Below are 72,089 nucleotides of genomic sequence, written 5' to 3' on the forward strand. Positions count from 1 at the left end.
TTCTACCAATTTGGTTGCCCACTTGCTAATTGTGACATGTCTCGTGAGGCTGTTTACAGATTTTGATCATAACCGATGCTATTTTTTTTCTCATAGGTTTTGACACTATCATCACCGGTTTGCAGTGGAGCCTTTTATACCTGATCAAGTTTCCAGACATCCAGGCTAAAATCCTTCAGGAGATAGGTGATGTCTCAAAAGGGACAATCGAAACAACATTGTGTTTACTGGAAAACAACACAAAACAAAACAATTTCCCATCATGCATATCCCTTTCTTAAGCTGTTCTGCGACATCATGGGGAAATTAGATCTGCATTAGCTGTGGTTTGTGGGTTTTAGTGAGACAGACACAGGAAACCAAAAATAAAACACAATTTGATCCACTAATTTGGACGAGGAACTTAAAAGATGCAAGATTGATGGTGAAAGAAGTAAATGTTTTCTTCCTGTGGCCTCTATTTAATTTGGTCTTTTGGAAAATCAGGAGCTTGCCATAAACAGGAAATTGTTTAGTTTAAATGAAATATTATCTACAGGGTTATTAAGTGACTGCAACCGGAGACATCTGAAAGAAATGAAGTAAGATAAACTGCATGCTATTTATGTTTTCTTTTCAGATTTAATATAAATTTGCAAGCTAAGGTTTACAAGCTTGTGTACTTTTTGTCCTAAAATGAAGTCTCTTTTGCAGTAGGTGGGTGGTACTTTGTAAATAATTTGCAGGGGTCAGCTACACATCTACACACAAAGAGTTCATATTTCTGGCCTTCATACCCTCAGGGTTTAGTCCACTCGCTTCTCACATGATTGGTCACAGTAATGTGTTGATGCCAGAATGCCTCTGGAATCCAGTGAAACCTGGTCTGCGACGGGAGCAGAAGTTTTATTTTTTCTTTCAGTGCTGAAACACTTTATGAGGTCCAAAATAAACCTGGCAAATCCAGTTTAAAGTTCATATGGTATTTCTTCATCTTCTGTTCTGGTCATTTATTATTTGTTGTATGCACTTTCCTAGAAAACCAGGTTGGTATGAACAGGCTACCACAGTTTAAAGACAAGCCAAACATGCCATACACAGAAGCTTTCATATATGAAGTGTTCCGTCATGCATCCTATATGCCTTTCACCATACCTCACTGGTGAGTCCATATTTCTCTCTTTATGTTAATGTTATTTTTACTATAACCATAGGACTGTATTGATAAACAGATACCCACATTCCTCTTTTTGTTCTCCTTCATGTTATCTAGTACAACTGATAACGTTACACTAAATGGATACTTCATTCCCAAAGACACGTGTGTGTTCATCAACCAATATCAAGTCAATCATGACATGTAAGTATCCAGCCACATTCTTTTTTATATTTGTAAGGCTCTCTCCTTATCATTTGAATTATATATACAGTACAGACCAAAAGTTTGGACACACCTTCTCATTCAAAGAGTTTTCTTTATTTTCATGACTATGAAAATTGGAGATTCACACTGAAGGCATCAAAACTATGAATTAACACATGTGGAATTATATATGGAATTATATATATAACAAAAAAGTGTGAAACAACTGAAAATATGTCATATTGTAGGTTCTTCAAAGTAGCCACCTTTTGCTTTGATTACTGCTTTGCACACTCTTGGCATTCTCTTGATGAGCTTCAAGAGGTAGTCACCTGAAATGGTCTTCCAACAGTCTTGAAGGAGTTCCCCGAGAGATGCTTAGCACTTGTTGGCCCTTTTGCCTTCTGTCTGCGGTCCAGCTCACCCCTAAACCATCTCGATTGGGTTCAGGTCCGGTGACTGTGGAGGCCAGGTCATCTGGCGCAGCACCCCATCACTCTCCTTCTTGGTCAAATAGCCCTTGATGCCTTCAGTGTGACTCTACAATTTTCATAGTCATGAAAATAAAGAAAACTCTTTGAATGAGAAGGTGTGTCCAAACTTTTGGTCTGTACTGTATATATATACAATTTTTTTTTGTCTTTATTCAATAAAGGGATATTTGGGGTGATGCTGAGGCTTTCCGACCTGAACGTTTCCTTTCCCTGTCTGGCCACCTAAATAAAAACCTGACTGAGAAGGTAATGATATTTGGCATTGGAATACGCCGCTGCCTTGGTGACACCTTTGCCCGTCTGGAGATGTTTGTGTTCTTAACCACCCTGCTGCATCGGCTGCACATAGAGAATGTTCCAGGGCAGGAGCTTGACCTGAGCTCTACATTTGCCCTCACCATGAAGCCCAAGCCTTTCCGAATAAAAATCTCAACTCGTAAATAAGCTATTTCACCTCAGAATGATGGCTAAAATCACACAGATATGCTAATGTTGGGCTTCATTGAACCGCTAAGCTAATTAACCACTACAGTCAATATTTCTCATGTGGTCTGTTCAGCCCATCTGTTACTTGAATATATGCTATTGCACATAATTGTGCACTCTAAGCATGTCCCTCATTTATTTTTGATAATACATTATAGCTAAGCTTCTAAGTTACTGTTTGTGCTTTTAATTAACACAGACATTTGAAGGTGTTATTTCAGTTATTTCAGTGACACTGAAGGTTTGAAGAGGCCTTTCTGTTGAAAAGCTGCTTTGTGTTGAGAGAATCAGCATGAATGGTTTTGGTGATTTTGCATTAATGAAGAAATCATTTTAATAATTAATAAAATGTTATTTAGTTTAATATCAACATTAAAGGGACATTTAAAGATTTGTACATTGTTAGAAAAGGCGATTTCAAATAAATGTAACTGTTTTTAACATTGATAATAAAAATATTTCTTGAGCAGCAAATTAGCATATAAGAACGATTTCTGAAGGATCATGTGAAATTCAGCTTGGCCTTCACATAAATGACATTTTAAAATATATTAAAACAGACTAGTTATTTTAAATCATACTATTTCACAATATTACTGTTTTTACTGTATTACGATCAAATGAATGCAGACTTCTTAAAAAAAACATAACCACAGGTTTGAATTCTAGTGTACAATCATAAAATGAACTGCAATACAGTAATAATTATGCATGTCATTTACTTTAAAGCTAAAACTTAAAGTCAATATTAAGTATCCCTATAGCTCTCTCTCCAGTTACTCTGGCACTTTGTGCATTTAATTGCTTTATATTTCCCCTGTTTACAGGCTGTAAAACAGGACTCTAAATTTATGGAGATTGCCATTGTCCTCAAACCTGTCATGTTCCCAGGCCACCCTGTGTTTTGCAGTGTCAATCAGCACAGCCATCTTGCTCTCATTTGGCAATTAAGCTTCATTTATGCTCATTACCTTTTCACACATTAACAGCATAAGTTGGCCAAGTGACAAATTAGGTTGCATGCGATGGCCTGGACCACCAGTGCATCGGCATTAGCTTGACACGCACGCTTAAATAAGGGGTGAAATGGGACAGACACTGGGTATAAAGAAAACAAAATATTCTACACAACTAAATTAAATTACTGAAATAAAATATACCTTTGATTAATTTTTTTTCTTTTCTTTTTTAAATAATGATTATTATATGTCATGTTCAAATGTTATGAGAGATAAATATGTTGTAACATGCATACATGGAAATGGATTTAAAACAGCCATATGTTCAGTTAGAGGATGGACGTTTACATGTCTTCTTCCACTGGCTGACCTGATTTTAAAATCACCTGTGAAGTAAAAAGAGAATGTAAATAAAAGAACAAAACAGTATGTGTTCACCAAAAACAAGGCATGATTTTGATCGTGTGCACTGCACACTTCTTTCAGCTGAGCGATTTCCTCGCGGTCTATGTTCCTCTGAGCATTGTTGGTGATGGATTTCACTCGAGCTGCACAGCTCTAAGACAAACTTATTTTATATACAGCACAGACCAAAAGTTTGGAAACATTACTATTTTTAATGTTTTTGAAAGAAGTTTCTTCTGCTCATCAAGCCTGCATTTATTTGATCAAAAATACAGAAAAAAAAATGTAATATTGTGAAATATTATTACAACTTAAAATAATTGTTTTTAAATTTATTGTTGGTTGCAACAATTTTTTCATAACATTTGATACTTTTTTTAGGATACTTTGATGAATAAAAAGTAATAATAATAATTAAAAAAAAAAAGAAGCTATGTTTTTAAAATATAAATATTTTGTAATAACAATATACACTACTGGTCAGTAATTTGGGGTCAGTAATTTTTTTTTCTTTTTTTTTTTTTAATAAAATCAATAATTTTATTCAGCAAGGATGTGTTAAATTGATAAAAAGTGATAGTAAAGAAAATATATTATTAGAATATATATTATTAGAATTTTTATTTTTATTTTGAATAAATGCAGTTCTTTTTAACCTTTTATTCATCAAATATATTAGACAGCAGAACTGTTTCCAACACTCATAATAAATCAGAATATTAGAATGATTTCTAAATGATCATGTGATAGACTGGATGTTACATCTGACACTGAAGGCTGGAGTAATGATGCTGAAAATTCAGCTTTGCATCACAGGAATAAATTATTTTTTAAAAGTACATTCAAATAGAAAACTATTATTTTAAGTTGTAATAATATTTCACAATATTACTGTTTTTTCTGTATTTTTGATCAAATAAATGCAGGCTTGATGAGCAGAAGAAACTTCTTTCAAAAACATTAAAAATAGTAATGTTTCCAAACTTTTGTTCTGTACTGTACCTTAACTGAAAGCTGAAGTTTTAAGAAAAAAATATAAATAACTTGTTGTAAAAAGTTGCTAATTTAATCCGGGAGTTTATTAACTTGTAACTGATTTCTTCTATATTTAGAGTTCTGCTAACTTTAGGTTTACAGTGATATGAAGTGAAATTCAAAAAAGAAAAGAAAAGAAAAGATTATCAACCTTAATTTTCTTAAGTAGAAAAGGAATATTTAAAGGAATTAAGAACTTTTTTCAGCAGTCAAGTCCCATTTATTTATTGAGCACTTTATAAAATACAGATTTTACACAATTTGGAAAATGTCAAAATCATTTTTCAGCTCAGTTTGGTTCAGAGGTTTTTTAGTTCAATTCAGTAACTGTAAATGTTGCAAGGTCAAACAAGTTCAATTCAGCTCTACAGAAGGCAATATAGCACCATTCTTCAGCTCAGTTTAGTTCATTAACAGTGTCAGTGTTGAAAAGTGTTGCCCTCTGATTTTTTTTTCATCTGATGTCAGTGAAGTTAATTTGAATCACTGAATATTAATTGTCTTTTAAACCCCAGCTGGGCAAGACAAAGATGACGGTGGCATAGCGAAGCCTCATGCTGCCATTAACTAAGGTGACTGTGCACGTAAGGTACAGGCAAGGTACTTGGTTCTCACAAGAGTGAGGTGAGAGTTTCATACAGGTTGCAGTCGGAGGGAGAAATGTTGAGAAACATGAGGGTCTTGGCATTGCCGCCCAGTGAGTCCTGCATATGCTGGGTCAGCTTGTTGTTATGGTAGGACACATGAGGCTGCTCCATTGACAAAGCTGAAATTACATCTCAGAGGGCACTCCAAGATTTGTTAACAGAGTTTGCCTCCTGGGGAACAGATTGTTGTGAGAGAATCCAAGACAAAAGTTGGGGGTGAAAAGACTTTTAAAGTTACATACTTGTGGTCACAATGTTGCGGTTTGCACATCCCTGCTTAAATAATGCAGAGTTCACCAGCGCTGGTGGCCTCTTTTGTCTCTGCTCCATGGGCGAACACAAGCCCCTTTCTGTCCCTCACATTTTCAATTCGCTTGCTGAAAGCTTCAGTGGGGCTCACAAAGAGATCCTGTAGGCAGTCACTGTACAGCTCCAGCATGTAGGCTGAAACCTGAGGATGGGCAAAAGAAAGAAGTTTAATGTCTATTGTACATCATCAGCACAGCTCAAGAAACACATACCAACTACCAAGTGTACTTAAACTCAAATTTAAAATCATTATCCTCGATGATCTCAAAGATCTTGGTGAATGTTCTTGGAATGGTTCTTGGGCTCCTTCGATCACTGTCTCAAACCCCATTGTGAAGGTTTTCCCTGAACCCATATGGCGATACGCCAAAAAAATGTATATGGTAAATCCATTGATCGTATTCCTTTAAAGTGCCCCTATTATGGATTATGAAAGGTTCATATTTTTTGGTTTTGGGAGTCCCCAACAACAGGTTGACATGCAGGCGAGGTCAAAAAACACTTTCATTGTCTTATAATATGCATTTATTTTTACCTTACTTGCTCAATGACTCGAAACGATTTGCTTTATGTCAACGATTCATTTTTCCAAACCCCTCCTTTGCGTGAGGCTAATCTGTGGTGATTGGGCGATTGATCTCATTTTCATTTCATCATTAGCCTGTAATGCCTGATAAAGCAGCGTTTGTGAGCACAGTGCTGCTTTGTGTACAGTGTTACCGGGGAAACCGATATTTTACCGCTCTAAAAGCGGCACTTAGTGGCAAAGAATGAATTTGCATTTTCATTCAGACCAACTGAAAATACCAACAAGGGGACGGGCAATATGCTAATGTTTCATTGGTCAACATGAAATGTCTTGGGATTCGTTATAAAAACGACTCATATTAATGATTCTGAGTCGACTCATTCTTTTGAGAGACAATAACTCTATACACAGTGCACTTTCAGATTTAAAACTTTGCAGGATGTTTTCATTCACTTAGAGCTGTGTTACACATGGCATAAAAGGTCATTTTCAAAAAATCCATACTAGGGGCACTTTAATTTCCATGTTTAATACAATTCAATTTTTCATAAAAATGTATGCAAAGACATCTGGGTATCACACTTAGCCACTGCACTCTGTGAAGACCTCCTCCTGTGTGCACTCTGGTTTGAAGATCTTGTCAAACTGAAACTCACAAGGTCCTCGCAGAGATCACAGATTAGTCATCAAGACAAGCGATGATGGTGTGACCTCTTTTTGCCTGCTCTGAATATTCTTAATTTAAGTCTAGAAAATCATTAAAACCTTACAAGGGCAGAAAGCGACTGTAGCTAGTTTTATAAAAAAACAACGTCTGGGAAAGCAGTCAAGGGTCTTGGAGATATGGCCCAAAACCACAGATTAAATAGTAAATCTATCAGGCATAACTATCTGGCAACAATTCCTGTTTAAGAAACATTTTTATGTCTTCAAACTGTATGATGTCATATACTATGCCTTTCATGTCCTCCACCATGTTGTAGTACTTTTTCCTCAAGGTTCTTTTAGTTGTGTAGTTTTCAATAATCTTCTAGTTTTCATCTTTGATTTGCTTCAACTAGAGAGACAGGCAAGGAATATGAGGCCATAAATGGTAAAACAAGAAAAACTGATTCCAAGCTATTCAATCTCTATGACATTTTAAAGAGTCTATTATTAGTTTACATTATACACTGAAAGATATGTTTTATTGGCTGTCGTCACCTCTGCTTGCAGCTGCCGCCCCACACTTTTATCAGTTTCATTATTTTGGGGAATCCTCCTCAAATTTCTAAAGAGAGAGAGAGAAAGTAATCATCAGTATGGAGTGAGAATGTGTGCAGAATAAAAGTGTGTGTGCCGTACTCTGACTCTTTCATCCAGCTCTGCTGTCCATGCCGCAGTCGTGTCAGTCTCTAAGAATAACACTGAAATAATTTAATAAGCATTCATAAAGAGACTACTATTCATTTACACAGTTATTAATTTATCATATTTACCAAATGATAGTGGGTTTACCCCTGGTCTGATGCACTCCAAAGCCACCTGCATGACAACCTGCACTGAAGCTTAAGAATATAGCAGACAAACTGCTGTTTAGCCTCTGTTAGCTCAGCATAAATATAATGATCCTGGAATAAACAATGCAAGAAAGCGGTGTTGTTCAGTCATTATAAATTTGTAGGCCAGATTGCAAGACTAAAAGTAAGATTTTGTTAGCAATTCTTGTTTAATTTTTGAAATATGTCCATGTCAATTCATTTTTGAGCTAGCTATCACTGTGTGGAGTTCATATTGTGGAACAAAAAACAGAAGTGTCTTTAAGTAATGTTTTCAGACTTATTTTACTCATGTAAAAGCTGAGGAGGCGAGCGTATGCTGACTGTTCAGGATCTGTCACACGCTCTTGTCCTTCCATGAGCATTGAGATCTCTTGCTCCCTCTTCAAGAGGTTATCCTTTAAAATCTCCAGCTGAGCTTCAGCTCTATCTAGTGGTACATCTGAGTCACTGCTTTCCTGTTGACAGAGCAGAGTTCAGTCTTGCATTGCCTCGCATCAGTAAAAATCAATGCTTGGTAAATACTACAACATGTCCTGCTTGTAGGGAATCCTTCAGAATGAAGATATTCTTCACTGCTGGGGGTGATGTTTGTATTGATTTTCCTACCTTTTCTTCAGATGTATTTTCTGGTTCTTTCTTCTCCTGAATGGCCTCAAGCATCTCCTGGACATTCCCCATCTCTGCTCTGGCCAAATGCTCTATCAGTTTTCTATCAGCTATGAGATTTAAACCTGCATGCTTTTTAATATATATATTTAATCCAAGAGCATTTTTTTACCTTTATAGAGCCCCCCCCCCCCCCCCAACCTCATTAATACTTTATCTTTAAATTTAAATTCTTACATTTAATCTATAAATTCAATTAAAATAATGTGATTATTGTTATATCTCAACGTTATCAAATTAAATCATTTACACTGAAAAAAAATACAATTGCATTGAATAATGTTACGAGATTGTGAATATTTTTATACAAACAAGAAATAATGGTGGAAATTATACATTTAAACTGTTAAAACTCCAGTAGTGCCAGTAGTGAGCGTTTTATGAGTGAGTCACTGAGTTGTTCATTCAAGCAATTGGTTCAAACGGCTGATTCATCAGATGTTAATGCGTGGGATATTGAAACTTTGACTCAGAACACGGAATCGTTCAGCAATGAATCGGCTGGTTTCTGTGGACAGTGTTGCCAGATTGGGACGAAATTTGGGCTGGTTTGGGGTCAGCTTGACGTTATTCATGAGTGACAAATTTTTGCGTGATACTATCAGATTTTTAATGACTGTATATTCAAATAATCACAATGCCTAAATAGAAGTTAAAGAGTGGGAGAGAGACTCAACTCTCAAAACTTGAATTATTGTGGAGTGTAGGCTAATGTTTGTCACTGCAACTCCGAAATCAGAGCACATTTAAAATAATTAATCAAAACCGAAACTACATAACGTTATCTTTTATAGGATTGTTTATACGATCCTATCTTTTATCTTTTAAACGCTCCAGATTGATAAATCCTTGAAAACTGCTAGACTTGATTCGTTTTGACTGTGCAAAGTTCTATATTATGTTCTACTATGAACTTAACCAGAGGCTTCCTCTAGTTCTTTGTAAAATAACAGAGCGACACGAAGGTAAGCGCATTGTTTTTTGTTCGTTTTTTTTTTGTCAGATTATAATTCAGTATGAATTAGGCTACTACATTTTGAATGTCATGGTGCGTGCAAAAACGAGTGTGGAATACCTGCTAATTACGTTGCTTTTTTCATATTACTTAAATTGAGCACTTTTTTGCATTTAAATTGGATTATTCTGACTGACAATAAAAACGATGCATGCGTATCGGTTAAATTCTTGATTGCCGTTTTGACTGTCTGCTTGCATATTTTATTCATGTTCGGTAGCCTAATTCCCTTTAAAGGCTGTTTGCCCCTATTTGATTCGTTAATGGGAAACTTATTTAACGGTAGCCTATATTTATATTATTTTGTCGTCCTTATTTTGTTTTGAGGAGTTAAAAATGGTCCTTATCAACCTCGATTTACATATTCCATCACATTATTTTGATATTTTGGGCGGGGTTTTGTCGGCCTTTGGGCTGGAAAGTCCATCCAATCTGGCAACACTCTCTGTGGGATGCGTCGTGGTTCCGCCTAAAATGTAAGTGACCTAATATTGCTCTTGCTCATTGAACTGTTTTTTTAACTATTAAACAGTCGTACTGGTGAAAAGTTGTGTGATGTGATAACTAACTGTATTTTAGATGTAAAACCTTTTCGTTATTGTTTTTTTTTTTTTTTTTTACCCCAGCATGTTTTTGCCTATATGTAGTCTATATGTGTGGATGTGTTACCACAATCTGATACCTTTTCTTAAGTCTTGTTGGTTCCTCAATTGAAGCATTTTGTGTTGCCCCTCAAGATTTTCATTTATATCCTATAGATTCTGATCCCAAGAAAATGAAATATTACGTAAAAATAGCCAGGTGACAGCAATATGACAATAAATTAAAGGGATAGTTATAAAGTTGTTATTTTTGTTTTCTTTGTGCACAAAAAAAGTATTATTGTAGCTTTATAAAATTAAGTTTGAGCCACTTATGTCACATGGACTATTTTAACAACTTTACCTTTTTGTGCCTTGAATGTGGTAGTAGCCTACCCTTGCTATTCATAGAAGGTAAGAGAGCACTCAAATTTCATCAAAAATATCTTAATTTGTGTTTCGAAGATGAACAAAATGATCATGATCATTTTTGGGTGAACTATCCCTTTAAGGTGATAAACAAAAATGTTATAGTAGCTATACATGTCACTAAGATTACATCATGTGTTTAGATTTAGCCCTGAATGAGTAATTACATGTATTGTGTTCAAGCCAATGAGAATTTGGGAAATTAAGGAAGTAAAACCAAGTTGATGATGCTTATGACTCACCCTGACCTCCTCCCAGAATGGGTTTTTTTCTGGCTACTTTTTCCTGGTAAATTTCTATGATTCTCTTCAGGGTGTTAAGCTTATTTTAATAATGCGTCCTCATTCTAAGAGCTGTTTTTTCCTACACACATGAATATACTTAAGTGTGCAAAAAATCACAATGTAGTTGTTGTTGGTCTGACTGAATGATCAGTAAACAAGCATATCATCTGATTCTCTCGTGAGGCTATGAAAAAGTTCTCCTCCAGTTCATGAATCATCTCCTGACGTCTCCTCTTCATTGCAATCATATCATCTCTTATCTGTTGGTATGGTAACAGTCATATAGACAACTAAAATACATAGTGGCCTTTTTTTTTGTTTCTTCATGATAGCCCCTAGAACTGTTAACATTTTATATTAAATAGTTTACTATTAAAGCTTTTGAGGAAAAAAAAAACAGTAAGTCTTTTTAACCCACAATATCACTTATGTAAAGGTGAATCACTTTGGCCACTTTAATAAATTGAAGTACTGAATTATGTCTAGTATAATATTAAAGTAACACTTTAATATGGTTTGGTGTTGATGAAGAGGTACTTAAGCTTTACTAATTAAGTACCTATGTCAAACAGTTGTGAAACGCCTGCATACAAAATTTGGTAGCACTTTATTTTAAAGTCCTGTTCCCCATGTACTTTCTAGTACATATTATAGTAATTACAATAACTATGTAATAACTAGTTACTAACCCTGAACCTAAACCTAACCCTACCCCATGTATTTACCTTGTATTACCAGAACTTTCTTAGATAAATACACTGTAAATACACTATAAGTACATGTAAGTACACGTACTGTAAAATAAAGTGCAACCCAAAATTTCTTTAATGCTAACAGCTCTGCTTTGGGCAAACAAAACAAAAATGACTCAAGGTGTGTACTGGAACCTGTTGAGATTTGTCTTTTTGAGAACTAGTATAAATTCTGGTTTTTGAGTTGTTAAAGAATGTGTGGTAATAAATGGGCCTTGAAGAATCAACAACACGTGGCATCAGATGAGGCATCTCATTCCCACACTCTGGCCCCAGGACAACAGAGGGAATAACGGACATGTGATTAGTGCAAGAGTAAAACAAAAACTCTTGGATAACAAAAATAATGCATTCTTGAACCAAAACATTCTGGCTTAGGTAACATCTGATGGATAAATCAGAAAACAATGCAGAGTGGATAATAGCCATGAAAGTGTGATATATACTTGGGTTATGCATAGCTTAAAGCACTGGTCTCAAACTCAATTCCTGGAGGGCCACAGGTCTGCACAGTTTAGCTCCAACCCTAATCAAACACACCTGATCCAGCTAATCAAACTCTTCAGGATTACTAGAAACTTCCAAGCAGGTGTGAGTTGGAGCTAAACTCTGCAGAGCTGTGGCCCTCCAGGAATTGAGTTTGAGACCACTGGCTTAAAGAGTCACTTCAGGATGTCTTACACTTGCTCTCACAGAAGACATATGAAAATTAGTACATTTTGATCAGGATTTAAGTATGCCCCATCTCCACTGGCAGGACCTACCTTTGCCATTGCGTTTTGGACCACAATGACAATGTTCCATTTGACTCTACCTTCCCTCAGCCATGAGACCTTCAAATACTACATGCTGTTACAGTGACATTTAACTCTTCGGGCTGGAGATTATTTTACACCGCCTTGATAAGCATTTCCTCTACATGGGGGATAGATCAGTGACAGTATATTGTCTAGGTATTGATATGGCAAACAACAGGGTGCAGTAAATGTACAGTAGCAAGGTTAATTAGCTAGACTGGTAATTGTCAGATACACACACATATCCAATTAAACAATACCATTCAAGTATAGAAAAAAAAAAAAAAATATATATATATATATATACACACACACACATACATAACAAATACATACACATTATTTTAGATTTTAATTATTATTTATTTCTTGATTTAAAACTAAATTAACAGATTTAAGGTTTAATTAAATATGCAATTAAGTGAGATTTGAGCACAAAGTAATTACTGTATGCACTTTATTAAATAAACAATTACATAACTATCATTATATTTCCACAATAACACTGAATAAACTTTTTAAATACCTAAACAAGTCTGTACAAGACAAAACACATTCATATTTGTACCTTGGGTTTGTCCACCCAAAAATGAAAATTCTGTCATCAACTACTCACCCTTCTGTCATTCCAAACCTGCAGAATTTTTCTTTTGCCTATGGAACACAAAGGAAAATATTTTGAAGAATGTTGGTAAACAAGCATTTTTTTTTGGTCCACTATTGAAGTCAGCAGGACCCAAATCTGTTTGGTTACCGACATTATTCAGAATATCTCCTTTTGTGTTACACTGTATAAAAACATGTTACACAAAAAAGAAGGATTGGAGTAAATGATGACAGACATTAGATTTTTTCGGTTGACTTTCCCTTTAAGAACTCAAATACAGAGATTATTTTCGCTTCTTTTTTTATGCAGTTTCTTCTTGTAACATTTTCAGTGGCATAAACATCATGTTTAAACACATGTTCCAGATTTGCTCGCTTAAAAGACAAAAAACAAATGTAAATAAATCAAACATTTAAGGAAGATGGTTAATGTGCCTTTTTAATGTTTTAAAGGTGCCATGTGCAAAAATTGAGGTAAAAATATTCAAAAAATGACCTACACGCATCAAAAGTATGAGAAGAAATAAGGGCGATGATGTCATTAAAAAAATGTCAAGTTATAGTGCTGCAGAGATATCAACCTTAATTAGCAGTAAGAAGCAACCGCGCTCGGAATCACAAATCAAATCCGATAAGAAAAGGAGCCGAACCAGAGTAAACATCGGCACTGCTTTCAATCGCTGGAGACAACTGATGGACCTGAAAGAAATGAGGTTCGACACCGAACTTGCAACATTTATTTTGGATTGGTAAGTTAGATGCTGTTAGTATTTCGCTAGAAGTTTGTTTTATATGTTTGTGTATTTTTTTTCGGGAAGTTATAACATAGAAATGTATCGAAGGCTGTTCTATAAACGTGCTAATGTTAGCGATGGCTAACCGTAGCTGCGTTTGATAATTAGCTAGCTATAACTTACCCATTTTTTTATATCATAAGTAACCTGCTCTAACTAGTCTGTTGGTCTCCGTGTCCTCTTTGCTTCTTGGTTTTTTTGTACGTGAGAAAATTGATGTGTGGCGTGAAAGCGTGGGAAAAGAGTCAATTGCGTGTGTCTCACTGTGAATGCTTGAGAGTTGGCAGCTCTGGTTACGTTGGTTGGCGCTAGCTTGGTCAACATCAGCTGTCTGATGTTGACCAATGATGTTGACAGAATGCTGTCTGTCAAATTAATTTAATTCAAATAATGTGTATATACAACTCAATGTAATATGAACAAAACGAATACGAACATATTCACTGGTAAAGGTGAAGGGGAGTAGCTTGAAGATGTCATGTTTCAAAATCACTTGACATCACCCAGCGTTCCTCTGGAGGCAAAACGTCCTCTTATAGCAGCAGTTCTCAATTCCAGTCCTCGCGCCCCACTGCTCTGCATATTTTGCACGTTTCTCTTTGTTAACACACCTGATTCAGATAATCAGCTCGTTAGAAATGAGCTCCGTGCATGAACTGTTTTTCAAATGTTCATTGCTCCCTACTCTCTGAGCAGGGAAAATCTGTTGAAGTTTACCTCACATCGAAACATTCATTCACTGATTTGTGCTGTGCAGCGTGTTTAAACATGGACAACTGTGACATCATATACCTCTGTAAATCAATACAATTTAAATTCACGTCTTGCACACTTAAATGCACTTTGATTGGAACATATAGCTACGTTCGCTTCAAGAATCATGGCTGAATATCCTGTGATGTCCACTTCGCAGGGCACTTATGTTCGAATAGAACAAATGTCTAAAGTGCTAAGATAAACGTTCAAAATGTGCAGAGCAGTGGGGCGCGAGGACTGCAATTGAGAACCGCTGTCTTATAGGCTTCGGCTATGCTCTAGGGTTGTTGTGAAGGTAGGGGCGGAGCATAGAGACTATGCCATTTCTCGTTTGTTACTCTAGAGTAGACCGATTCACTTTATTGAGGCATACTGCCCCCATCTGGTATGGAATGTGGAGCATGACTTGATTTTTTTTGCCAGATATGACAGATGGCACCTTTAAAATCAAGTTTATAAAATTTGGTTAAAATTTTTTAAGTTATTTTAAGTACAGTAAGATGTCATAAAGATGAATTAGGTGTCAATTTAAATGTTAAGCTAATATTAGACAATATTTAGAGCAGAATATTTAGGCTATGTTTAGATTGTGGGAGGTGACAGGGACTTTCGACCCACCTCTATCTTTATCCTGGTCTAGGAGTGTGTTATGGTTGTTACATGGTGTACGCCACTGGACCTCTTCTCTCAGATCAGGAACACTGCCTGGCAGTTCCTCTGATGACCCAATGGCATGAGAAAGTACCACTCGTGTGGAGACCACTGGATCTTCATGCTATTGAGAAAGGCAGTGGTCTCCCAGGCACCTAGATACACAGAAAACACTGTGTTTTAGACAATTAGATGTTCATAGCCATCATGGTGTGGGTTTGAATCCTCGCATGAAGTAATATTTAACACAGTTTTTCTACTAAAATCACCCTGTTAACAGGGACAACAGCACATTGATAAACACTACTGAGTACTTAAAGTAAATCTCTGTGTCTGTGACCAATATTTACTGAGCTTTGATGACAAAAAAGTTATATATATATTTGAAATTGTTACTGCCTTGAGTTATTATTAACTGTAAAATGCCTAACAAATGCTAACTTGATGAGATTCATACTTGGCTTTAATAAATTTATAAAATGTTATTTTAAAAATATAATAAAATGATTACATTTTAACCAAGAGACATACATTTATATTCGATTCAAAAAAAGGAAAACTGAGGGCTTTGCCTTGAGAGAGAAACAGAGAGTCTGATAACACAAAACCTAAGTGATGTATTAAGATGAACGGAAGGAGTAGGCACTTGTGTGAATGTGATATTTACTTACATTGTTTTGCTGCTGGAGCAACAGTATGATTACGTAACTTCCTGTCTATAAAGTTCAAAGACATGGACACATTTTCTGCTCCAGAATTGACATACATGATGCCAGAGTGTTCGTATCTCTGTTTTGCTTGGAAATGATACAAAGCACACATGTCACAATGATACATTACAACACTGTTTGTAGGTTACACTCAGACGTGGCTGTACATGACACCAGCAGGATTCCTTCACACACACAAACATGCAAATTTAGCAGTGCTGTTCAATAGGGTACATGCAACTTAAACAATATCCACATCATATTTTAGAAATGGTCTCTATATTCCCCATCCATTTTGCTAACCAGGATTAAGCAGAGGGTGTGAAAACTTTTTTTTTTTTTTTTTTTGCTATGTAAACAAAAGCTACCTCTGGCTATAGACAGAAAAAAAATTACAATTTAATATATTTTGCTGTATCAGTCAGATGAACATTAAAATAATAAGTGAAATCATCACTATAGACTTTACGAATCAGATTAAAGGAATCAGTAAATCAGAGCGATTACCTGGATTCAGTGGTTAGCTGTAGGAAGACCTGGCTTGCAAACATAATAGAGAAAAACTGGAAAGATGCTTGTTTTTGTGAGGAACTAAACTCTCAATGCTTGTTAAATATTAACCTCAGTGGATGAGGTTTCAGGTGGGATTAGTTTGCTTGAATGGCCGACACAAACTGCAGACTGTCATCAGGTTTCCAATGTGTGAGATAGAGATTGTAATTAGATCTAGACAGGTCTATCTCTCTAGTCTAGTACAATGCTAATTGAAAACCTGCATTGTGATCATCCATCAGGTTTGTGAATTACTGACCATATGATTGGACATCATGTTCTCATGATATATATATATATATATATATATATACAAGCATTGACTTGTTAAACTTAATATCAATTTCTTCCATAAATAATCAAGTAGCCTTATTTGTGCTTTTAACTTCCAAACTTTTTTTTAAGTGAAATATAATTTAATAGTTCTTTATATAGTACAGACTGTTTCTATGTAGAAAGTTACATCTTTTTTTAATAGCATTTATTCTTTTTTGGTGTAACATTTTAGACACCTGTCTTATTAAAGGCCAACTAAATATAATAATGTACGTATAGTTCATCCTTCTGTTAATTATTACAGCATTTTAATATGGCTACTGAGTGGAGTAGAAAAAAATCTTTGCAATTTAAATTATATAATTAAAGCTGTCAAGTGAATTACACTTGTTGGAAGTTGAAAATCATAATTAATACATATGGAAATGACATTGAGCAACTAAATCAACATACCTGGTTGTGTTAGTGGATGTTAGGCAGAAATGTTTGAATATCACAAATTAGTAGAATACTAGATGTATGTTCATGTTAAATAATGAAACAGGTTTGTTTAGACTAGAGGTATACATGATTAAGCATAGGGTGTTAGGAAATACTGGAAAAATGTAAAAAGGCAGAGAACATGTCAAGATCTGTTTGGACAGTGTTAGGTCAGTCCCAATAGCTCTGCATTCAAAAAACAGCAATGACTGGCTGTATCTTTGTAAATCAGTGGATCTTTAGTCTAAGGAATGTTAACTGATAGGTAAGTTGTCTCGTCGTTGCTATAATTTGGTTGGTGTGTAGGCTATAGAAGAATGAAGTAGAACTGGAAGTATTGTTTGTCTCTTTTTGTTCTTCAATGGCCTTTTCTAAAAAGAAATTGGTTAATAAACCAGTTGTTCAGTCTGATACAGTACATAATGAGCCATCATATCCACTGAACTGTGGTAAAAAAAAAAAAAAAAAAAAATTTAAATTTCTCAACACAGTGCTAGTGAATGAATGCCATAAAAAGCTTCACATAAATTGCTTGCGAAAAATTGCGTCTACATCTTGATGGTGTGCAGCCAGCAGCGGAGTATTCACATTGCGCACTTTTGGCAACAGCATCTCATCCTGGGGACAAATACATTTATAAGCAGTGGCGGTTTCTCCATTAGGGCGATTGGGCGACGCACCACCAAAGGAAAGGGAGGGATTTTTTTTTCTTTTACATTCAACCACAGTGTTACGCTAGACTGTTTTTGCTGCCTCTACATAGTCAAATCAGCGTGGAGTCGCGTTCTGTGTAGTACCGTCCCTTTTTGGGCGATTTCTGTCAAAATGTGAATCGCCCAGAGTGCTCTTATAGACTTCCATTCAAAGATCTTTTTTTTTCGAACTGCAGCCACTGCAATGCAATCTCAATGAGTTCCGGGAGGGCTCGCCCTAACGTGCTTTCGTCATCGTGCGTGTCTTTAACTTGTGCAACTACTGGTGGGAACAGTGACATCCAATAATATTTAAAAACTATTTTTAATTTTAACAACAAGGAAAAAATTAAAAACTACTTTAATATCTTTATCATATGTGAAAAAAAAAACAGAGAGACGGGGACAGCTATGCAAATTCAGTTGTCAGCTGAACTTGATCGCTATCACGGCGAACGTTACCTCAGCGTAGATTAATTCTATCGTGTCACTGAAAGAAATACCATTCATTCGTTGTAGCAATAAGGATAAATTGGCAATTAAAGAATTAGGACAACCAAGACCAAATTTAAACATCAAACAAGTATCTACAAAGGGCGGGAAGTCGTATAAACAAGTATTTTCGAGGAAGTGGTATGAGCAGAGAAAAAGGCTAATAGGCTGCCAAGTAGCTGACGCTTTATTCTGCTAATTTACAGCTGCATTTTGTTACATCGCGAGAGCATGACGGACATTGCATGGAGAGCCTACAGGTGTCACCGAAATGCATCATCTCTCGGAGAAGGTGAAAAAACACGAAAGAGCAAAGATGCATATGGATAGTAGGGAGCAGTGTAATATAAGTGAATAATTTATGTAAGCAGTGTAATGTAACTGAGGAATGTGATATAAATGAGTAGTAATATAAGCGAGTTGTGTAAACCGTGATTTATGTGACTTCACTTATTTCTTATTGAACTGAAATCGAAGTAAAAAGTTTTTTTTTGGAAAACCACGTCCTGGCGTCAGTCTTCATTTGCTGCTGCTGTTAACATGCATATAAAAACATAAGGAGAGCAAGAGATTGATTCCTAATGTCAGTTTATTTTTAATTAATACTATAGTAGTTCAGTTCCCTTTACATCTTTAACTAGCTGTTAATTTATCAATTGAATGGGTGAACTATCCTCATTAATCGAGCAAACATGTGCCCCCCCTGAGAGAACTGGCAGGAGCCGCCACTGTTTATAAGTGAAAGGTGTTTAACATGGAGTCCCAAAATTTTTATTAATAAGTACATAGTTGAATAAATAAAGGAATAAATGAAATTAAAAACCAATTACAATATAATTTTAATTAAGTTGGGCACTGAATTATTTTTTTCTCTATTTATTTTTAAGCTTCATTATTAACTTTATTTAAATTTTTTAACTTTATTTTGTATTGCTTGCTCCAATGTATTTGGGATAAAGCTGTTTTTTTTTTTTTAAACCACCTGACTAAATTAGCAGCAGTCTTTGTTCATTGCATGCATGCACACAGAATTGTTTAATTGTGGTTTTACACAAGGTTGCACTATTTTTAACTAGCCTGCTATAAAAATGCTTAGAAAAACAAACTCAACAGACATGCCTCTCTGCACCTAATTTCACTTTCAAGTGTTGCATGAGCTAAGACAACGGCTTGTCTGTTGAGTTCCCTAAATAATAAATCTGAAGTGAGTTGGCCTAAGTGATCACACATTATCCATATCTGTTACACAGTAGCCTATAACCTGTAAATTTAGTATTTTTGTAATCATTATGGTGAGCATTTATTTCCTTTCAATTTAAAGTATGGTCATGTGATCTTATGTAGCGACTCAAATCATGTAAAATAACCCCCCAAAAGTGTGACTATTTTTTACGACCACTTTGTCTGCTCTAATCAACGCCCTCAATTGTGTTTGTGTGTTCACATTCCAAATGGGATAAAAGTAACCAAGTATGGTACCATTCCGATGAAAAGCACCAGAGGATAAAAACATTAAAACATAAAAAACATGGATTTCTTTATTTTAGTTATTTCCTTTTTAAGAAGAAATTAATAACTGATACTGCACCTTTAAAAGAAAAAACTTCGCAGCCCAGTTTTTCTTTAAGAAGCGGGTGTTTAATAGGGAAGGAGTCAACGCCCTGCTGTAGCGCGTGTTAAACTGATGTTGCTAGGCGCGGTTCTGTGAGTATAAATACAGCCAACACTCTCCTCCAGCTCGCTTGCTTGCTGTGTATTCCGTCTTGGTAAGTGGGTAACTGGGATTTTCTTTACTTCTTACACGTTGTGTAACTCTCGACAGTGCTGTCAGTGTTAAATATATAATTGTTGAATATTTATGAAAGCGTTGTTTTTGTTTACTGAAAAAATGCAAATGAGAATTTAAAAAAAAGTTGCTAATGAAAGAAGTTATAGAAAACTTTGCACACTCTGTGCTATAAAATTCCACATCCTGGTTTTGTGAGTTTAACGTTTAGTTATTTTGGCAAGTCATGTATTTCCTGTAAGATTAATTAAAACTGCTAGAAAACTTGGATGATTAATTCCTGAAAAGATTCTGCTTTTTTGTTATACTGTGTGTATTTTAATATATTCCAACATGTATTGTAGGTTGAGCTGTTGAGTTTCAGGTGCCAAAATGTCTACACTCGGTTATCTACTTGAGCAGCTTTCCTATCAGGGCATGCAAGTCAGCACCGTACAAGACATCACAGTAAGTTTATTCAGCTTGCTGGAAAATTTGAGCAGAACCAGACTGAATGAGTCAGAGACAGGAATGTACTCCACTCCCTATTCTAGTCACTTCCATCCTGTTAAAGGGCAAGAGTTTCAGTATTTCTGTGTTTCCTTCCTAAAATTCATTTCTTGAATGTTATTTTTATTGAATAGACTTCTTGCAGTTAGTCAGTTTATGATTATAGGTAAGCTATTTTAAAGGATTTTAATGAGCTCTCTCGTGTCTTTAGGGGGGACAGGGCACAGTGAAGCCTTTTGCTCAGTTTAATGCAGCTGCCGATGTAGCCGTCTTGGACAAAGCTATCAAGGCAAAAGGTAGGCATGTGAATTCTGAAAAGTGAAGATGAATAAAATGCATCTACATCTTTGCATTGTGCATCTGTTTGCTCTGTTGAAATAAGTTTCTGTTCTCAGGTGTGGATGAGGTCACCATCATTGAAACTCTGGTCCGCAGGAGCAATGCCCAGCGCCAGCAAATCAAGGCCGTTTACCAGCAAACAAACGGCAAGGTATCACACTCACTGGACCTGATATCAACACCTTTTAACTGTCTATATCGAAGTCCTCCCTCACTTAAATCACTTCTCCTCTGTCCAGCCTCTGGATGTAGCGCTGAAAGCTGCTCTTAAAGGAGAACTGGAAGAAGTGGTTCTGGCCCTGTTGATGACCCCAGCTCAATATGATTCCTTTGTGCTCAAAAGTGCCATGAAGGTAAGATTATTTTCAGACTTCACTCCACGTGATATTTTACATGGGCTTCATAACTTAGTCTTTTTCTCTTCAGGGTTTGGGCACAGATGAAGATACACTTGTTGAGATTTTGGCCTCCAGGACCAATAAAGAGATCCAAGATATTAAACAGGTTTTCAAACAAGGTAATATTAATGCTAGTTATCATCCAGTTATCCTTTTAAATGAGTGTCCGATCTTTCTTCTGTAGGGCCAACAGCCTGCAGAGTATAGCCCTAACATGATTTACCACACATGTCTGGACATTTCTAGTGATCCTGAAGATCTTGCTTGGCTGGTTTTGATGTGTTTAACTAGGGTTTAAGCTAAACTCTGCAGGACACTGGCCTCCCTCTGAGAAGGATTGAATACTCGTGGCTTATGGTACGTGGAGGCAGTATATATAAAAGCTGAAAGTGTGTCTTGTATTCTTATAGACTATAAGAAGGATCTAGAGGCGGAGATCAAGTCTGAGACAAGTGGAGATTTCAGGAATGGCCTGCTTTCTCTCTGCAAGGTTGGCTTCACTCAGATAGTGTTTCTCAATTCTGCCCCTCCTAGTACTGCATGGTTTGGATGTCTCATTACTCACATCTGATTCAACTTACAAGAAGAGTGATTTTGCTAATGAAAGAAGTTATAGAAAACTTCTTTCTAGAAGAGTGATTTGTTACTTTAATTGGCACAAAGTGCTTTTGCTCCTTGCTCAACTTTTATTTGAATTCACAGGCTACCAGAAGTGAAGACCGTGTTGTGCAAGAGGATTTGGCTGACAAAGATGCCAGGGTAATTAACCGTGTATTGCGAGTATGTGGTTGGTAATTGTGTGTACATGTCTCTTTGACCTCTGATTCTGCCTGTAGGCCTTGTATGAGGCAGGAGAGAAAAGAAAAGGCACGGACTGTGGCGTCTTCATTGACATCCTCACTTCAAGGAATGCTTCCCACCTGAGGAGAGGTATGGTTGACTTCCTCCACCTCCCTGTTTTCAAAATGAGTAGTGAGCTTTCTTCTTATCCACTTTTCTTTACATTTAGTTTTTCAGCTGTACTCCAAGTACAGTAAGGTGGATGTCGCAAAAGCCATTGATCAGGAGTTAAAGGGTGATATCGAGAACTGCTTGATTTCTGTTGGTGAGACACTTCTGAAACCTTTTTATCTGTATATTGCATTACATGCTGCGGTTTAAAATTTATATTAAAAAAATTAAGATGTACCATACCTTTTAAGACTTGAATTACTTTCTTGCAGTATGACAAGAATGATATTTTAATGTGTCTTTTTACTGTATGCAATGTTATTTTAAGCTTTGAGCAATGAAACAAGCTGGTCTTTGAATGCCATTTTCAAAATAAATATTTTAATCTTTTCTTATTGTGAATCCTCTCAACAGTGAAATGTGCTGGAAACAAACCTGCTTTCTTTGCTGAAAAACTAAATCAGGCAATGAAGGCGAGTGTAACTGGCAATATAATGGATCCATTTTAAATTCAAAATGATATTACAGCGGTTTTAAATATCGCAATTTAAAAACTAAAAGGACCTCTCAAGTGTGCTTTTTGTGTTTTCACAGGGCTCTGGATATAAAGGCAAGATCCTGACAAGAATATTGGTGAGCCGCTCTGAGATTGACTTGGCCAAAATCAAGCAAGAGTACCAGAGTAAGTTTGGCAAGAGCCTCTACCAGGACATCCAGGTAAATATCTCATTTAGCAAATTTTAAATATGGTCATTACACTATTAAATACATAAACATAGATGAATAAATGTTACACTGTATAGATTCAGTTGTTAAAGATTGTTTTGTTTGTTTTAGGATGACACCAAAGGAGACTACGAGACAATCCTGCTGGCCTTGTGTGGCAATTAATTGGTGGCACTAATGAATGTATACAGATGAAGAACCACCAGCATACCAACAGCTTTCAATATACCAATTAAACACCCCATATAAACAACTGTAGTAATAGTAACACAAGCAATGTTTTTGATAAATAAAAACTTGACTAAATGTATGTCTGTGTAAATTCATGCAGAGCTTCTAAAGTGGCGTGTTCTGAATTGTATACTGTTAATTTTTAAAGTCATGTGGACTCTTTTAAAAAAAAAAAAAAAAAAAAAAAAAAAAAAAACGCACAAAATGGACGTTTAATGACTCCTAGATATGAAGGGGATCACATAAACCCAAATAATCACTAAGAGTTTTACTGGTTGGAATTAAGAATGGACGAAGTCACAAAAGTTTGTTCACTGGGCTCTAATTTGTAAACCAACTCAAGTTTTTGAGGTGCCTTTAAAGGGTGCTCCAGCAGGTTCTGCAAAGTGTGGCAATCTGAGGAACCCCAACTGGTCCTTATAAAGTATATTTTATTTGGCTTCTATATTAGAGAATGATGAGACTACACTACTCGGTCATAAACACAAAACCCTGTTGAGTAGGTATTAACCAAGGGAAAATGTGCATAAAAGTTCTTGGTTTTTAAGTGAACATTCGCCTGTTTGCTGGCTTATAAATATGAATTGTAAAAAAACGCTTAATTGCAAAAATAAATCATATCATAATGATGATATATCACCAAATCATAATGACCATTTGATTCGAGTAAAACCTGTATTTCTTTTGGATAAAGAAGCCTTCATGTTTATTACGGAAATCCAATGTAAACTAATTAAAAAAATACCCTGTAACGGTTTCTACACTTAACTATGCAGACATTTACCACAAAATATTCAGGATGACAGAAGACAAATTACAACTTGGACTGTGTGTTAGAAACATGTTTGAGTGGAGCAATGGGAGCGGTAGGAAAAGCGATAAAGTTTGAGGGCTTAATATCACGTACTCCATGGCCTAGATTTGCCGTCTCTCCGTCGCCGTCAGCCCTACGCTGCAGTATCGTTGTTATGACGGGTGGTGGCGATGTTGATCTATTGGCTGTGAGCACTCTATAGGACTGTATGGTCATTGGTTTAAAGAGTGGAATTGGGACAGCTGTTTCAAGAAGATACATGGTAGAGAATGGTACTCCTCAGGGCAGTGTTATTAGCCCTATGCTCTTTTCCATAATGATTAATGATGTTTTTTCACAAGTACAGGGGGATATCGGACAGTCACTGTTTGCTGATGATGGAGCTTTATGGAAAAGGGGAAGGAACATTAATCATATTAAAGGTAAAATACAAGAGGCAATTAATGTGGTGGAGAGATGGTCAATTGCATGGGGATTTAAGTTTGCAATTGGGAAAATCAAGACAGTATTTTTCACTAGAAAGAGAGGGGTTGAAGCTCAGGTAAAGATGTATGGGCAAGAAATAGAGCAAGTAAAAGTTTTTAGGTTTTTGGGTATGTGGTTTGATGATAAGTTAACATGGAATGAACATATCAGAAGGGTAAATACCAAGTGTAAAAAGATACTAAATGTGATGAGATGCTTAACAGGGTCAGAATGGGGGGCAAGTAGGCCTGCTAGTAAAAATGTGTATATAGCATTGATAAGATCAGTATTAGATTACGGGTGCATTGCTTATGGATCGGCAGCAAAAACGGCATTAAAGAAGTTGGATGTGGTGCAAGCTCTAGCTCTAAGACTATGCTGTGGGGCTATGAAAACAACTCCTGTGGCTGCTCTTCAGGTTGAGATGGGGAAAATGCCGTTGCACATTAGACGTAAGCAGTTAATGATGCACTACTGGATAAATTTACAAGGGCATTCTGGGGATCGACATCCTACAACTAAGATACTTCTCCCATGTTGGGAGAGTGAAAGAGCTAAACGGGGATGCTTTGCATGGAGATGTGAAGAAATAGCTGAAGACATGACATTAAATCAAGGTGGATATATCCCGACAGTGCCATTATCAGTGACACCACCTTGGTTGTTTCTCCAGTGTCAGTAGATTTATATTTCCTGGAAAAAATGCAGGGTCAAAAAAGGATTTGGAGATATAGCAGTACTGGTGGAAGATAGAATACAAACACTATATCAAACATATGTTCAAATATATACTGATGGATCCAAGGATCCTAATACAGGGAAAGCAGGTTTTGGTTTTAGTATTCCTACATTACATGTTTCTGGTAAGAGAAGGACTTCAGATCATCTATCAGTGTATACAGTTGAGATGTTGGGAATTGTAATAGCATTTGAGAAGGTAGAAGAATTACAAATTAAAAAAGTTATTATATGTACTGATTCATGCTCTGCATTAATGTCACTGCAGTCATTTACATCTAACAGCAGACAAGATATAGTAAATGAGATCTATGAAATATTGTATAGAATTAAAAATATGAACATGCAGGTAACATTTATGTGGATTCCGGCACACAGAGGGATTAAAGGAAATGAAGATGTGGATACATTAGCAAAACAGGCGCTGATGCAGGAGGAGGTCTTGTGCGTTCCACTCAGTAAGTCTGAAGCAAAAGGAATAATTAAACGAAACATCATTAAGGAGTGGCAGAACAGTTGGGATACAGGAAACACAGGGCGGCATCTCTATATATTACAGCAAAATGTGGGTACAGGAAGGATAACCAGAAGAAACAATAAAGAGGAGAACATTTTGACAAGGCTAAGGGTAGGACATACTAGGCTTAATAAAACCTTGCACTTAATAAATAAGCACCCTTCAGGAGTGTGTGATCTCTGCCAAATAGAGGAGTCAGTCGAGCATGTAATTCTTCACTGTCAAAAATTCTATCGAGAGCGGGAAGTATTAAGGGAGGAAAGTAGAAAGTTTGATCAGGAAGAATTAAGTTTAAAAAATGTTTTTGATATTGAAGTAGGGAAGTTATTCTGTTACTTGAGAGAAACTGGATTGATAAATAGAATTTAGGGACAGGAAATATTTTTAGTATTATTACTAGGGATGTCCCGATCAGGTTTTTTTGTCCTCGAGTCCGAGTCCGAGTCATTTGATTTTGAGTATCTGCCGATACCGAGTCCCGATCCGATACTTCTATAATACATAAAAAAAGAATAAAGAAGAGCGAAAAAACAGATCCAGGATCTTCAATAAATTACATTTTGAAATATATTCAAATATAAAACAGCTATTTTAAATAGGCTAGTAAAAATATTTCAAAATCTTACTGTTTTGCTGTACTTTAGATCAAATAAATGCAGGCTTGGTGAATAGAAGGGACTTCTTAAAAAAAAAACATTAACAAGTTTACTGTTCAAAAACTTCTGACTGGTAGTATAGGCAACTTTATTTTTTCTCTAATTTCTAGCTTTTAATTGGCTTAGAAATCTATAAATGCTGGACAATAACAAATAATAATGATTTGTTTATATACTACAAACACTGTTTATCACATAATAATGCAGAATAGTTTCTATACTGTAATAAGTACTATGTCATTCAGCACTGCATTGTTCATACTTTATTTATCACCTGCTGGAGATGACTTGAAGAACAATTTATTGTCGTGATCGGATATTAACGTCTTCGTGTTTGCATAAGTTTCTGTTTTCCTGTGCGCACCACAGCATAGCTGGACGCTTTTGTCCATATTAGGAATATCCTGATATCAGCGCGAGAGCGCGCTCCGGCTTCGAGTATGAATGAAACACACACTGCATGAGAGTTTAGCGCTCTGTGATGTTCATCTCGCTGTATCCTGAGTCCGAATGAAATATCAGGTCATGCGCAAACTATCATGTCTCTTTGAGTTTGAATCTATATGTATTCACACCAGCTCTTGAAAACAAAGTGATGTCATGCCGCACGCGTTGCTGTTTCTGTGTGGAGTCAAAAGGGTCTAACTCTGTGCCACCGCATAACAAAAGATGTGTTAAAAATTAATGAGAATATATATATATCCGAGTCCTGATCGGGAGGTAACGTCCGATTCCGATCGAGTCTGAAACCACGCGATCGGGCCCGATTTCCGATCACGTGATCGGATCTGGACATCCCTAATTATTACTATTATTAGCTGTATTAATTTTTTTACTCAAGGGAAGGAAAACTCTGACCCACACTCCAACATAGTAGGTGGCGGTAATGCACCATAATGCTGGTTGCCACCCGCCATTAAACGATACAAAGAAGAAGAAGAAGGTTTAAAGCGTGCGTGACGTCAAGCGCTCCCGCGGAAGTACCGAGGATTGGAAAACAGAGGTTATGCTGCATAGAGCACAGCGGGTGAAGGAGACTTTTAACGTTACCTGTAAATACAGCAAGGTATTTGTTGTACTTGAATTGTGTTATTTGTGCATTTCAATTTACATAGTTTCTGTTGTTCTTAATCCTAATTGTTAATATCTCTCAAGGAGAACATGTTGTGACAGAATTGGCTGTTTATGACTAAATTAAATCGTTCTTGAATATGTAATTCTCTAATATTTATATTTTAATATCTAGCAGTTTGCAGATTGTGTATAAAACGTATCTGATGAGACTTGCATTAGTTATATGAGTTATATCCAGCTGTCATGAATGAATGACCACACAACACTCTTTGCCATGCTAGTTTGTGTTTTTAAGGTAACGTTAAGACACTAAGCAAAGCCATTTTTTTCATGCACTTGTCAATTAAAAAATTTGGTCTATTTTGATTCCATAACATGTCTTCTTTCAAACTAGTGAAAAATAAGCATCCAAGATAGATGTGTGTTTATATCATTACATATATCCACTGAACAGTGTTTTTATTTTTTATTTTATTACACATCTATTTGCGTCTTATTTCAGATACAATATCTTCAAAATCTATTTTTCGAAATTAGTTTTTTTCCCATGCAGAAATAAGAGAAATATATTGTCAGAAATATTCCGTTCAATAGCACTTCCTCACATCAAACTTTCAAGTTTTATTCCTATCATTCTTTTAAGGATTTTATATGTTTCTGGGTGTTGACAATATCTCCTGATTCATGGATTGATTAAAAAAAGACGACCCAAAAAAATATCCTCTATAAAAATCCTGAACCTTGATAATTCAACAAAATTATAGGCGGATTTTTGAAAACCTGGCTTTATTCTGTTGCACTAAATGTATGCATTAGATAAGATTGTTTAAACATCATAACATTCCAGAAAACGTGTTATTCAGTTGTATTAATGTACAGTAATCAATCTACTGAGAAAGCATGATGTTATATAATAGTTACACATTTCACTGCATTTAGTTGTGATGTTTTGTCTTGAATAGAAACCATCATGTTACTTTATGTCGACAAGTCCCTGTAACACACTATACTTGTGTTGTTTACAGAGTACAGCCATGAGCTGAGGCTCCCCAAACCGCCTTTCTCCATGATGAACGACAAACTGGTGTTCCTGGGTCTCCTTTACTTCATCCAGGGCATTCCATATGGCCTGCAGTCTTCTTTGCTCCCGGTGTACCTGCGCGGTGCCGGCCACTCCCTCACCCGCATCAGCTTCACCAAAATCCTCTATTTCCCCTGGGTGCTCAAGGTACTCTGGGCCCCTCTAGTGGACCGGACTGGCACCAAGCGCTGCTGGTTAGTGGGCACAGTGGCTGGTCTGGCTCTCACCTGTTTGGTGAGCGCTACCATCTCACCTGATGTTCAGTACATGGGCGTAGCGGGCTCTCTGCTCGCTATGAACGTGCTAGCATCAGTGCAGGACATTGCGGTGGATGGAGCGGCCGTGCGGCTGCTCAAGGGACAGGGAGAGTTGGGTCTGGGAAACACTGTGCAGGTGGTGGGGTATAAAGCTGGCTCTGTGTTTGCTGGAGGGGGGCTCTTGGCTGTGATTGATGTTGCAGGCTGGGGCTGGATGTTCGCACTGCTGGCATGTGTTTACGGTGGTGTTGCTCTGTTCGTGTGGGGCGCCCCGGTGTTGGATGGAGAGTCGGTGTGGGGACAGGGAGGAGGACGGAGAGGGTCAAAGGATGTGATGCAACCCTGGAAGGTGTGGAGGAAGCTCTTGTCTGTGCCAGGAACGCCATGGATGATGTTCTACGTTCTCACATACAAGCTAGGTGAGATATTTGTCGTAATTCAACATCAGATAGATTGAGTTAAATGATTTGGAGATGTTAAAGTACATTTACATTTCCCTCTAATTTGCTGATTAAGTTGAAACACACCTATTGTTGAGTACTGAACTGACTATATTCATACAGTAAAAAAACATGAAGTGTCATTTCTACATCACCAGACAGAACAGCAAAATTTATAAATTTATAATGCAGGTTTTTCCAAAAATTTATAACTTTCTTTCAGCCCCACTATTCTGATGGTACAAATAAATGTCACTTTCTTTATGAAAATGTGTAATTATTTTAAATGTATTATTTTAAAAATAGTATGTGTGTGTGTACAGAATATATTTAAATATATATAATAAAAAGAAATGTTTAAAATTATTTCTGTGCTCTGACAACTATAAGCAAGTATACAGTAATTCCTTATGTTCTTTACCAGGAAAGTGACGTTTTTGTACAATATCACAATAGTGAGGTGACGGGAAAATTATATATATTTTTTTATTCATTACCATGACTGACCATGAACTTGAAACGAAGTCATGGTAGTGTGTTCTTTGTCCACAAGATGGCAATCTTGGCCTTTTCCATGCTTACTGTCACCTTTTCATTGGCTCTGAAGTCCGTAAACCTCAGGAAATTATGCACAGTTTGCTTACCCAGTTCAGTTCAGAGTGTATGTACTGGAACTGATATTGAAATCTTTCATTTAACTTTGCACCAGCGTTTGACCACAACCCTCACTTCTGTGACATGATCTGAATCAGGAATATATACATAAATAGCAGCTAATAAATCACTTTCAATGAGCTGAATGTTGTGTTTGGCACCAGAAGGGGATTATGTCTGGATTAGAGTCTCTTTGTGTCTGTGGTATTTTCATTGAAAACTGAATTTAGACATTTGTGCTGCACTGCTTATGTCAGATTATTTAGTTTGTGCTTCATTTGAGTGTTATATTTTGTTCAAAACAATTTAATCAGAAAACCAAGCTTTGTGTGTTATGTGTATGTGTCTCTGGCAAATGAGGGAGAAAACCTTAATCGGTTTTATAAGGTTTCTCCCCCGATTGTCATCATAATCACTATTAAACAACACTTCGGATGACACAAATTAGTTTACTAATGCACTAAAATCTTAAAAGTGTACAATGCAAAACATAATTTTCTTAAACAGTATATGTATTTTACTCTTTAGTAAAGATATATAAATATTAAAAAAATAATATGAATTTACTTGAAATTAATTTGCATAAGATATTAGTACTTATTTCAGAGAATATGTTCTGTATTAAGTTTATTTTTCTTTTTTCCATTGACAAATTTTTTTTTGTTGTTGTCTTTTTTAATCTCTTTAAACTTTTTTGCATAAATCTAATAGTACATTGTGCAGTTTATGCTTAAAGTAAAAAACTACAAAAAACTAGTTGCCAGTGGGATAAAAGAATCAAAAAAAAAAAAAAAAAAAAAATCACAATCTAGCCAAAAAATTTCGAATGAATATTTAATGCCGTTTTTGTTTTCATTTACATTTAAGTACTTTTTTTTTTTTTTTGGAGATTGTACTTTTACAGAAAAAAATATAATAAAATAATTATATTGATTTTGCTGGGTTTTTAACAATAAATATTGATACCAAACAATAAAATCACTTTAAAACTATTAACGCATGGTTATGGTGAATATAGAATATTTTGTCCGTCCTTAGAATCCACCATGCCTTTATATGGTCGTTTTTACTTTTATTGCTTGTTTTATGTGATCATAAATATTACATAGGAATTCACAAACTAAAGTTTTCTGTTATTTACTCCAGTTTTATTGCAAGGTTTATTGGATTGTAGAATATTGTGTACTTCTAAGATGACAAATTAATCACAACGTTTCATGCCATCTACTGTAGTACCTCTATCACATCACGGGTTTTTACAAAAATGTGTTATACATAGGTTCTCTCAGGCCAAGCGTTGATAAAGGGTGATGGGGGGACAGTGGCGGGATGGAGGAGGCTGGGATTGGGCCAGACGTGGAGCTTCCCTGGGAAGAGTCCAGCTGGAGGCGGGAGTGTTCTTCTGGGGGTTAAAGTTGAATTCTCTATGGGAGTAGAAAGCAACTTTTTTTGCTCTGTCTCTCTGTCTTTCACTGTCCTTCTCCAACTGTATATATACATAACACACACTCATACACACATGTATATCGCCTGATGCTGCCCTCCCTCTGTCCCGCACAGCAGGAGCCAGGGAACGGAGGGGTATGCGGGGGGGATGGAGGGGTGACGCGAGCAGGAGGCCAATATTTTCCAGAGGGAACGCAGAGGACTGCAGGGGGGATGAATTAATGAACACCCACCACATGGTCAACTATGAGAGAGAGTGAAAGAGAGAGAGAGATGGTGGGGTGAAAAACGTGCGAGTAAAGAATGATGGAGAACACAGAAATCCAAGAAAGAAAATAAGTAAAGTATGTGATGTCTTTTAGTTGACCTAAATTGTTTCCCCATTGTCTGGACCATTGTGTAACTCGGGTGTGTACATTAAAACGCATTCTGTTTAGATATGTGAGCTTACAGTAAATGACACTTTGAATAGGATGCATCTCCTTTCCCTTTCCATACCACTGTATCTTCACTCGCATTCACATAGTTAACGGTGCAAGTGATAGTTCTCAATGCTTTTGTTTCGTCCAAACAATTATGTCATTGTGTCCCAGAATGTAAAGGGAATAACCTAGACCTTTGCGGATTCTAACCTCAGAGGTCCGTAGAGACTTGGTATGGGGCTTGCCGTTGGTTGAGGAGCATTTACAATGGAGTTGTGTAACCTGCTCAAGTACACACAGATGCAGATACACACGGCATTGTGACCTGGGAGGGGTCCAGGTTCCTCAGGCTGTTCCCATGATGAAGACTCGAGCCTTTGAGACATATCGCAGTGCTGGTTTTAGTCAGCATTTCTAACACTTTTGAAGTTTAGTTGAGGTGGTGTTTCATTGAATTTCATCCTCATGCTGCTCCAAAGCTGTATGGTTTTCTATTTTCTGTGGAACACAAAACATGAATATTTGGAGAATATCATGGACTTTCTTTTTAATGCAATAAAAACCAGTGAAAACTGGAGATGTCAAGCTTTAAAATTATTATTTTTTTTTTTTAAAGTAGTCCATTTGATTTATCCACTGTATTGTGCAGACTGAAATGTAAATCATTATTCACTGAAATTCTTCGTTGAGATCTGCGGTGTTCATGAGTATGGTGCTATATGTTGAGTGAAAATTAGAGTTCAATATTTCTAGTGAACCAGTTTATCCCACTTACAAAACCTGTCTCGATTTGCTGATGGATCAGGCTGATTCTTAAATTCAGCTCACTGACAGTTAACACCATACTGGAAGGGAAGATCTCAGTAAATCACTTTTTAGTCTGTCCATCACACCAAACTATTATAAATAATGTGAGCTACTGTTAATTTATGGTGCTTGTGCTTCCTTTTTGAGAATTGAAAGCTCCTGTCCTCATTCATTGTAATTGCATGTAAATAATTAGTACCGTTCCATTAGTAATTAGTATGGTTATCCTTTGGACAACCATCCTGACTCTGTTGTCCATTTTTGTCTTCATCTGTTCCCCATTATCTATCGTTGTTAACCGAGGTGAACTGATACAGCATCTCTTCTCTCTCCTTCTCTCTTTCTCCTCCAAGTGCCTTCCTTTTTCTGCTTTCTCCACTGTTTTTGTGGATGTCTAATGAAATCCCATGTGAAATGGACAATTGTTGCTCTGAGATTATTTATAGACATAAATAAGCAGCCTTGTTGTTTGTTTTCAATCCCTGCTTAAAAAATAATTAGTTTGAAGCAGCGTAGAAGAAAAAAAAACTGAGGCAGAATGCTGAAGCGCATTTCTAGCTGCGCATACGAGACGATCAGCATCTGAGCTGTTCACTGATCATCTTTGGTGCTTTGTATACATTTACAATTTCATGTTGACACAATGTACACTATTTATTCTGCAGTGTTTCCTTTACATACATTTTTAACTGTATTTATTGTGGTATATTAGTGGAAATCCATATATTGTTGTTCTGTAATGGATAATCATAAGGATATTTAAATTATTTATTTAAAAAAATATTTAAATAAAAGTGTTATTAATATAAGAGTTAAGTGTAGTTTATAAGCCTTTGTTACTGTGATTTTATTATGGTAATGAGTTCTACCCGTGGTTTTTATGGTCTTAATTCAAGTGAGTTATGGTTATGCTGAAACTTTCTCAAGGATTAGGGTGTTTGACATTAGTCAAATCAGTTTTTAATGTTCTTTGTACAAACAAAGTGAAAGTGACTGGCTCTATGGGTTCATCCTTATATAAAACAGCATCCTTTTTACTTAAACGCACTGGACCTTAGTGGCATAGCTGCCTTATAGAAAGAAAAGATGCGCTGAATGTGAAAAACGAGTCCCATTGTTCATTGTTGCCACCACATTACAGACTTTACAACATCCTTTACAAATTTAGTTCTACTGTCAGACTCAATCCCCCTCAAAGAAAGCGATGTCAAAGCGCTCACGTGGCGCTGTCAGCGACCGTAGCAGAACTGCGACAGAAGCGTCTGATTTTTGATTTGATTTTCTGTTTTTGTTTCTCACCGGTTTCATCCCGGGGACCCCGGAAGCGCAGTTTCTTTTTGACGGCGGTCTCAGAGCTGTCAGTCAGCGGGCTGTCTCGCTGTCGAACTGAAGGCAGCCTCCATAAATAATGACAATGGCGTTAAATAATAGACGGCGGCGGGTTACCGAGCATTTTCACTGGCAGCTTTTCGTTTTTTTTATCACATTTGTCTGGGTTTAAGTTGCAAACGCTCAGAAAAAAGTGTCTGGAAAGTCAGGACTCAAGTGTGAAAAAACGTGGCCTCTGCTCAGGTTATGACTTTTTTTTTTTTTTTTTTTTTTCATTCTCAGATAAGTGTTTTGTTTCGATTAAGTTCGACTAAGTCTGTGTTGTGATCTGTGAATATTATATGGAGTTTAACGCCAGTTTTGAGAAAAGTCTGATGCAATTTGATAAAAATCCAGCACATTTTCAAAAATCTGCTCCGTTTTCTTGGTCTTCTTGTTCTCTCTATCTGAAAGAGCGTTTACATTGGTTGAACTGAGTGTGTATGTGCTGATGTAACCTTATATTTTCTGAACAGGTGAACAGGGGGCTATCACCATGTTTCCTCTCTTCCTGCTGGACCACCACATGACGGCCAGAGAGCTCGGGGTGTGGAACGGGGTGGTTGCCATGGCTTTTTCCATCTGTGGCTCATCAATCGGGGGATTCTTGCTCTCTCAGTACAGGTAGGGAGTGTGTTTTGTTTTTTCGGTAATAAAACGATGGTGAAACTGAGTCCATTCTAGCTGCAACACTGTTTCCAGCCAAGTCATGCTTTGCTATTAATATTGCAGGAATGGTGTTGGAAGACTTTGTTCTTTGGATTTCTCCTTACACATTTTTCTATGCCCCCTCTCGCTTTATCGGTTTCTGTAGCCCACCATCTCTCTGTGAGAGAAACGCGTCCCTTTTCTTTTTCTCAGTGTTTTCTCACTACATCTCTCCACCCATCTCGGCCCCAGGTGTGAAAGAAGGAGAGAGAAAGCGATCGAGAGTGTGTGTGAGAGATAGAAAGAGAGATAGTAATGAAAGTAAACACAGCCTTTTGTGGGAGCTGAGAGTAAAACAGGCTCAGGTGTGAGCTGAAAGGCCTCCAGGATGCATAAAGGTTGAATAGAGATGTACTTGTTGCTGATACGTTGCCCTTGTCTACTGATCTGAGACCTTTTTTACCAGTTATGTCTTGTAATAGTTAAGATAAGAGTTTGGTTGACTAACTGTTCCAAGAGCAGCCTGAGTCGCTTGCGAATCTTCCTCAAAGGCCCACACACTTGTTAGTGTGCTGAGAGAAAGGCACGAGGAAGAGAATTTTGGAGAAAGACGTGCAGTGGTTCTGTCTTTATTTCATTCCAGACTTGAGGGCAGACATCCAGTCATGTATCAGAGTTTAAAGTGAAATGAAACTCTTCATACTGGACATTTGCCATTTTCTTCAGGCTGGTTTGCTTTACCTTATGGCACAATGAAACAACATGCATTTTAACGCAGTTTTACAAACCACTGGAATGCATCACATGAGCTTCTGCTCTTGACACTTACATTGATGTGCACTTTAGTTAAACTGATGTAATGTTGTTCTATTAAAAGACTGAGAGAAACGTCATCTTTAGTCTGCTGTCTCTGTGAACTACGGTTCTTTAACTATCTAAACAAGTATTAGTGAGGTAATGCAGGACCACGGATCGATTTTCATTTGGACCACAGATCATTTTTCTTTCATTTATATATATACTACTGTCCAAAAGTTTGGAGTCAGTTAGACTTTTGTTTTAAAGAAATTAATACTTCTTTTTAGCAAATATGCATTAAATTGATCAAAAGTGACAGTAAAGACATTTATAAGCAGCACATATTTTCAAGATTTATAATAACAGAAATGGAGTGTCTGTTTCCCAAGTGCAAATAGCCCGTCTTGTTGGCTATTTATACTAACTCTGCCCACGAGTGTGTGATTGGGCTAGTCAACATGACAAAAGACAGTGGTCAATGAACAGCTCCAGTGGTATAGATGGTAAAGTGTTTACCGTAGTCTTTTTGATGCGATAGACCCAAGTTCAAATCCACCTTTTGCCATAGATTTTTCCCCTCCCTTTTCAAATCTCTTATCACATCAGAAAGGTATTTATTTTCAATAAAAATTAAGTTGAAAAAGAAGTATCGGGTAGGGATAGAGTAGGTGTAGGGAAGGCTTTATTGTCCCAATATGGTAGCATGCATATACAATTTTTTAATTACAATGATAATTTACACTCAATACGTTGTTATTGCATAATGTTTTATAATTTACTACAATACTGAGGTGCAGATAATTGCCACTATATGCAATAAGTAGTAAAAATAGCAGAAACTCCTCCTATTTTAATATAGTGTTAATAGAATCTATATATTTGCCGTTAGGGCCAGATTTACTAAATGGGGCAAATTAGCTTTACAGTGTGCACATTAAAGAACAAAGACACATCCAGATCATTTCCATAATAACCAGTGCAATCTCCCAAATTACCACCTGCTTTAAGACATGCTTATTTGGCTGTTAAATAATGCCACAAATACCAGTAATTTGACGAGTGCAAATGTTAGTAAATCGCGTTGTATGATCCATCTTAATACTCTTCTCCCATCAATTTGCATCTAAAAGGGAAACTTCCACAAATGCATATTCAGTAATGTCAGGTGCAAAAATTACTGTACCCACGCCTTTTCCAGCTATTTCTTTACTGCGCATCTTTAGTAAATCCTGACTGTACTATTTTAATGGCATAAAATGGTTTGCGCTGGCGGAAGCCTAATAATCTGGCCCTTAGTGTAAATGGCATATTACTAAGAAAATACTGCTATTTTCACTTAGCGTAAATATAATCTATTGCCTTTATCGCTATTTACACTTGGTGCAAATAGCCACTGCCTATCAAGAAGTATTTATTGATCATCAAATCAGTTTATTAGAATTATTATGGAAACTAAACATTTAGCATTTTCCATAATAAGGCATTTTTACAGATATTTTTTGATAAATATATTTAATTTGAAAGATAATTTGAATACGAACAAACTTTTCTAACCCAGAATTTAATGGAGAGGTCCAGTTTTTAAACAATCACAACTTGCACTGTTTAAGCATTGCATAAATTCTGTGCATAAAAGGTGAGTGGGACCGATAAAATCACAATCAGAGTTAAATATCTGCTCAAATTTTCTTACCTCTCTTTCTCTCACTCTCTTTCTTTTCCTTTCTCTGTAACCTCTCCCTCTCTCTGGTACCTTCATCTTTTTTTTTCTCCTCTCTCTTTTGGTCTCTTTCTCCTTGTCTACGCTAAAGGCAGTGTCAGTGAATGGGGAGGAATGTAAAGTTTCACACGCAGGGAGCTCGTTCATTCGACACAGTCGTGCATTCAGGCCTTGCTTCCCACAGATCGGGTTTCTGCCGTTGTCTGTTCAGGGCCACTAAAAGCTAATTTGGACACTTATCCCGGTCCCATCTGAAATGCTTAAGTGGCCGAAAACTGACCCCCATACAATGATCACCATCAGCAATCTGAGAGTACAAATCTTATTGGGCAAACTGCTCGTGTGATACGCCTGTTTTAGACTCGTTTTCAATCTCTCGCATCCTTCTCTCTCGCTCTCTGACTTGCTCGTTTTCCTCTTTAAGACTGTCTGTCTTTCTTACAGCTCTCTTTCTCTCTCTCTCCTCTCATCTAAGTGAAATATGAAAGAGTGTTATTGAGTGGATGCAGGGAGAGTGTTTGCATGAGAATGATGGCAGATTGGCTTTCTGTCTGACCGGCTGCTGTTGTTGACTGGGTTCATCTAGATCTTAAAGGCTGGTTTAAGATGACAGATGATTCCTTACTCTTCTCTTAAAGTCCAGTTGACCTTTACCCACATCTCCTTCTCTCTTTCTCGACTCGCTTTCTCTGTCAGAGGCCTCAGAGTCTACTCACAGGGAAAGGACATTTATATAAAGACACAATTTTTACAACCTTAAGAAAGAGTCAAACTAATATGTATTAATGATAAAAAATATTAAATATGAAATTCCAGACTCTGTGTTTGATTGACAGGGCCCTCCGGGTGTTCTGATTGGAGCTGGGAGAAATTGAGGTGTGTGATGGTCACTAATTAGCAGGGGTTAATCAGCCCATGGCTGTGGATCTTGGCGTGCTATTGATTATGTCGTAAAGGAAGTTCCCCTGAGGGATACTTAACTGTTAATAGAGAATCAATTAGAGAGTGCAAGCAAACGCACTGCATGTGAGCATGTGTACAGGAGTGTTTTTCGGTCTCAGTGTGGCAGTTCTGTGTGTTTGACCCTCATTAAAGTCCTACATTGCCTTTGGTTTGCTGTAATAAAATATATTTTGTCTTGTTGATGTTCTATTACATTGCACTACCATTAAAGTTTTTAGGGTTGGTAAGAAATAATGATCACCAAGACTGTATTTATTTGTAAAGAAGTCAATTAATAACAGTAATATTAAGGAAACATTATTACAGTGTTTAAATATTATTTTAATATATTTTTAAAACGTATTTTTTCTCTGTGCTGGCAAGGCTGAATTTTCAGCAGACATTACTCCAGCCTACAGTGCTGATTTGGTGCTTAATAAAAAAAAAATTCGTATTATTATCATTATATTTGTGGTAAGTTTTTTTCAGAATTTTTAAGAAATAAAATTAGATGCTCTAATTTATACAATAAAACATAGTAGAAAATATACGTATGTGTATATATGTGTGTGTGTGTGTGTGTGCTCTTGTTTTTGTGACATATCAGGACACAACTCTGTATAATGACATGGGTATGACACGGGTATTACAAGGAGAGGGTGACTTATGAGGACATAACCCATGTCCCCATTTTTCAAAATGCTTATAAACCATACAGAATGAGTTTTTTTGAGAAAGTAAAAATGCACAAAGTTTCCTGAGAGAGTTAGGGTTAGGTGTAGGGTTGGTGTAGGGCGATAGAATATACAGTTTGTACAGTATAAAAACCATTACGCCTGTGGGATGTCCCAACTTTTTACAAAAACAAATGTGTGTGTGTGTGTGTGTGTGTGTGTATTTATTTATTTATTTGTAAAATTATAAATGTCTTTTCCTCTCACTTTAAAGATTAATTGAATGTGTCCCCAACAAATAGTAGTATTATGTTCTTAAAACAAAATTGAACTGTGGTGTGTATGACATGACATGAAATTACATTATATTGCATATTTGTGGAGTTTGAGATATAATAAACTGAACTATCTGTCTTTTATCTTTTATGTCCTCAGTATTGGCATGCTAATGAGACGTGTGTTTATGATGCGGACTGTCAGCATGGTCTTCCAGAGCTCACTCCTTGTAGTGCTGGAGCCCTCGCCCTTGATGAAAGGTGAGAAATGCACATACTTGTACACACTAAAGTATACAAACATGGAATTGTACCAACATTATAAGTGCAGACTTGTTTTATTTTGTAATTCAATAAGGTACTGCTCATCTTTATGCTTTAATGGTTTATTACTGCCTGTCTTGTGGGTACAGTTTGTTCATAATAGCCAGATAGCTCACCTGTACGTATGTATGTGTATATATATATATATATATATATATATATATATATAGAAGTGAAACTGACCTGTTCTCTTTTGAGCTCTCTACTGTTCTCCTGCATTTAAGCATCCATGGGGCCGTCTCTGGTTTCCAGTGTTTTCCACTGACAGGCTAAAGTGTCCATTTCAGCACCTTGCACAGAGTAAACAGGTGTGAATAAAACTCTAAATGCTGCATTAAACAACAGCATGTGATAAAAAGGGAGAGTATTAAAATGAATGTCATTCAGACCAGTATAGAGCTCATCTCACTGTGGTTAAATCAGAATAAAAAAGTGAAAATCAAAAGTTAATGTATGAGATTATATATAAAAAAAAAGCTATTTGGTAATTTAACTATAAATAAAATCCAGATGGGTAGGACAAGACATTTACAATATTTGTACAACAGAATTTAATTATCATCAACGCTCAACATGTATGTAAAATATTTTTTTGCAAACATTAAGATCATCAAATGACAATGGCAGAAACCTTTTTGGTACTTACATGACAATTGGAGAATGGTTTATATTTGTATATATATATGTATTTGTATATATATATGTATTTGTATATATATTTGTATTTTTATTTTTTTATAAATAATATTTATGTATAAGAAAATACTATGCAAATATAATAATATTTAAAGATTATTTAGTTGTTTTTTTTTTCATTTAAAAACAGAAAAAAAGGTCAGATTAATCAGAAATTGACAATTGTTGAGTCCGTTCACAGACGGATGTATTTCATTAGTTGCTTAAGGCTCTTTATTTGTTGCCTTAGGTGTCTGCTTTAATATAAAAACCAAGTACCAGAAGCTGATATCTAATCAAAGCCGAACTTTCAGTTATTGATCGAACCTTAGATCAACGTTCTCTCTTTTCTGAAAAATTATCTTGAACTTTTATTTAATGAATCTTCTGTAAGACTCCAGTAGGTCTGTTCTGTTAACCGTCTTCATAGTCCTAGTACTTGGATTCAGCACAATTCATGCAACATTTTATGCATGAGCTGTATAGAAGTGATCATACAGAAGTTATGTCAAACATACTTTCTCCCTGGTTCAACTTGCTTAAGTGGATTTGCGTTTCTGTTTCTGTCTGCAGAAGCGACTCTATTTTACCTTGAGTATTCTCACGGCTCACTTTGATAAATGAATAAACCCATATTCAAACCCTCTGCCTGTTTCTCTTTTTTTCATGTGCCGTCTCTTTCTCTCACAGGTGCTTTGAATGGTTATTTAATGAAAATGAAAAAAAGGAAATGGGGAAACTCTTGCATTTTAGCTGTTTTACTCAGTATTTTTTGCCACTGTATTACTTCTTCCCTAGGATGTCGTGGCTTTTTAGTCAAGATGTTTTTGTCAGCGAGCTTCTGTTTGACAACTCCCTCATCTCTCTGTCTTTCTTATTCTCTCTTTCTCCCCGTCTTTCTTTCTGCCGCTCTCCCAAACGAAACGGAACAAAGCAACTCTGTACCCCATCTAACCCCCCTTAAAAAAAAAAAAAAAAGATAAAGTTCTGCTGAAAATATTTTTCAATATTGTATGAGACTGGATGCCTCAGAAGAGCTGATTTTCCTTCCTGTGGTTCCTGGGTAAGTAATGGAGAAGTCTTGTTAGGCAGAACTAAACATTTCCAGTGAATAATTCAGATGGAGCTGGATGTGAAAGCTTCATGAACAGGCAAATGGGCTGCTGGTAATGATTGATTTGAGATTCATGATTTTTAGAGGCATTAATGGTAGACTGTCTGTCTCATGCTCTGGGTGGACGTTACTGTGAATTAAATAATCAGCTTCAAAAAGACACTAGAATCTTGAGCGTCATCATGTAGAGTCAGATTTGAGTGTCTGACATGGTTCTGTCTGCATAAATAATAGTCTGGGAGAGCTCAGTTTAATAACTAGCAAGTTCTGTTTCTTCTAACATGAGTATGACAGTGTTGAGTATGAGTAAAAACACACTATAAGAAAGAAGATCATCACTCTTAATATGTGAATAATTCTCACAATTTCTTGTTTTCTGTCATGTTGGTGCATTCTTTCTGACGTTGAAAAATTCAGTTTTCACACAGACATATCAACAAACAACATGAAGGAATGGGTTGTGGTCATTTTGCACTCATTTGCTCAGAACGGTTAAAAAACGTAGGTAAAAAAAACTTGGAGATGACGTGTTTTGTTTTGTTTTGGGGCTCCTGCGTCCGACTGTTTTGTTCTTCTGCTACCTTTCACAATTTTATTGCTCAGCACAACATGCTAACACGGTGATCAGTCATGAAAAATAGTAATTTGTTTGTTTGAAATTCGTCATAGTGTTTGTTACAGCATGCCTTCCAGTGAGATAATTCACATGCATTTCAGTAACCGTCTGCTTTAGTCTACCAAATTGGACAAAAGAAAGATACATTTGGCTGTCAGAGCATTATTGGTGCCCCCAGCCCATCCGTCAGGTATTTTACACTTCCAGATTTCAGAAATGGGTAGGAAAAATAATTTAAGACCCTCTTTGAGCATTTAGATCGTAATTTTAGGCTGAGCACCAGAACATCTAGCCACAAGAGCAGCTTCTTTCCACAGGCCAGATTTCTTGTTAACAACTTCATTGCGATTATTTCAGAGACATTTGCATTTTACCTTGAAGTATGTAAATTCAAAGTCACAAATTCAAATTTAAAGACAGACAGAAAGAAAGAAAACGCTGCAATGGGCAGTATTGTATTAATTTAGATTGTGTCTTTCTCCCTCAGGTATGGCAGTGCTGAGTCTGAGTTTGCAGCATTTCATAGCGGGTCTCATCACAACTCTGACGTTCACTACAATGATGAACTGCACACAGAGAGCCGAGGAGAGCATACAGGTATCACACATTACCCTCTTCAACTGACCGCAGCTCTTCATGCTTCCTGACAGATCAGAGCAAACTGCTTAACGGCATCACACGTGTTCACCTAAGGTGTTTCTCTTCAGTTTCAACAGTCAAACTCTGAAGACAACAAAACATGCATCTTACAGTTTTTGCTAGTTGTTGACAGGTAGAGTCTCACAACAGGCAGTGAGCTGCAGAAAGCCTGAGAGTGTTTCCTGTCTGCCACATACGCGAGCACATCGCTGCAGTCAAAAGCTCATTTATCTGTCAGTCAATAGCTCCACTCAGAGAGCTCTCTTTAGCTCTACACGTCAACCCCATTTCAACTCATCAATCACCTACAAAGCATATACATCAGAAAGTATATTCACATTTTTAGATTTGACTCTTTTTTTTTTTTTTTTTTTTTTTTTTTTTAATTTGTCAAGATTATATCTTTGGTTGTAGCCCAGTGGTTATTTCACATGCACTGACACATTAAATTACGGTGCTCATGTGAGCAATGCAAGTTTGAAACTGATTTGTGTTATTTCCTGACCCTGTTCCCAAATCTTCTACATTTTCTTCTCAAGAAGGTCTCAACAGTAACAACTTTCACTGTTTCAGTAACACTACCGTCCGAACGTTTGTTGTTAGTAAGATTTATTTTAAATATATTTTAAAGAGGTTTCTTATGCTCACTAAGACTGCATTTATTTGATCTAAAGTGCAGTAAAACAGTAATATTGTGAAATATTAATACAATTCAAAATAACTATTTTCTATTGCTATATATTTTAAATTTGAGATTACTCCAAGAGTCACGTGATCCTTCAGCCTTCAGAAATTCTAATGTGCACTGTACGTAGAAATGGGGCTCAAGGGACATTTCTTCTTATTTTCAATCTTGAAAACAGTTGTGCTGCTTAATATTTTTGTGGAAACGGTCAGACTTTTCCCCAGGATTTTTAATAAACAGAAATAAAAAAGAAGAGTATTATTTGAAATGGAATCCTTTTAAACACTTTTTTTTCAGCTTCATGCATCCTTGTTAAATAACATAATTTCTTTCCAAAAAATAAAAATAATAAATATGGTGGCCAGTCAGGCCAGCACCAGAAAATTATGTATTTTAATTATTTTATTTTTTTAATGTGTCTGAAATATATAGTTATTTAGAAATAATTATTCAGAAATTGTTATTTTAATGTTAATTTTTTTAGGTTTACAATAATATGAGAATTATACAACTGTTTATACAAATAGAGTGTTTATGTCTTCCATGCTGCAAATCTACTGTACAAACAAAGATGACTTACAGTGCAAATGTTTGAAGTAGCCTAATCAATCTTGTTTTGTAGGTGCATGGGAAGAAAGCAGCAGATGTATTTCACATTTCTTGCTTCTTGTAATTCATATAGTTTCCAAAACAAACCTTATGCAAGGTGCATTAGGTGTCTATCTTACATCAGCTGCTGCTTCTGTCTATCTTATCTGTCTATCATTAAACAGTCCATCCATACCAGCTCTATTCTTCACAACTATCAGCTCCCTATTTTCTCCCACTAATCTTGTGTTGCCTAATTTCTCTCCTTGTTAGTTCATTTGTTCATGCTTTCTATTTGTTTATTTACGTGTCTCCTAAATGATAAACTGTTGTTCTCACTGTTCATAGATATCTCTCCCCTCCCATGTTCTCTCGTTTCATCCCCTCGTTCATCTTTGACATGATTGTATTGTCCTGTTTAAATGGGCCTGCGCTGCTTGCATGTGATCTTTCACTGCTCTCTCAGCTATTTGTCACTCCATCAGCTCAATACGTGCTGAATTAATGGCACTAATGAAACTCATTAAACAATAGGAGTATTGAAAGTATATACTGTAATAAGTATATAATAAGTGTATGTTTTCCCTCGGTCTCTAAGCAATTAAAAACTTCAGATTCACATTCTGAGGAAAATAATCAGGAGGAGGATTGTAAACTGTAGGTTAATTCAGATGTTCCTATGACATACATACCGTAGCAAGAGCAGCTTGTGTGTGTTTGTGTGTGTTTGTTTTAAGGTGGTTTCAGCCGACTGAAAACTGATACTGTGAATGTTTGTGAAAAGGCCCTGGAGGCAGAAACTGAACACCTTAAACAAGTTTGTCGGAATAAAGGTACTTCACTTAACTTTAGTGCTGGGGCCATGTGAAGGAATGGACTTGGCTTTGCTTTCCCAACTTGTGTGCTAAGAGTATGGAGACAGTCTCTGGCGTCTAGACAGGAGAGACTAGGGAATCAGACTGCTCTTTGATCCTCCTGTTGGAATTGTTTTGATGTGAGGCAAAGTTAAAAATTGATAAATAAGTATCATGTTAAAAAGTCATCAGTCGCTTTGAAAAGTAACACATGTGAAAGGTCGAAAGCAACATTTCAGTTGTACGTATGCTCACGTCACTTATGGCATCGACCTGAGTGTTTTTTCTGGTGGATGAGGAGATACCCCCTGTCTATGTAAAAGCGCTTTGAGTCCCTAGAAAAGCGCTATATAAATGTAATGAATTATTATTATTATTATTATTCTGTTGTTTCCTTACTATATATGATTGTTCTGTCCTATGAAGACAAAAAGGGCAATGATGTTTAAATTAGGTAAGCACAGTTTATATCAGACAATATTAGAGAAATGTGTAGCTTCTTGTAATTTTGCATGTTTATTTGAATTCAATTTACATATTTTATTGTGCTTGATAATTCCTTATTTTTATATGTCATCTAATGTGTAATTAAAGTTCATGTATTTGTATTTAGCTTTGATATATTAATTTATAAATCTAAATAATTTAAGTTTAGTTACCAAGGCATTTTTTCATCAAATTTTTACATTTCAGTCAATGAAAAAGATTATGAGTTTTAGTTTAAGTTTTAACAAAACTTAAAATTATTATGTTGTGATGTCTACATTTGCTTGTATTATTTAACATGAATGTTTTCTTTTTCAAAATAATGTGGAATTGTAATATGAGTCAAGTTCTTTATCAGCCAAAGCATGAAAAACATTGGGTTTTTGGGCAGATTTTTTTAATGAGTGCATCTTAACATAAAGATCACTTGGATAATTAAATGCAGGACCTTTAAAGGATTTGAAAATATTTCATAAATCAGCGAATGAATGGCTTGTTTCTCACACGGGTAACATCTGAATCTAGCCCTACAGCAAAACACATCTCCCTTTCTTCCTTTATAATTACTGTACTGCCCCTTTTTCATTGTTCTTGAGAAAATCCCACAAATTCTCAAAAGTTAATGCTAAATGACTTTCTGTATTTCCCTCTCTCTCTTTGTCTATGTCCAGGCCACCCACTACAGTTTTCTGGCCACACTGGAGGTCCTGGGGAAACTGAGTTTTAGTGCCCTGGCAGGAGGTATGGTGGACACTTTGGGCTTTCCCATAGCCTTCATCCTCTTCCTCTTCCTCACCTCCAGCAGTGCCCTGCATGTGTGGAGAGCCACAGAGACTGGCGTCCTGAAGGAGCAACTCAAAGAACAGCCGCAGTGACCAGAGTTATCCTATGAGAGAGAGTGTGTGTGTCTGGGTGAGAGAGAGGGAAGGCAAATCTTATATTTCGCATTAGATACTGGTGACCAAATAGCCAGTGAAATGAATCTGTTGTTTTTATTTGTATTTATTTATAACTCAACCAGCACTGATGCGACAAGAGCCACAGAAGCACTCTCACAGAAAGCCAGTACCACTGCAAATGCTTAACAGCTACAGTACATTGCACCTCTACAGTAAACTAGCTTAGGTACTTGCCTTTCAACAACAAATCATTCTGAATGGCAAGCGGACTGAGCTATGGCAACAATTTGGTTAATCTTTTACGTTTGTCATAACGGACAATGACAGATTTATTCCATACAATTTTACTGGTTATAACGGATCTATATCAGGGTCTAGTCAAGTTTGGTTTTAGTTAATCATTTACACATTTCATTATATACAGCATGCATCGCTTTAGAAATGCCTTTAGTTTTTAATCCAATGCCCTCTGACACCTTATATACAATTCCATCAGCACACTGGGAGCACTATGAACATTGAATTATGGTACTATGCTTAGGGGAGTGCATTTTTGTATTCTCAGTGCAATACTTCAATTAAAGGGGTCATATCACTGAAATGCATATTGCGTTAAATTAAATTAAGTGTATGACAAAAAAAGCACTGTACCTTTTTACAGTATTAAGCATACATTGTGGAGCACCTGAAAATCCTTTATTCTTCCTAGGATTATTAGGAAATGTAAGGGAAAATTGGTGTCTGAATGTCTTAAAGGCACAGCAGCAAAATCAAGGGCCGGAAATGGTCATGACAAACTTAATTAGGACTGTTTCGATGCAGAAAACTTGATTAACATTGTAAGTGGACCTCAGGGAAAAAATGATTTGAAAAAGTATGATATGACCCCTTTAATGATTATAAATACTGTACACTGTAACAGTTAAAACTCATCAAGCTCATTTTTTGAGCAGTTACAAGTTTGTTTGATATGTTTCTGTTTTTTTATGACTTTGCTTCATTTCCTATGCAATAACACAATATTATTCGTAGTTATTATTACATACAACTTTACTTCTCACACATGAAAAAAAAAACTTTAAACTGCCTTATTGTTATTATTATTATTTTAAAGATTTACTGCAAAGCCAAAACATGGAGCTGTTGAGACTATGTAGGCATACATGTGGGATGTCACTTTTGGAGGGGAATTCAATTTCAGTTGCAAAAAAGATCATCAAAAGAAACTGCAGCTGTACATGCATATAGCGCAGTGACAGTATATGTTTCCCATTCCTGTTGAAAGCAGAACAATATTTAAATATAATACACTATAGTATAATTATATAGCCTAATCTTCTTTTTTGCATTTGTTTTCTTGGAGAAATAGAAACAGACAGTCCCAGTTAAATGCTACATTTTAAAAATGGTTACAGAGTCATAACACTTTATGAAATAAGTGGAAAAGCTATGGCCGATTGATGGTTATTTTGTCATTAAATCTTCTGAAAAGCAAAGCCCTTACCAAACAAGCCATTTTTGTCATTTTAGCTTGGACTAAAAGAGACTCAAAAATAAAAGCTATTACTGAACCCCGAGTGTCTGCGCATTTATGAGTTTATCAGACAAGAATTCAAAGCCATTAGTCTGTGTTATTAAGAGATTCTGGGCCATACCACTTACCCTTAGTCTTTAGAAAGTCCAATATTGTCTTGTGTATATTTATGTTTTATATACAGATCTCTAGATCTACCAACTCTAGTATTTCCCCCAGATGGAGCCTGGAGACTTTCCCCATAAAATGACGCAATAGCTGTAGAATCGTATGCTGTTGACAGAGGTGGAAAGTAACGAATTACATTTACTCGCGTTACTGTAATTGAGTAGCTTTTTTGTGTACTTCTACTTTTTTAAGTATTTTTTTTAATCTGTAATTTTACTTTTACTTAAGTATATTTAGTTTGAAGTATTGTACTTCGCTACATTTTAAAACACATTAATTACTGAGTAAAAAAAAAATCGCTCCCTGGAAGCTATGTCAGTAAATAATGGGCAGGAGGGCAAACTGGCGCAAAAATCACAAGAAAGATGCAGACGGACAAAACAGGCGTTAGTGGTGCAGACACCGCTGAAAACTAAACCCCGTCATATTCTGAAGTTGAACTTGAAGGAAATGAAGTGAACCCCTGACCATATTTATACTCTATTATGCTTTGTATGCTGTGCTTGCCTAGGGAGACCAAACTAGCAGTTTATAAAATCTCGACAAGACATCAACCCCACGTAATGTAAAAAAAAAAAACCCAACGGTCAAATATGTACTATTGTGTATTATGTATTGTGTTAATCAGCTACAAGTCGGCTGACTCGATTTTCTTCTCATACATTCCCGTAGCGTCACAGTGCATTTCCCTAAAGAAGCCGGGCTTTCTTTGAACAGTTTTTTTCTGTGCTCCGAAGCTAGACGGTCATTGGATAAATGCTGCGATTATGTCCCGCCCACGGACGCTCATCGTCTCTGGAGGTGAATGAAGACTGGGCTTCCGCGTGATGATTGGAGGATCTGTCGATCTCCTTTTAACTGACAGCGGTCTGCACCATAAGAAGTCGGTGAAGCTGTTTCACGCTCAGTCCCATGATCGCGGATTTCTCAAGTGTATTCGAAAGACAAACTGCGGCAATATTTCTTGATATTTGTAAAATGCAGAACCACCACAAAATTGAATTGGTAACTAAGATTGAAAATGTGCGCGCGCACGCACACACACACACACACACACACACACACACACACACACACACACTATAGCCATCTAGTGGTTAAAGTGATTTATTACAATTTTTAAACTGAATTTCCCCAAAAATGGGCAAAAATCTTACATTAAACCTTATAAAATTATCCATGGTATCCCCATGTATGAAAGTTAGAAATCTGGGTCTTTTATGAAGTGAATTTTACCTGAAATGCTTTTTTCTTTTTTTGTAAAAAAAAAAAAGCCTATTTAAATAAATATTTATTTATTTATAGAAATGTAAAAGATTTAAATCCTCCAAAAACTGTACAAAGTTTAGTAAAAACATAAATGAACAGAGTAAAATTATATTTGTAAAAAATTTAAATATTTTACTATTACAAAATGAAATGTTATTGTCTGGGGTCAAAAAGACCCCGAGTGTCACTACAAATGAAGACCATCAGAGGGTTATAATGTAGGCCGAAAATGAGCTTCCCCTCTTTGAAAGACCAGCAGCCGCCACTGATATATATATATATATATATATATATATATATATTTATATATTTATATTTATTAAATATATATTTATATATATATATTTATATATATATATTTTTTTTTTTTTTTTTACAACAGGACAGCAAACTAAGAGACTTGCGTTTTAGACACCATATTGCCGGTTTTTGCTCTATTTCTACAACAAAAATTTATTCCAAACACAGCCACCAAAGCAAAATTTTGCATCTCTGAGCAACATGACAGTGTTTCGTTTCTGAATGAATCAACCGTTTAAATGATTTGGTTCAATCGCAATGACTCACTTATTAACAGTGACTTGCTGACACATACTGGCCATTTTAATTTCACATTTAAAGTATCTTTTGATTTTTTTTTTTTATAATTAAGTTTTTATAATTTCAAATGAGCATTCAACATTTTATGTCTGGCATATCAAAACATTATTCATGCATTTGTAACTGCAGGTTAAATGCATTCTTGTCCTGCACTAAACAGTGTAATACATCTAAATGCCACTTCCAATGAATCTTCTGCATTTCCTCTGCATTAAAAGATGAGTTTGTTGATACTGATTTGCCTGGTAACAGCCCAAATGTTTTATTATTCTAAATAACTGATTCCTTTAATTAAAAACAACTAGTTTGAGATTAATAGACCTATCCCAGGGGTGTCAAACTCAGTTCCTGGAGGGTCGTAGCCCTGCAGAGTTTAGTTCTACCCCTGCTCCAGCACATATATCATGTAGTTTTCAAATAAACCTAAATGATTAGATTAGCTGGATCAGGTGTGTTTAATTAGGGTTAAATCTAAACTGTGCAGGACTGTGGCCCTCCAGGAACTGAGTTTGACACCCTTGGCCTGTCCCATTTTGACTCCCTCCCACTGGTTAAAATGTAACTAAGTAATTTTTACTCTGAGTAAATTTTAAATGAGTTACTTTTTACTTTTACTTGAGTTGATTTTTTAGACTGGTACTTTTACTTGTACTTAAGTAAAATTTCATTAATGTAATGGTACTTTTACTTGAGTAGAATATTTTTGTACTCTTTCCACCTCTGGCTGTTGATGGGACTGAACCGTTTCCCCAGCTTATGCCATGATACTGCATACTCTCCCTCACCGTGAAGGAAAGATGAATCTTCCTGATCTGTTAGAGGGATTAGGAACCCTTACGTAATTCATGAATAGACCTGCACTTCACCTTTTCACTGTGACATTATTTCCTGGGTGGTTTAACCGGAGAGAAAACACAAGGAAGAAAGGAAGGGAAAGTCTTCTTCACACTCCACTTTCACAAAACCACAAGAGACCAAAAACTAGTTTTTGCAGAGTCGTCAAAAGTAGATTCAGAAATATAGATTTAAGTATACATTTTCATAAGATGTAGTTTATAGTTTCTTCAGTTCTGAGCCAGATACGGGATGCTGTTTGCTACAGTATGAAGTACACTGTAAATCTATGGACTATTTTTACAGACTATGATGACTCATTTCCACAGTTATTAAATGGACGGAAGAATGGATGGATGGACGGATAGATGGATGGATGAATGTAATGCATATTTAGAACTCTATACTTTGTGTTATATTACCATGGCATTACATTACAGAAAAATAGTTAATGCTGCTCTGTGAGTTTTTCTAATACAATGGCTGAGGGAGTGACAACAAATTTGGTGTTTTTATTTTCTTTGATCAATGTATATTTTTTCTTTTGTACAGTTATAGAATACTATAATTTGTGGCTAATTTGCAAAATAAATTTTACAACCACTTCTGTTTCCGAGAACCCTATAAATGTGAAAAGGGTCTGTTCTCAGAAAAATACTTGTGAAAATAGATGAAAAAAATTCTACTGATTCTGTCTGTACCTGATTATGGCCAGAATTTCTGTTTGTACAAAAAGAAGTATAAATTATTTCACAAAATTCTGCTTAATGTTTCTTCAGCTGTTATCTGCTTACAGAGTGTTTTTGTTGTTTTCTCCGTAAACCACAGTCAAATAGCCAGTTAAGCTCCAACTAGATTTGAGCATGAAATGTGGCCAGGATTCTCCTCTACATACAGCTGAACGAGGCTATCAACTGTTTTTAATGTAGCAAAGCTGTAGTAAATTGACTTGTCTTACCTAATAGTAACAAACAATAGGTATTACATGAAACAGACCTCAAGTTGTTTCTTGTGCTTTTCCCAGGCATTGAGTTTCCATTTTCTGGGAGCAGAAGGAAGCATTAGAGCCTTAGGTCTTTGGGAAATAAGCTGAGAAGAGAAGAAAGGACACAGTGTAGAGTGAGAAGTAAAGGGACAGTTTGTCTCGTGGTGTCGATTGGAGACAGACCCCCAACTGGGTCCGAGAAATTGGGAGGAGTTGTCCAGCTGAGTGAGTGAGTCCAGAGACCATTCTGCGGCTTTCTGTTTCAGCCTGTCTTTGCATGTCTCATCCAAACCCTGCACAGTATTTTTAACTTGAAAACTTGTCTATTTTGTGACCAGTGTTATTTTATCATCGAGGTGCTATTACAGGTTCTTTTTTAATCTTGAATTTGTTTTTATTTTTATATGTCCCATGTTTATTTTAATGTAATTAAAATGTAGACTTTTTTATTCTTTTTTTAAGAATATGTATGTGTAGTTTTTATTATTTCTATTATTATTTGGCAACTAGCTGAAATCAGATGTTTAATTATATAATGTAAAAAAAAAAATAGTTTAGTTAACTATACTAACACTGCTTATGACTTAAGATGTGTTAAATTAAAATGCCATTATAATTTACTCACCCTCATGTCTTTCCAAACCTGTGAGAAATTTTTTCTTCTGTGGAAAACAAAAGATTGATTGATTGATTGATCCATCAATCCATCCATCCATCTTCCCTCTCCCCCTCGCAGGGTTTTTTTCCACACTATGAAAGTCAGTGAGGACCAATGTTGTTTGAATCCCACTGACTTTTAAAATACATTCTGTGTTCCAAAGAAGAAGATACGTTGTACAGGTTTGGAACACCATGAGGGTGAGCAAATAATGACAGAATTTTATCTTTGAATGACCTGTTCCTTTAACAGTCTCTAACTAACCATACAGTCACAAACTAGCAGCCCTCTCCCCCAGTGATGTGCTTAGTCCCTATATAAACTAGCCAGCTAACGACCTCATCATGCATGTGATAAAGTTTCCTTTGTGTGACAAGGGCTGATATTGCAACATGTTTTAATATCGACTAACAAAAGTGTTTTGTGGAGCCCCCGAAGGGAAGAGGTGTTGGCTTTTTCAGCGCAGCTTTTTATGGGCAGGCCGGCAGAATGCGCTGGTGGCTCTTTGTCTTCCAGGGAAACCCTAGCCGGGAGGTGCGGACTGAGCGCAGAGCGGCGGCATCGAATAACCACGCATTTCCTTTCCTGCTATTTACCAGCCTTTTGTTTGTTTGCCGAATGCGAAATATATACATGTCGCCAGATCAGATCTGCTTTCCACATGTTGCCCCCTCTCTTTGTTTGGTTTTTTATTCATCCTCCTCCTCCTCTTCTCCTCCTCTTTCTCCTCTGCCTCTGCAAACTCTTCACGCACTGTCAAAAGTCTGTGCGCATGTTCAGGAATATTTCTGACTGAATTTGATAACCCTCTCGGAACTGTTCAGATATCATTTACATAATGCTGTCTATTATTTAGGAGGTAGAACACTTGCATTTGTGTGCCAACATTGTAGAATAGGTGTTGTTATGTGTTTGTGATGAAGAGAGATGAGTAAGTTTGAGATGACCTAAAGGTCATGTTGTCACTGTTCAGTACACGAGACAGATCAGCTGTACTGAATTCCCGAAATATTTCTTCACTGATAACAGAAGGATACAGTACAGCATGGTCCAAAAGTCTTAGAATTAAGTAAATGTTCACTAGGTTTTCTATAGCTAGCGCAGTTTACTAGAAAAAGCTTCAGTGACTTGGTTTTGTACACCAGTTACAATCATTTCACCGTCTCGAACTGTTGTTTTCTTGAAATGGTTTTTCATTTGTATATATTTCAGATATTTCAAATTATCCTTCAAATGTGGTATAAATGTGTATGTGCGCAAAAAGATGAAATAATCACTTCAGACTTATTTCCCTGGTAAAAGGAGAGATGTTTTTGTTTTGTTTCTTCTTTAACCATGTGCCCACACGATCACATTCAGCTATTTTTACCAACCTGACTTTAATCTGCATAAATATTCATAGGAAAGACAAGGGAAATACATGCGTAAAGGCTCAGTCTCATCCAGGGTTATGCTCCATTCAAAACCGAGTTGAGGATTTCAATTCATGAAATGAACGTGTAACAGCAATTGAATGTTAATATATTAATCTTGAAATATAATGAAAATGAATCGAAATTCATACTAATGTATTTAACTATAATTTTAACTAATAGTGCAAAGTTGGTCTAGACAGACTATGAATCTTGACATTGAGGTTTAGGATGGATGGTCTGATGAACAGTTTCAGAAGCTTCATTGATTGTAAGAAATGAAATTTCAATGATGATTATTGTTATAACGAGCATTTTCGAGAGCATGTAACTGATTATCATTGGCCTGATGATGGAGCTTGGTGTGGACAAGGAATGCTGGTGGATTCTGATGTGTTTATCACACTTGTGCTGGTAACGTGAAGGGGCTACAGAAGCAGGTCTGATCTGATGTGTAGGATAATGGGAATGTGTCGGTGTCTGCGTTTGTGTGATGGCTTGGGTTGTGACAAGCTGCCAGCTCATATGGCGTTGAAGCAGAGTCACCACCGCCTCACCCCTGGCTTCACTCCACTGCTCTCCCCTCCACCTCGTTTGGGCCATTACGGCGGTGGCAGCAGAAGCCCGCAGACCTCTCTCGTCCCCATCTCATCCCCCTCTCTTTCCCCCTCACTGCTCCCACTGTTCATCCCCTCCCTCCCTCTGCCATGTCCTGTCCCTAAATCACAGCGTTTCTCACTTACCCCTGCCTCCCGGTGACATCATTGCGCATTCTTTGCTCAGAGTGTGGAGCGGGGATGTTCATCGGACCACAGCAGCGTGATTCAAAATACTATTTCTGTTCGCTTCGTCGGGCCGGCCATTGTGGCATTGCTGCTCGGGAAATGACAGGCCAAAGGGTGCTTTTCAATAGAGTGTTCATTAAAAGTAACTGCTGCAAACTGGATGTGACATTTAACAGAAATTTGAGAGATTTAATTGTTGTTTATTTTTGTGAAAATATTTGTTTTATTTTAAGGTACTGAAGCTTTCAAGCCAAACGGTGCCAAAACGTATTTTCTCAATACAGTACTTAATAAAGCTAAAGTGCCGTATTTTAATCCAAATGGTATCTTGATGTTTGCGAAAGCTCATAAAAAGTAGTGATGTCCAATTTGAGAACAAATCTTTTTAGTTTATTCACATGAACGGTTCACTTTTGTGTACCACATGAGGAAGAAATTCAGGTAACACTTTATTTAAAGCCTTTATGTGTAATGCATAATAAAGGGATATTAAAGGGTATTATGCATTATTATTATTCGTAATGTGCATTGTAATACATTATATCTTGCCGTAAATTATAACCAAATGTAAAAATGCATAGTTTGACAATGAATTGATAAGTGTGTTAACTGTGGTTACAATTATTCAAGAGACTATGCAATGCATTATAAGGTGCATTACGAGGCATAATAAATGCATTAAAACTATGTGCTTATATTGCATTATACATAAAGGCTTTAAGTAAAGTGTAGGTTTTGAATAACATAATTGTGAGTACTGTATATGATGAATGATACATTTTCATTATTGGTTAAACTATCCCTTAAAGTAATGTAATCTGTGGTCAGTGTTGTGACACAGAATGTGGTTTTCCACTGGGCTGTAGTGATTGCTCTGCTAGTGGGCTAAAGCCGCTCAAGTTTCTTCTGATCTCACAATAACACCTGTAGAAAAGTTTAGGGATTACCTGTTTGACAATACAGCCCAATTAGTCTTTATAATGTGTCATTTAACCCTGTATTATTGAGAACTGAATCAGTGAATAGCCTGAATTTTATCTTCTCTCATAAATCGCTGTATAGATTACTGCAGGTTTAAAATAGTATTTAGAAATTGTGAAATTTCTTTAAAGTGATTGATCTTTTTAAAATAATTTTTCCTGCTACACTGCCCTTTTCTGAAGACACAAATGGACCTCATTGTCTGTTTCTTTAACAGCCAGATAGTGGGTATGTGAGAGGAATGCTGTGCTTGACTTTCTGAAGTGATAACTTAAAGGACATACCAATGAATGTGGAGATGTCAGTGCATCCTGGGATATAATTGGATACTGATCCATAGACGTGTTAGAAAGATGAGATGGAGGAATCATGAGCTGTGTCTCAGTGATTATGGGATGGCCTTGCCAAAGTCGCTGGTTTTATTTCATTGGCATAATTCCCTCCAAACTCGAAAGGCGATGATAAATCAAAACATCGCGCCATGACTTATCCTTCAGATTTATAAATTCTAATTTGTTCCACACTTAAAATCTATGATTGTATATTCATGAAGATGTTTGTGTTGTATCTTGTCATCTGCATGCTAAGTATGAAAAAACCATTGAGGGTCAGAAGAGACCTTAAAGGGACAGCTCACTCTTTAATGACAATTTACTCATCCTTGTGTTGTTCTAAACCCATATGATTTCCTTTCTTCTGTGGAACAAGAAAGGACACATTTTGACTTCTTTTTTCTCGCAGTTACAAGTAATGAGGGGGGTTTCAAGCATCAGAAAGGTGGCAAAATTAGCAAAAAAAAAACTCATGTACTCAATACAAGTACTCTATATGCAAAAAAAGTTACATTAAATTAAACATGAAATTTTTAAATAGAAAGACTGAAATTATATTTTCCTTTTGGTTTACCACTTAGAAAATGAATTTATTTATTTTATTTTTTTGTATCCTTCAACTTTCTTGTAAAATTGTCAATGGGATATTTTAATGAATAATGACTTTCATTTTAGCCCATTCTGTATCATATGGCTTCAAAGGTCTTTTATGAATTTTTATCAAACCACTTTTATGACGCAGCCGATATTTATTTATTTTTCTTTCCTTTTACTTATTTTAATTTATTTTACATTAATTATTATTATTGTAATTTGTTTTTAGGCTCAACCAATACAGGTTAAGACTAGGCTTACACAGGGCTTTGCTTCCTCACATTGAAACATTATTGGGCAAAACATGGCTTAAATTGTGAAGTAGCTCAGATCTCTGGCAGTGTTGTCTCACTGATACAGTCAGGCAGCAAGAACACACAGAACTGTCTCGCTGTTACTGGAGGTGTGAGGAGTGGAGGTCTGTGTGGCCACTCACCCAGATGAGGAGAGAAACATTTCTCTCTCTATATGTGTCTAGTACATTTCTGAATTTTGTTTGCCAGTACTTCTTCCTGAATAACTAACCGAAGTTCCAGTTGAATGATACCAAGTATAACAAAACGATTTGACCATATTATTAATTGAATTAACATGTTGTATATGATAGAGGCTGGTATTGAAGAAATGTCCTGCCTAAACTGATTTGGACAGTGGCGCTTCTCAGTGATGGGAAGGAGCCTTAATTGGGCTAATCAGAGGGTTTTCTGTGACCTGCTCGTCAGAGGGTGCCCTCCTGCTCCTAATGCCAGTGAATAGCCTGAAAAAACTATAAACAGTAATCACTCAACTGCATCACTGCAGATGACTATGTCTGCTTTATAAATACTAATAAACAGCCAGTATGTTAATAATAGGCATGCTAATAAGCAACTAGTTAATTTGAGAATTGGTCCCTATACTAAAGTCTTACTCATTTTTTTGAAATATAAATCTTTTGTCATATTTATAGACGTCTTTACTGTCACTTTTGATCAGTTGAATGTGTCCTTGTTGAAAAATGCATACATTTCTTTAAATAAATATATGCAGCTGCTAAGAAAGGGTAAGTAACAGTTTGGGGCTTAATGAAGGCTAGAGTGGACCTCCTTTCATTAACAGTTCAGTGTTTTAGACATGCCCTGTCCTGTTCATGTTTATTAATTAAATACTTTGGCTAATTTTTACTTTAGCTTTAATAATAATCTCAGCTCTGTTTACATTTTGCCATGTTAAAATCCATTTCACAGATTTTCCCAAAATTCAGCGCTGTTTCTGATGAAAGTTGACTTTCACTTGACCCAGGTAACTATGAGAAAAATAAGTGCATTAGCACACTGTAAAGTTTTTAAGAGTACCAGTGACTCGTCATGTGAGCATCGTATTGACGCAATGGGCTACTGGTGTTGAATAAGACAGCCCTTTTGTCTGGTAATGAGAGAGAAAGTGTCCTCCTTCACCAACACTAACCCCCCAATCTAGCCACTCTTATTAGGGCCCTAATTGCTCTGTGTTTGTGTAAAGTGTTGAGTTTAAAGAGCACTAACTGTAGCATGGACTGTTGGCTGAAGAGATGCCAAATAAACAATAAGTGTGTGGCAGTGCTTGGACTGGTTGCCTGGTCCTTAGTATTCCTATATTAGTATATGAAGAAATTTACATTCACTAAGATTAATAAATTATCTTAAAGTATGTATTTGATGTGAAATTTTTGAATTATTATTATTTTTTTTTACAAAAACGTAAATATGTACTTTTTGTTTTTGCTTAAGTGTATATAACTCTGCTCTGTGTCACTAACAGTGCAGTGGCTGTTTGTTAATTAAGAATTGTGAATTAAGAATACATTTATTTGGCATGTTGATATAATTAGTTTGGTGACTTCTCTGGTCAATGCAGCAGTCGTAGTGGATAGCAACATTGCACCAACACACAATTTCGACACCTTTTGTGGTTTCAAATGTGAAAGGTGCCGGAAGCTTCTTTTTTTTTGGATCGTTTTCACCAAGACAAAAGAGTGTTTCATGTACTTGCACTGTAGTTGGGGATGTTACCCCTGCTGATACTGGGTCAAAACATTGTTAATGTAAAACAAAAGGATAAATATGATGTCGCGTCTAGACAAAATGCAAATGAATGTTGATAAACCTTTGTTTGCTAGATTGTTTTCCGAATGCACACAAATTGCATAAAAACATCTTTATGATTTAAAATGCCCAGTTATGGCAGTTGTGAACATTATGCAGCAGTTTTCAGTTTATTTCAGTCTGTATTTCTGTCTAGTTTGTTATTAAAAAACCATTAGGATGAATTAGTTTGGATCCACAAACATTACCCATGATGCCTCAGAAACATAACTGGTAAATCTATTAGTCAAAACAACAACAGCATGCTCTTTTAATTACTCTGAACTTTGCCCTTTCTCTTTTTCAGTCTGCCACTGTGACACAACTAATGCTGCATATCCCTCAAATGTGAGAGGAGGATGTGACAGCATCATCTGGTCTTTCTTTGGGCAACCTGTCTATCACTCTCAGGTTTCACTATACTGTCTCTTTGTACTCTACAATGATCCACAAGCCATTAGAGACTATCTCTCTGTCCATCATCTGCCTCCGTCTCTTTGATAGAGCTTTTCATACAGACAGCTTTCACTTCATATATACTATAAATGCACTTTTTAATTCTGATAACTAAAGATAAATAAGACTGAGTACTTCTACTCAAGTTCATCTCTGATCAGGACTGAAGTGATCGTAAACCAGAGCTAGCTGCAACTCTTCTTTACAGAGCGATCTGATATTGATGAAGGGGTTAAATATTGGGATTGAGATGAGATGTGTCTGTCCAAAGCCTACTGCCACACAAATACATCATACAGTAAAATTATGGAAGAGGAGACCAAGGGTGATTGTAACATAATTTTTGTCCTTCATAACTCACAGACTACTTGAAATACACTAGTCACCTTTTGATACAAGAAACAAATACAGGCGCACTAATTAATAATACAACTGGTATATTTTCAATAATAAGGACAAGACTGTAATATTAAATTAAACACAAGAAGTCAGAGAATTAACCCTGTAACATTGATTGTAAAACTGAAAAAAAAGTTATATTAACCCAATGTTTCTCAAATAAAAGCCTACCTCAAAGTAATCACTTTACTGCTGTAGTATCTAAAATGTTACTTAAGTTTTTGTATGTTGTATATTTTATATTCCTTAAGATGTCAGGCATCATATGCATTTAAAAAGCAAAAGTCTATTTCTATTTTGCAGGAGACTAGGCAACTATTCTAGTGATAACTAGATTTGAAATATTAAAATAAATATGTTACTCAAATACATTAATCAGCTGACGAGTCAAAAACAGTCTATAACCCAACTTTAATAAAAAGGTGCAAGACATATTAACAGTATAACACAATGAGATCATGTGTAGATAATATTCATTGTATATTTGTATATCAAATGTCGTTTTACATTTAAAAAGTATGTCAACACAGACATACAAAGTGCTTACACTGGGCCACAGTGTTACAACTGCCCCCAATGTTGCAGCCATGGTAAAAATCCTGTACGTTAGCTAGCCAAACCTATGTTAGCATACTGTAGATTGTTAATGATAATTTTTTTAATCAATAACAGAGATAAATACATATAAGTTTTAATTTGTCATCATCTAAATTTTAGACAACAGAAGAAAAATACTGTACATCCAGAAAAGTCAATTTCATATTTCAAAACCAGTGTTTGGTTAAAAAAGTTCTGCTGAGGAAATAATCATGCTCCTTTTCCACAGACAGAACGAGAATCCTACTGAACATGTGCACATTTAGTGTAATCACTCTAGCTTGTTTTTGATTGGAGGAATTGAGCATGCCCCATGGTCTCCCCTAATATTGTGAAATAGTATTACAATTTTAAATGACTTTTAAATAATTGGAAAAGCAGAATTTTCAGCAGCTATTACTCCTACGCCATTCTAATGTGATGATTTGATGCATGAGTCTTTTAGTGATCACTGTTGATTTAGTTTGGAAACCATGAAACTATATCTATATATTTTTTTCAGAATTCTTTGATGAAAGAAAAACTTCAAAAGAACAGCATTTATTTGAAACAGATTTTTATTAATTTTTTTTTTTTTTATAGTACTGTCTCCCAACCTTTGGCATGCATTTATTTGTCAATTTTTTATGTCATCAACCCAGATGTGAAAAAAAAAAATATGTTGATTGTGATGTTTACATTTTTCTGTAAATTCTTTATATAGAGTCTTCTAGGGTGGCAGCCATGTATAAAGGAGATTTCATCCCTGTACATGGCAAAACATATAACTATTACATATTACATATTACAGTTCACCCTATGTTATAACCATCCTCAGCCTCCTCTATTTGCATAAGCCTTCTTCAAAATATAAATGTCTAACCTCCAGTATGAGAACAGAAGGTTTAGATGTAATTCTGGGTGTGTATTGCGGAAGATGAGCGTTCTACGGTATTACTGCCAGCCTTTTTTAATGAAACATCTGTGCTCATATTCCTCCCCATTGAAAGCTCTTTTATCATCTGGCCTCAGAATTATTTAACACAATGACTAAAAAATGGCTGGTCAGCCTTTAACACTCTTAATGTGGTCTGATCAGGGCTTTGCTGCAGCAGCTAATGTTTAAGATTATTGTGCATGGCTGAGCAATAAATGTGAAAGTTATCAGTTGGAGAGATGATTGGTCAAAGCATGCTTTATTTGTCATGACATTTGGATTATTGATCTGTTTAGAGATGGATTGTTTCAGTGACTGACCGTCTCTTGTCATCTGAGAGGAAAAGACAGACAGATGGCTGTCATTGTGTGAGCACCGTTTTGCAGATTCTCATAATGGCGGGAATCAAACGTACTAAACATATGCACTGCCCAGCAGGACCCAGCCACTGTAAATAATGTCTATACATCTGAACCCCCAGCACACACACACACACACACACACACACACACGTATGAGGTTACACACTCGACATACACATTAGACAGCCTTGTGAGGCCAGAGGATGTGTTTGGATTCTGATTTGGCGGATGACATTTTTAACTCTTAACATTAATTGCTTAGTCTTTGCATATATAGAGCATATGCTTTTCCTGGTTGAATATGTAAAGACTGACACGGCCTTGATCTGCACATCTCAGTTTCTGAGACATTTGCAGACACCGATGATGAAAGCCGCGGATTTTATTTCAGGCACATTTGTATTCGTTAGTTCCTCTGACTGTGATACTAAAACTGATTTTCTCCTACAGTACCTTGAGCTTGATGGCATTAAAGTTTCCTTCATAAGATATTTATGAAGCCTATAGTGCATCAGTTAAATGCTCCCCTAGGATTACAACGTATACTCGCATGTAAATGAAGAAGCAGGTTGTATGTCAGAATCTGATATCTTTTATAGTTTCGCCACTGAAAACATGTGAATTAAGTCATGCAACAGTTTTTCTGATGCAACAATTTTGCAATGTTTCACATTTGGTCCAACAATACAATGTTTAATAGTGTTAGCATTGTTAGGAAGAAACTAACTAAAAGGAGTGACGCCGTTACTTTCATACATTTTTCATGACTGTATAGTAGTTCATTTGCTTTCAAAACAATTTAGCTTTTCCAGAAACAGTTTAACTTAAAAGAAAATCTCTTTAAACCACGTTTTTTACTCTTTTGCAATTGTAGTGTTGATTCATTATTGACTCATTACAGTGAAGCGGTTTGTTTCAAATAGTAAATGAAACTGTAAATAACATTTAAATGCATGCTTCTGTGCTAATATTTTGTGTTCTGTGCATTTTGAAAGTCTGGTATCATGTGATCCTCAGTTGTTTAGTGTAAAATGCCCAGTTTTATCTGTAACCATTTCCAAAGTAAGCAAGTATACAATACCTACACTCCTGTTCTAAAGTTTGGGATAAGTACAATTTTATTATGTTATGTTTTTTAATGAAGTCTCTCATGCTCATCAAGGCTGTATTTATTTGGTCAAACATACAGTTATTTTGTGAAATATTATTGCAATTTCTAATATGGTTTTCCTATTTTAATATACTTTAAAATATAATTTATTACTGTGATGCAGTGCTGAATTTTTATCAGTCATTACTCCAGTCTTCAGTGTCACATGATCCTTCAGAAATCATTCTAATATGCTGATTTATTATCAGTGTTGAAACTGTTGTGCTGCTTAATATTTTTTGGAACCTCTTCTACTTTTTTCTTTGATGAATAACAATTTAAAAAGCATCATTAAAAAAATCAGCATTTATAAAAAAAAAAGAATAATCTTTGTAAACAATATAAGTCTTTACTATCAACTTTTTATCCATTTAACATATCTTTGCTGAATACAAGTATTAATGTCTTTAAAAAAAAAGAAAGAAAAAATGTACTGACTCCAAACTTTTGAATAGACAGTAGTGTATTTTTTTAACACAACATTCCTATTTTGAATAAACACTATTCTTTTAAACTTTTTATTCATCAAACGTTCCAAAAAAAATCCCATAAAAAATAACTTAACTAAAAAACACATCAGCAATGTGCAGTGTCCAAAAATAACTCACCAAGCACCAAATAAGAGTACAGTTTTAGGCATTATGCTAGTAATAAACTGAAACCACAACATATTGAATAGTTTTAATTGCAAGCAGAATAGACTGACGTTCACGGTTTCTTTTTGTATTTACTTAGACAGATAAATGGCTGGTACAGCTTCTCATTTACCTTTGGCAGGTATAACAGAAAGCTGATTTTGGACCCTGAGTATGTGTGATTGTCTTCAAATAGGCTGAATTCATGAGAAAGCATGCCTATGTATCAACACGTGTGGCAGTGTAACATCCCCTAACAAGAGGCCTTACCCGCCTCTCTCTTTCTCTCTCTGTGTGTGTTTCTGTGCTGAGTGAGTGCCTAACTGTAGCTGACAGGCAGCAGCTCATTAGAGAAGACGCTCATTTTGTTTCTCTGTCCGCCAGCGCCCTGGGACTCCGCTGAAGGGAGGGGGGAGGCTGGGACCGGCTGCCCCAAACAATGCTACTGTTTGTCCACGACAGGATGGCCTTACATCCATAGCTGAGGATTTGGTCGGAGGAAAGGGGGAGTGTTGGGGGGAAAGGGGAGTGTGTATGTGTGTGTTTAGAGGGCTGTTCTGTACTCTCCTGCACAAAGATATAATTAATGAAATGGGCAAATGGTACGAAAAATTGGCTCTTGAACATTTAGTGCTTCACTGATGTTACTATAGAAACGATAGTTTTTGTGTTTGTCCGTGTGCGTGAGATGTTAGAGACGGCTGAGTGACTGTGTTTTTATAAGTATTTATCTTTACAGAGACAGACAACTCTAGTCTGTGCATGAAGGAAGGAAAATATGAAAACAGAATTTTATAGGTCATAAATGTACAAAAGTTTCATAGATCTTATATAATTTCAAACTATCTGTTTTGTAGTATGTAGATATTAGGAGATATGTATCAGAGTTTAATAGAAATGGCATTTTATATTTGTCCTGTTGTGCCAAGTCATACCAATTTTACTTGCCCAGCAAAAAAATAAAATAAAAAATCCACTTTACCAAATTGTGTTCAATTGTGTTTTTTTTTTCTGGAAATGAATTAGTAATCTAATTCATATATACTTTTGTTGGAAAGCAGCGATGGACATAACATTACTGACTGGTTTTCAGTTTCTGCATTCCACAACACATTCTTAATAATGCTTCCATTATTGAAAAAGTCATTTTTGCAGTTTTGACCACTTGGATGGCAAGATGTCAAGTTTTTGTTCAGTTGAGGTTAAAGCTTTTTCAGTGGGTTATAGTACTACATTCATAATTATAACTGAGATGAAGTATCAAACTTTGGAGTATTTCGAAGTGTTTAAATATATATATTTTTATTATAAAATTGCAATATACAACTAGCTAAAAGACCCTCTACAAAAATAGCTAATTACAGAACAAGTGAAAACTAAATATAAAAGAAATAACATCTAACAGAGTTCTCGCCAGAGTACTGCTATTTCAATTATATGTAGCCTATGCTAATGTCTTATTGAAAATTTTACACACACATGCACACACACACACACACACACACACACACTCGTTCTCACTCATGCACACACTTCTTTAATACCTGAAATGCTTCATATCTAGAGCTGAGAGCTCATCATTGTGTTCTCAATGTCCCTGAGAGAGCTCTTTGCCCTGCGATTAACAATGATTATAGCCTCTTCACTTCCTATTGCTAGCGCACTGAAGATTTTAATTTGTAGTTTAATTAATTTGAATGACATAACATTGGGCTCAAAGCACATATAAAGAAAAGGATTGAACTGTACAAGAAAACAAAAACATCACAAGTTCGTTGCTAAGGGTTTTATGAGCTCGGTGTCTCTGCACATGTTAAATGAATTAGATAATGTTCATTTATACAGAGGAGCTCTTCTCATCTGATGGCTGTAGATGTGCATAAATGGGTTTCAGAGGGCAACATCAAAGGGATGTAAAGCAGGCTTTTAATTAACTTCTCCATGAGTCAACCAAGCAACAACAACAAAAAAGAAAGAATATTTCTACAATACCTGAAAAGAGCCGCAGAATCTAAGCTGTTGCCTGTTATTATCTCAGTCGTGGTGGAGAAACTCTCATTTTGCAATGTGTTAGTAACAAAAGATAATCGATAGGAGATCAATTAGTGGCAATGAGAGATGGACAGATGTCAAGGACAAACCCTGAGAGCCGATCGATTAATGAGGGCGAGTTTCAGCTGGGGTCCATGGAGGGTGTTTGTTAGTGTTGATTTATTGCATAATGGCTGCCGTCACCCTGAATGTGTGTTAGTGGAAATGTACCCAAGCCTCCTTCACAATTCACTTAGATGATTGTTTCAGTCTTATTTACATTTTGGCTCTTTTATACATCGCAGTATAGAGAGTTGTGAGAGAGCAGTGAGAGAGTTGTGCTGCTCTCAGTAAAAATCGACTGACCTGTGACCGGCGAGGCCACTCTGAAACAATCGGCCGAGCATCTGGAGCCAGAGATGTGTTGTGATTTTAAGCAAGTTGGTCTAAAGTTGTGTCCTTTGGTGTAATGGGTTTGTCTTTCTGCCTGTTTGTGTGTGTGTGTGTGTGTGTGTGACAGATACTGCACCCTCCTCTGTACCCCTCTCCTCTCTCTCTCAGCCCCATGAGCCAAAACAACAGGCTCCAAACAGCTTGAGCCTCTCCTTATCAGCAGAAAAAAGTGCCCCATTTTCACAGCTTTGAATCTGACATTTTTGGCACATTAAGTATTGGACATTAATAAATTAAATGTAATGAAGTGACATGAAAGCAGAACAAGTCAGATGGTACAATGCAAAAAAAGTAGAAAGGGAAGAAAAAACTTTCTTTAAGCTGCAATTAGCTATTACTTTTTTAAAGTCATCTGAGAGTGTTTTTCATGTTCGTTTATTCAGGAATATAGTGAATAATTAAATGGCCAGAGATGCAAGGAAGAAATACAAGTGAAGTTTGAGCCAATAAATCCTTGTTTGTGGACATAAACCAAGGGTGATTTTGAATTCGTTTTATTTGTTGATTATCTTAACTGCTCAACCAGAGGGTATTTTGCAGCATTGAAATAATCATACGAGTATTCTAGGTTGGATTTATATTTACTTCTGTTTTGATTCATTTATATTTACTTCTGTTTTGATTCAGTCTTTATGTTGCTCGTTTACAGTATCAATTGTAGACTTATTTTAATACCACCTGAACAAAGTGAATATTACATTAAAAAGATATGCATAAGGTGACGTTTTAAAAGAGCCATAGAAAAAATAAACAGATAAATATACAGTATTATAGAGCATAGAAATCAGAGTTGTAATCATCTTTTTGAAATCATTGTGCATTCAGAGCATCAAAATTATAGTATAATTCTCTAAATTATAAAACTATATAACTAGACATCAGTCATCAAATTTGTGACTAAGTCCATTTATATTTATATTTATTAAATTATTATTACCACTATTATTGTTTATATTTTTTATTGTTAATGTTACAGTTTTTATTATTTATTATTAGTACTACTTGCTTTTACATTTTGAATTATTTATTTTATTATTATTATTATTTGTTACTTTTTACTATTTTACAATTTGCATTATTCCTTGTATTACAGTTGCTTGGGCTACTGTTATTAATAAAACAATATAATTTATGATTAAATGATTGTTTATATAGCAATAACACCACTTTTTTCAAAATTTTATTATCCAATTTCATTAAGGATCATTTCATCAAGAAAAGAAATACAAAATTCCAATTTGTTTACAAAGCACAGATTAAATCATCACGCCAAACATGAATTGTTTATGAAGCTTTATAAGCCTGCAGAAGTTACTGTGCATATGGAGTGTGTCAGTCAACTACAAACTGAGGGCGTAAGTTTAGGAGGAAGTGGGTCTAAGCCTTTGGGCCTTTGATTGAGAAGAGTGGATGGAGAGAAACATGGGTAGAAAAGGATAGACGAGAGCCAGAGCCGGGAGTCTCTGCAGAAGGAGAGCGACTGGACCAGTGGCCCTCCTCTGGGCACAAGGATTAGGGAAGAGTGGGTCGGCAGTGTGTTGATGAAAGGATGGTGCTGTGTCCATAGAGGAAGAGGAGGGGCGGAGAGATCAGGTCAGCACTCAAAACGAGGGAACGGCGCGGAATCAACTTCAAAAAAACAACAAGAAAAAACAACAAATAAACAAACACAAAAAGGAAAGAAGAAACAGAGGCTCCAAGGTCCTTTCGCTAATTACCAGCACTTGCATTTATTAATAAGGTCTAATGAGCACTTTCTTAATAGTTAGTTTTCCCCTAATATGAATATTTCCTTTTCATTAACACGTTACATGTGCATGGATTCTTTCCAGTGATCACACCACACTCTTTCCTAACTGTGCACCCGCATGTGTTTATGTCAACATTAAGTGCAAGACAACACGTGAGAGTTTGTAGCGATTACAGATCAGTGCTAGGTTTGTTTCAGATTGTAGTTGTTTGTGCAGTTATGTATTATGTGCTCAACTCTTCCTATAAGTCTTTGTAATGTCAGAATCCCGTTAGATTGTATTGACTGTGTGAGTGGGGGAGGGGATCCCATCCAACAGCCAAGTTCAGGCAGATGGTTTGTCTTTAAACTGCCTGATTGGAAGCATGTAGCCATCATTAAAGGTACTAATTTCAAAAAGAGTCCATATTGTACACATGCTTAATTAATCAGCCCCTGGCTTGCCTACTAAACCACCACTGCTGGTTCTGTACTGATATACACTATACACAATCACAAACACCTTCTTTCATCTGATCAGGAGGTTGTGGATTTATGTTTGTGCTTTAATGAAGTATCTTTCGGTCTGCAGAAGCATCAGTGAAAGCTTTTGTTTTGTTTGTTCCTGTCTGGACTGAGTCTATTCACTGCAAGGGTTCAGTGATACTCAGAGAAAATTAGGATGGAAGTTATTTTGGTGCTGTGCAAACATGTTACTCTGTATGTGTGTATCCAGTGTATTTTCCATGTTAGTACTTCACTTATCAAATTCATGCTGTATTCACTACTTTATCATATATATATATATATATATATATATATATATATATATATATATATATATATATATGTGTGTGTGTGTGTGTGTGTTTGTGACATATCAGGACACAACTATAATGACATGGGTATGACACAGGTATTACAAGGAGAGGGTGACTTATGAGGACATAACCCATGTCCCCATTTTTCAAAATGCTTATAAATCATACAGAATGAGATTTTTTGAGAAAGTAAAAATGCACAAAGTTTCCTGAGAGGGTTAGGGTTAGGTGTAGGGTTGGTGTAGGGCCATAGAATATACAGTTTGTACAGTATAAAAACCATTACGCCTATGGGATGTCCCAGCTTTTTACAAAAACGTGTGTGTGTGTGTGTGTGTGTGTGTGTGTGTGTGTGTGTGTGTGTGTGTTATTCTCATAATGTTGACTTTATTCAACATTATTCAACTTTATTATATTTTATATATTATATATTAATATATTATATATTAATATATGATATATAGTTTTTTTCTTAGGCTCACCAAGGATGCTTTTTTGTTTTATTTGTTGTATTTTATTGTAAAATATGATTATACTTTAAATTAACAGTTTCTATGTTAATATGTTTCAAAATATAATTTATTCCTGTGATGGCAAAGCTAAATGTTCAGCAGCTATTTCTCCAGTCTTCAGTGTCACATGGTTCTCCAGAAATGTTCAAATATTCTGATTGGGTGCTCATGAAACATTTATTATTATCAATGTTGAAAATAGTTGTGCTGCCTAATGTTTTGTGGAAACGTGCATGTTTTTTTTTCCCCAGGAAAAACATTCTTTCGTTACATTTTAAATGTCTTTACTGTCACTATTGAATGCATCCTTGCTAAATAAAATTATTAATTTATTGTAATTCAAACAGCATCATATAGCAAAAAAAAAAAAAACTAATTCTTAAGTGATTTTTAAAAGTTTACTTATAAGTATAATTTTAATATGAGGATGATTTGTAATGCAAATGATTCGTGCATTATGTTCACCATGAATGTGCCTTTGTGTGTTCTTTAAAGGGATAAAATAATATAAATTAATAGGTTTCATTCTCTGTTTCTTTGTCAGGCTCTCCAAAATGCTCAAATCTTTGTATGTGTGCGAAACTGAAAATTGGTTTACATAAATAAAACAATTCTGAATCTGATTTCATAGGTTTTATCACTTACATTCTACTTTAATTTTTCTGATTTATTACTCTTGAGGAAAATATGTGGGAATATTTACATGCCAATAAATAAATATTTAATCGCTTCCCAGAGAACAAACAATTTATGATGCTGTCAAAATCAGTGCAACAGGACTAATACACGATTCAGTATATCCTGGAATGACAGCTAAATTGTGTAGGAGTCTGTACATCAGTACTTTCCTTTGATGTTACAGTGGAGTAGAAAGTAAGGTAGACGGTACAGTAAATAATCTTTCTGTACGAGCAGACAGGTGTTGGTGTGTACAGTAATTAAATCCAGTCCTGTTGGAGAGTGTGGAGCCGGTGCCAGCAGGGCTGGTTAATCTACTGTGCTCTCTGCCTGTAGGCCGCTTGTAATTAGTGATGAGATGAATGGTAATCTAGCCTCTCCTAGTGCTTTATCTGTGGCAAGTCTTTAATCTGGTCAACCTAGTCTGCCTAGAGTGTGCATGTATACCAACTGAATTGGCTGCATTTTAATCTCCGACCTCCTCCTCTCTGGTGTTTCGTCTGTCGCTGGTGCGTGATGTAATGATCTTTGTGAGATCTGGGCATAATTAGTGATGGACAGTCGTTATAAGTGGGCCTGGTAAATAGAGCACGTGCTTTCATGCAGATCTGAGTGGAGTTGGCATCCAGCTCAGTTCATTTTCTTCATGCGGTTTCTTGGAATATATTTACAGGTGATGGAGTGCAGGTGTGAGCTTGGATACACACTCGACGGTTGACTCGGCAGGGCACACAGAAATGTTACTAGGTTGCAAAGCTGAAACAATGATCCCGGAGAGCAAGGGTGGGTCCCCTCTCACCCTGGGATTCTATACTGCACGAATATATTGTAGCAGAATAATGAGGTAACCTATATACTCTCGTTGTGTCACTCTAACCTAATTACTGTTCAATACACAGAGAGCCTGCGTGTAATGCTGCCCAGCAAATCTGATATCGCCGTCCACCTCTCAGAGTCATTACTTTGCCACCTGCTACAGAACATGTTACATGGGACTCATACACTTAGCTACTTTTTTCTATGGAAAGAAAGATAGGTAGATGATCATATACCTCTTTCTTTTTTCCTTTTCCACTCTCTCTGACTTTTGACTTCTGAGATGACCTCACATGAAAGCCCATTATAGAAATTCACCTTGGGAATCTCATAAGCAAATGAACCATAATGGCTAGAATTAAACCTTCCCTTTGGCAGTTCCTGGGGGCCTGTAGGAATGTGGCTCCGCGTGTCCTTTTCTGCACATAAATGTTAGTGCTCCTGGTCTGAGACACAGAAATGTTAAATATGCCCCAGTAAAGATAGCATGCTGGCATTTGGAGTTTTAACACTGCATATACTTACAGCAGAGGGTTCTGCTGTCTTTGTTCATATTTAAATGGATATCAGACCACAAACAACACTTTTATAGGCCTCTAAAGGAATCCGTAGGCTGAGGAAGGTGCAATGTTTTTTTCTTGATCTTATTAGCATCTGAATCTGTCATGTGAAATTTAAACCATGCAAAAAACAGAATAGACATATGTCAGTGTTGTATTGCTGAGATGACAGTTTCACGGTTTATACAAAGTAAAACAAAAAGCCCAAGCGCATCTGTAACCGAGCAAGATCTGAGACCTGTCATGTTAGGCTACAAATAAAGATCTATTCAGGAGGGATTTTAGAGCACATACTTAATGTTGTGTGGTAAGTCCCATTATTTAGTGCGGTAAGATGTGGTAGTTTTTGCTTATGCTGTGCTTCAGGCAAAGGGAGATGAGACAGAGGTAAAACAAATAAGCAATGTTTTTCAGTATGTTCTGGGTTTTTCCTGATATTTGTTATTTCATTTTCTAGTATTTATTGATTTATTTAGTTTAGTTTACTTGTTTCTTATCTTAATTTTTTGTAAGAGTAAACATTTTTTTCCATTCCAAGTATTTATCTACATTTCTAGACAGTTAAGCAAACTTTCTAGGAGCTACAACAGGAGCATAAAATGGAAATGGGATGTAAACTGCAAATATGATTATGTTTTGGCAGATTTCATAAATTCAGAATTTATTTTATATATTTAAAAAAAATGCATTTTGGAGAATTATTCAGTCTATTGTTGGACTGAAAAATCCCAACACAAAGGTTTCTTTGAGATTTCTCTTCTATTCTTTTTAGGCTGAAATAGCTGTATTGCCACATGCATTATTGGATCACAAACAATCAATTTTTAAGTTTCTCAATCAAGCCAATGTTGTGGAATCTCTTGCATTTGGTTGCAAAGTTCACTTAAAGTGACCAAATAAAAGGTAGAAATTACTCTGGATCCCTCTCAAAGATTTTTTTAACCCCTTAGTTTGTTGACAAGTTAATCATTTGTTAAATCACCTTCTAGGAGTAGTGCTCTGATGATATTGCAATACTGAACTGTTTCTTCTTCTCTTCCACTGTATCTGCCCCAGGCAACCATTTTTGCCAGTGTCCATTGAGGGAGACATTCTGTGACTAGCCTGTGTCTCTGTCAGCTTTTAGGCAAATATAAAGTCAACGAATACATTGCTCAGTTCCTGACAGACATGGGGACTTGTGACTTGGTGACTTGGACTCGAGTCGACTCGAGTCGCTATTTTTATGACTTGTGACTTGACTTGACAAAAAATAAAATACTTGAGACTTGACTCGGACTTGTAAGTTAAAGACTCGGGACTTGACTTGACTTGAGACAGGATGACTTGAATGACTTGAGTGTTAATCACATTAAGTTTTCAGTTTGAATATAAAATATATAAATTATTTAAAAAAAATAAAATTGATTACTCAGCTGGAGCGCAGGCTGAGAATCGCGTTGTCATGTCATGACATCATCAGTCATGCCCTCTCTACCTTACGCAGACCACGCCCACTTAGATCAGATATCACATCACATCAACATCTCAGCTTGAGGGGTACTGAGGGTCATCGCTTTTGTCGTCAATAATTCGCCCCTAAAAACGCGTGGAAATCGCTAGTCGCGCCGCTTTCTCATTGTTTCCAAAGCGCTCGGGCAGTTGCGCCCCTGAGGCGTCGAGCGTGTCGCACCGCGTTGCTTCCATTATGAGCGCGCATACCGGTGGCGCATACATGGTGGGATAGGCCACATAGTGCTCGGCTTGCAGACAAGACTCTCGAATCTTATATTTTGCAAGTGCAATACCTTGTAATAGAGGTAATGACTTACGGATGTACTCTGAGAGAGAGATTGTGTGTGTGT

The 72,089-nt window shown here is 36.2% G+C and overlaps 4 protein-coding genes across 4 annotated transcripts in view; 3 read left to right on the forward strand and 1 right to left on the reverse strand.

Moving 5' to 3' along the window:
• Positions 1-2,492, forward strand: part of LOC132141430 (cytochrome P450 1A1) — a 4,790-nt gene extending 2,298 nt beyond the window's left edge. Inside the window, exons 4-7 of the mRNA XM_059550929.1 lie at positions 97-186; positions 1,018-1,141; positions 1,253-1,339; positions 1,998-2,492. Of these exons, the coding sequence (XP_059406912.1) occupies positions 97-186; positions 1,018-1,141; positions 1,253-1,339; positions 1,998-2,280 (584 nt within the window). The 3' untranslated portion in view covers positions 2,281-2,492. The remainder of the gene's footprint in view (positions 1-96; positions 187-1,017; positions 1,142-1,252; positions 1,340-1,997) is intronic.
• A 3,032-nt stretch (positions 2,493-5,524) lies between these two features.
• si:dkey-96l17.6 (uncharacterized) lies at positions 5,525-16,617 on the reverse strand. The gene is given in 10 exon segments (XM_059549285.1): positions 5,525-5,657; positions 5,659-5,819; positions 5,890-6,003; positions 6,006-6,081; positions 6,787-6,873; positions 6,875-6,930; positions 8,164-8,186; positions 13,538-13,544; positions 15,029-15,202; positions 16,600-16,617. Coding segments are annotated over 10 exon segments (771 nt in total). The 3' UTR covers positions 5,525-5,602.
• A 3,303-nt stretch (positions 16,618-19,920) lies between these two features.
• anxa1a (annexin A1a) lies at positions 19,921-23,275 on the forward strand. The gene is made up of 13 exons (XM_059549227.1): positions 19,921-20,046; positions 20,411-20,513; positions 20,767-20,851; positions 20,951-21,045; positions 21,134-21,247; positions 21,321-21,411; positions 21,703-21,782; positions 21,995-22,051; positions 22,129-22,222; positions 22,302-22,397; positions 22,658-22,716; positions 22,838-22,960; positions 23,081-23,275. The coding sequence occupies exons 2-13, from the start codon at positions 20,439-20,441 to the stop codon at positions 23,132-23,134; spliced, it is 1,023 nt and encodes a 340-aa protein (XP_059405210.1). The 5' UTR covers positions 19,921-20,046; positions 20,411-20,438; the 3' UTR covers positions 23,135-23,275.
• A 4,075-nt stretch (positions 23,276-27,350) lies between these two features.
• mfsd3 (major facilitator superfamily domain containing 3) lies at positions 27,351-47,447 on the forward strand. The gene is made up of 6 exons (XM_059550930.1): positions 27,351-27,456; positions 28,490-29,221; positions 34,416-34,563; positions 39,157-39,257; positions 42,213-42,322; positions 45,649-47,447. Exons 2-6 carry the CDS (start codon positions 28,531-28,533, stop codon positions 45,850-45,852), a joined length of 1,254 nt encoding a protein of 417 aa, XP_059406913.1. The 5' UTR covers positions 27,351-27,456; positions 28,490-28,530; the 3' UTR covers positions 45,853-47,447.
• The last annotated feature ends 24,642 nt before the right edge of the window (positions 47,448-72,089 follow it).

This window comes from Carassius carassius, chromosome 5, assembly GCF_963082965.1.
Source record: "Carassius carassius chromosome 5, fCarCar2.1, whole genome shotgun sequence".
Classification (NCBI taxonomy): domain Eukaryota; kingdom Metazoa; phylum Chordata; class Actinopteri; order Cypriniformes; family Cyprinidae; genus Carassius; species Carassius carassius.

Excerpts from the sequence above, each read along its gene's own strand:
- mfsd3 (XM_059550930.1), top strand. The coding sequence starts at position 28,531 with ATGATGAACGACAAACTGGTGTTCCTGGGTCTCCTTTACTTCATCCAG. Across the intron at positions 39,258-42,212 it reads GCCCTCGCCCTTGATGAAAG|GTATGGCAGTGCTGAGTCTG; the intron begins GTGAGAAATGCA and ends TTTCTCCCTCAG. Across the intron at positions 42,323-45,648 it reads GAGCCGAGGAGAGCATACAG|GCCACCCACTACAGTTTTCT; the intron begins GTATCACACATT and ends GTCTATGTCCAG.
- anxa1a (XM_059549227.1), top strand. The coding sequence starts at position 20,439 with ATGTCTACACTCGGTTATCTACTTGAGCAGCTTTCCTATCAGGGCATG. Across the intron at positions 21,046-21,133 it reads ACCAGCAAACAAACGGCAAG|CCTCTGGATGTAGCGCTGAA; the intron begins GTATCACACTCA and ends TCCTCTGTCCAG. Across the intron at positions 21,783-21,994 it reads GCCTGCTTTCTCTCTGCAAG|GCTACCAGAAGTGAAGACCG; the intron begins GTTGGCTTCACT and ends TTGAATTCACAG.